Genomic DNA, 62276 nt, shown 5'->3' with positions numbered 1-62276 from the left:
TTCCCTTTCCGGTTAGCCGTGTCAACATGGTGATAGTAGGGAGGTTGAAATGGGTCAATTTGGGGAAGTGGTGAAATGAGGAATTTGGAGTGAATTTGAAATGATTGAAATGGGTTGTATGTGAATGTGAAGGAATGGGATGATTAGAAGTGATTAAAGATGAAATTGGAGAGGTTTGGAGGATGAAAAGGGGTTAACAATGGAGTTTACCGTGTGAGAGGGCGTGTGGATTGATGATGGGATTGATGGATTGGTTGGGAAGATGAAGAAATTCAAATTTTACACGCTTTCCTGTGTAACCACGCCGCGCGTGATCCCTGCTACGCCGCGCGTAGTACCAATTGTAACGGTCAAGAACTTCTTTCAAACAGGCCACGCCGCGCGTAATATTCATCACGCGGCGCGTATTCACTTAGTCAGAGACTCCATATTTCTCCAGGCTTCACGCAGCACGTGATGCATCCCCACGCCGCGCGTGATACATTCTGAAAACTCCTTCCTCTGTGTTGAAGGATCACGCCGCGCGTGATTGTACTGCGCCTCCGGCGTAGTAGAACTCTGTTTTGCCCTGTTCTGCTTCCTGTCCTTGCTTCTGCTGCACACCTACCTACATACTTCAAAAACAAACACACTAAAACATTAGAAACCGTTGGGTTGCCTCCCAACCAGCGCTTGTTTAACGTCCCGATGCTTGACGTTCCATGCCCCTAAGGGTCATGGAAAAGTAGTGCCACCATGTGGCAAGTAGTGTGCATTCCAAGGTAACTTAAGGGCATCTTTAACCATGTGATCATAAACCTGAATTCTAAAACACTGTGGGTCTCCATCATCACATGTCATCTTATCAAAGACATTGAATGTAACCTGCTGATCATCGGTCCTTAGCATGAGTTCCCCCATCTCTACATCGATTAGGGCACGGCTAGTTGCTAGGAAGGGTCTACCTAGTAGCAAAGGTTCCCACTCCCGAGTTTCTTCTATGTCCAGAACCACAAAGTCTGCGGGAAACACAAATTCACCCACTCTAACCAACACATCATGGAGAATACCTTCCGGATGCACTATCGATCTATCCGCCAAAGAGAGACTCATCTTTGTCGGCTTTGCTACCGCTCCCGGTATCTTCTTCATCATTGATAACGGCATCAGATTAATGCTCGCACCCAAATCACACAAAGCCTTTTCAATAGTGAGATTTCCAATAGAGCATGTAATTGTAAAACTCCCCGGATCTTTCTTTTTCTGAGGTAGCTTCCGCTGAATGATGGCGCTGCATTCTTCCGTCATACTTACCATTTCATCATCTAATGGTTTTCTTTTCTTTGTAAGCAGCTCCTTCAAAAACTTTGCATAACTCGGCATTTGCTCCAATGCCTCAACCAATGGTATAGCCATCTCAAGCTTGTTCAACACCTTCATGAACTTCTTCTCTCGCTCAAGATTCTTAACTTTCTTTCTCCTAGGAAAAGGCATCCTAGCATATGGCGATTCATCAACTCCTTTACCTTTCTCAACCTTCTTACTCTCTTTTTCTTTTATCTCCCTCTGTTTTTCAACTTCTTCTACTTCATCCTCACTAATCTCCACTTCCTTAGACATATCTTCATTTTCTACTTCTCCCTCATGTCTCTCATTTTCAACTACAACCTCTTGCTTATTTTCAACCTCTCCCTCATTGACCTTCTTTTTCAAGGGCTTCTCCACAGCTGGCCGTTCCGGTATCTCTCTACTCCTCAAAGTGATTCCATTGCAAGTTTCATTTTTAGGATTATCATGAGTGTTTCCACCGAAACCTCCTTGATTTTGCAACATAGAAAACTGTCTTGACAGCTGACCCATTTGCACCTCAAGATTCTTTATAGAAGCTTCATGATTCTTGTTAGGGGTTGCTTGACTCGATTTCATCGCTTCAAAGTTGCTTTGGGTCATGAGCATGAACTGATTTAGAGTCTCTTCCATCCTTGATGGAGGCCTTTGCTGCTGTTGCGGTGCACCTTGACTTTGCATACCGTTCCCCCACCCGGAACCGTTGTTATTGTTGTTGTACGGCTTCCGGAAATTGGCTAAGTAGCGAGCCTCCTCTGAACCCTCCGGGAAGCATCCGCCATTTGGGTGGTCCTGCAAACAAAAATCACAGCGCACATTGTCAATTTTACCTATTGGAGAAGATTGAACTTGTGGATTGGACAGCAGCTTCATCATTGCTTCCATTTGGCTAGTCATGAGCTTTTGCTGTGCCAATAGCGCTGTTTGAGTATCCAATTCCAACACTCCGCCTTTCTTCTTGGCTCCTCTATCATTAGTAGCTCTATACTCGTTTTGAGCCATGCTTTCCACCAATTCTCTTGCTTCAGTTTCGTCACGGTTCTTCAACGAACCACCGGCTGATGCGTCAAGTATCATTCGCGTTTGAGCCCTCAAACCTTGGGTAAACATTTGCATCTGATTGTGGCCATCGAAACCGTGATTTGGACACCTTTTAAGACAAACTTTGAACCTCTCCCAAGCATCATACAACGTCTCACCATCCGCTTGTTCGAAGTTGCTAATTTCAGCCCTTCTTTCTAGAAACTTATGAATAGGGAAGTAACGATCTAAGAACTTCCGCTCCAGCTGTCTCCAAGTCTCAATAGTTCCGGCGGGTATCGTGTCCAACCAATCTTTAGCACGGCCGGTGAGAGAATGCTTGAATAACCTCAGTCTTTTGTCCGATTCGCTCACCCCCGGTGAATCGGTATAGTCGCAGGCTTCATAGAAGTGAGACAAGTGTAAGTTCGGGCATTGAGCTTCCGATCCTGAATAAGGGTTCTCTTTTAGGGCGGAGAGGATCGTGTTCTTGATGTCGAATGAGACCGGATTCGCCGGCTGAAAGCCTTGATTTGCCAACGCGTCATTGTCTCTCCTCCCATAATCACCAAGGGTACGCCTTTGCGGTTGAGGAACCGGTGGAACCTGCTCTTCTTCCATTGTGGCTGAAATCTGTCCTTGACAGTCCGGTGTAACCCTTAGCAAAGTTGTTCCCCTTGAAGCTTGAGCTTCCCTTGTTGCCTTCCGAATTGCGCGAGCTGTCTTTTCAATTTCGGGATCGAATTGTAGCTCAACGGGACCTGTTCTCCGCATGCACAAGGAAACACACAAGTAGAACGCTCCGGTAGAAAAAATATCAAACAGAAAAAATAAAGAAAACACAGAAAATATGAACACTATTGCCTTGTCGAATCAATCACAATCCCCGGCAACGGCGCCAAAAACTTGATGGATAATTTTCGCAAGTGAACGAATTACCACGTAGTAATAAAAATATCGATCCATAGGGATTGTGTGATTAAACTAGTCGAATAGTGCTCATAGACATTATGCACGAAATACACATAAATTGGGGGTATGTTGAGTGATGAATTGTTAGAAAACGTGCTTTGATATAATGGAAAAGCGAGGTAGAATCATCGGAATCGCCTAGTCTATAGCTAAACCACATGCAATCTACTATATCATAGGAATCTACTCAAGTGTTAACAACTAGATCGACAAATTAGTGAATCGCAATCTCTTGTCAAAATCCACTCTATTCGTTGTCGATACTCCCCCGATCTCTCGGGCGGAAGCTACCTACAACGAATGATATTAACGCGCGTCAATCGTTCGCTACACTCTATGCCTCAATCTCTCGACCGGAGACACTCGAGCGCTCAATGCAATTCAGTTCAGAAATTAAATCAATACTCTCGCACGTGACTTAACTCGAAATCATTACAACACTAATGAAGGATTATAAAGCATTATGCATCGAATTGCATTAAATCAACACTATGAACAGAGTAGATTCTTACACATATAGCAGATTACAACTGATCTATCTACATCCTAGACTATCCTAGATCCTACCTCCAAAGAAGCTTAGCTCCTCATCTCCCTTTGTTCGCGTCCGAGCTTCAATGTCATGGCTTGTGAATCCATGCTATCGATGTGCTTGGAGCTATCCTCTGGAGTCTTGAATCCCAATCTTGAAGTTCCAAACCCAGAATGTAGATCAAATTTGCAGAATTTTCCAACCCGAAAACAGAATTATGCAGAAACCATATATACTAAACGCAACCACGCCGCGCGTCAGATCTATCACGCCGCGCGTGGTTGCAGATCCATCAACTACGCGGCGCGTGATAACGGTATCACGCGGCGCGTGATCAAGTCAGAGAGCAATCTTCTTCTTGAACAAGGCTTCACGCCGCGCGTGGTCAAGTATCACGCCGCGCGTGATCAGAGTGAAAATCTTGGCTCCCTGTGAGCTCCATCACGCGGCGCGTGATGGGCTACGCCCCCAGCGTAGTGAAAAACATCCATTTCCTGCAATTTTTCCTGTTTTCTTGCAAAACAAGTAATCAAGCTTATGGTTAGATTTCTCTTATATTTATTGCTAAAAACCTACTAAAATGCATCCAATGTTGCTAAAATAGGCCTGGATTAGAGAGTGTGACGATTCGTCATCAACATACATGAAAAGTAAGAAAAGAACATAAGACATTATTAAAAGTTGAAGAATACGTACCCAAGAGTTATTCTGGAGAAAGTAAATGATGACTCAAACAAAAAATCTATAAATTAGTAAATATCTTTTTCTTCCTCAGGTTCTATCACATGGATCTAGAGTAAGTAGACTAAAATAATATAACGGTTCTATGTTCTCGATAACAAATGAACAACCAATATCAATAAATAAATGAGAAAAATAAGATTGTTTACTTACAATCATTGTTATGATAAAAAAATATTTTAAAGATAACTTTTAAATGAACAATATAATTTGATTAGAGAAATTGAGAATACCGGCCTTTTCATCCATTAACATTCTATTTGTAGTGAAAAATTCTTTCTTTCAACCTACAAATGAAGAACAAAAACTAAACATTAGTACAAATGAATATTGTTGGATATCAATGCATAGCACCATGGTAGAAATACACTCAAAGATTGAGTGAAAATGTCAAATATTAAGATTTAGAAATGAGTAGAAAAAGGATGTGGGGTGTTGGTTATAAAGAGTGAGAGTGAACCTATTAGTCACTAACCTTTCTCATTTTATAAGTTATATTTGGAGGAAGGTAAAAGGCTGCATACAATTATGATGATTTTTTTGGTTACTCATACAATTATGATGATGCTAATTTAGTTTTTTTAGATTTAATTTAATAAATTAAAAGAAATAAGTAAAAGATTTTAATAGAGATTAGAAATATTTTCTTAAAGTGACACATCATCAAAATGTTTGCTTATGAGCAACTCAACTTTCCTTTTACTAGTAAAAGATTATTTGCACAACATCATATACTTGTCAAAATCATCATCGTAGCACAAATGCAGTACTTATTTTCATAGCCCTATATCCCTATAATTGTGAACTAAAATTGGTATAACAACTGTGAGCTCTTTCCAGAACGGATAGTTTGGAAAAACTCGAGTTTGATTCCTGGTGGAAATAATTTTTTACGAGACTTTCCAAACTTCGAGATCGAACTCTGCCCTTTTCATAGAAATCAGTGGGCTAACACTAAAAAAATAATAATTTATTTAACCACTTAAATTTGGATCCTTTAAAGGTTGCATTTCACTTTAAAGTGTAGAATGCGTAATCTTATCTTATCTATCGATTAACAAATCAAAGATAAATATTATAAATATACTTTAACAAATCACGAGTTTATTAAAATCACAACCATTAATTTTTTTACTTTACACATTACTCGCTTTATGGAATTCAAATCTTCAAATTCTCTCTCCTAAATCTTAGAACAGCAGCATTGAAATTAATTAATTTTTTCCATTAGGCCATTATTGAGATGTCATTCCCCTACTTTCCAAAGTTCTTGAATGGAAGTGATATTGTTCAAAAGTAAAACCTAATGAAGGACCCATGTTCGCATGTAACCTAAAGTTAGTAAAAGGCTTGACCAAAATGGGGCCAATGCTGGTTGTACCTAATACCAAATGACCTCAAAAGAAATACATAAATAATCAAATTATGAATATAAGCTAAATTTTTTGTTGTCACTTTCTCATTGCCACAAACCACAAAGAGAAAAAAGGAAAAAGGGGGGGGTCCCAAAAGTAGGGTGAAAGAGTAAATAGTTAATAACTCATATACATATGGAAAAGGCATTTAACTTTTTATTGTCCATTCTTAGACATAATCATTTTGTGCAAGAAGTCACCTAACTTAAGATCCCTTTTAGGTAGGGGTGTACGTGGGTCGGATTGGGTTAGGTTTGACCAAAACCAAAACCCGAACCACATAGGATACTCCGGATTGGGTCGAGGAAAATAACCACCCGTTATAACATTGGGCCGGGTTGGGTAAATCCACTAATTTCCGGGTTGGATTGGGTTGGCTAGTGGGTTACCCAAATTATTTTTCTATTTTTTTATATTAAATATTTAAATGTCGAATCATCATATTTTTTCATAAAAATAACTGAACCATATTATTTTCTTGAAAAATAGTGTAACTTTTTTCACTATAAAAAATAATCACATATTTTTCGTGCAAACCCACTAATTTACGGGTTAGATAGTTTGCTACCCAAATAATTTTTTTTGTTTTTTTTAATATCAAATGACTAAATGATGAATTATAATATATATTCATTAAATTATTCAAGTTTTTCTTTTTATTTTTTAAATAGTGCGATAAATTATCATATTTGTTTATAAAAATTATTCAATCTTTCTATTTTCTTAAAAAATAGTATAACTTATTTTCAATATAAAAAATATTTAATGATCAAATGGAAAAATCTTTAGTATTTTCTTAAAAAATATTTTAAAAAACATAGCACTAGTGGGTAAGTGGGTTTTTTGGGTTGGGTACGGTTTTACCCGTAACCCAACTTTTTTTATGGGTTTTTCATTTTTGAAATCCATACCCACCCACTTGCCCGACCCAACCCACTTTTTTGGGTTGGATTGGGTGGGTTTGACCGGGTCAATCGAATTTGCCCGACCCATGTACACCCCTACTTTTAGGCACTTAAAAAATGTAGACCACTCTCCTCCCATTCTTATTGCTTATACTACATACTAGCTTTTTACTTTGTCCTTCATCAAATAATTACCATATAACTGTAGAGTCACAGTTTTATTTGTCACTCTATAAGATATAATTTAATTACCACATTCATTTTTATGGAAAGTGAGAGAGAAGTTTCCTTTGTCATTCGATCGGTAGTAAAAATGTAGAGAAATGCTTATTCTCGCGACAAATTATTTCACGAGCGTATCACGAATCAACGTGGCACCATCACAACCGCTTGTATTCCTATGACATGCGTGTAATTTTATTTTTATCTCTCTCACCGTGTGTTTCTCTCCAATATTTCTTTTCAATATTTATCTCTTTTTCTTCTTCCCCAACCGCTTCACCTGTCGTGCTTCACCTTCCATGGCATCTATGTTTTGACATAAGAAGATTCACCTACCTCTAGCTGTGCTTGTGCATATTTTTAACCCAAACATAGATATCAGCATCCACCAGGAACACAACATGGTTTCAAACAATCAAGTGATTTCATGAACTGATTTCTTTTTGTTAGAGCAAGCATTTATTGGTGAAGTTTTATAGTAAGAAAAAAGGTGGATCAAACATTTCATGAACCGGTTTCTTTTTGGTAGAGCAAAGAAATGTAAGGATATGAGGTTTTTTCTTATGCAAAGTGATAATAAAATGAATAAAAAAAGAGTTCGTGAAATTTTCGTAAAACTGCCTTCGCGATATATAGCATCCCTCAAAAATGTAAATGCTAGTTGGTGCAAAATTTGATGAGAAGAGAGTAAAAAGTGAAAATATACTTGCAAAGTGCAACTTTCAATTTATATTTTTGTTATTGAAGCAATATATTTAGTAAAACTCACAATAATTTATTTTATATGTAGTTTTATTGTTGTGACAAAATTTAATAATAATGACTTTATTTCTTTTTTGTAGGAATGGGACTAGGGAGAGAAAAAATAATCCTTCCAAAATGCAGACATGTACAGAGAAATGAGAAGCATTTTACTAAAATTTACACTGAAAACAAACATCGAAAAATATTTTGGATGGTGGAGTCAAGGAGCGGGGGAGTACTCTCTATTCTCTCCTTGTTGACATCATTAAATATATGCAAAAAATTTGTCTAGTAAATGTGGTTTTCATTGAATGATATTATTTTTGAAAATTTCAAAACAGAAACTAAATATCACCCCAACGGGGCTTAAAAAGTTATATATACGCGAAATATCTCTATTTTATACATAGCGAGATTCCCACGGAGCTCTCTTGTGCATTCTCATAGAAATTGCTTAGGTGTCATTTAATTAGAGTGATTGCTTATGTGACATTCAATTGAAAGATTTTTTTTTAAAAAAAGAATAAAAAAAGATCATCTCAAACAAATATTTAAAGAAAAAAAATTCTTCGTATCTAACTTATTTGTTGGATTGATTGTTGGATATATACAAATTAGTCTGTAACAAAAAACAACAACTAAATTAACCTAATTTGAATTCGAAAAGTTTGCACAATTGAAATAAAAAGTGAATGTATTGTTTAAAATTTACGGAATATAGTAGGCATCACAAAAGGTCATAATTTAAATACATCTTTTTAAATACATCTTTACATGTCGTTGATTGAAAAATTTCTATCTCTATACATTAGGAGATTCCCACAGAGCTCTCTCGTGCATTCTCAATAGAAATTGCTTAGGTGACATATTTAACACGACAAAAAGTGATCCCCATGATGAAAAATGTCTGTAGATGATAGTGAGAACTAAACATGAGAATTTTATTGATATTCATTAAAAAAATAATAAAGAATTAACAACTATTTTTTGTTCATGGAGCAGCTATAGATTCCTATAACAGAGACGGAAGAGGGATGAAAATAGAGTCTCAGTGGTGTAAAATGGAAAACAGAGAGCACTTCTCACACGACTATTTTTTTGTTTTGCTAAGCGAAGAGAATTTTGACATCAGAGGAAAAAGCAGACTTTGCCACTCACACAACTATTAAAAATACACATTGACTAATTAAAATTTGAATATCGACTGCGGGGGTTAACCACATTTTCATATTTCATATTTTATCACGCGAATCACTTATTCAAAATTTTATTTAGCACGAGGAAAAGTGACCCCCCATGATAAAACTATAAGTAGAAGATAGTGATAATTGAGCACGAAAATTTTATTGATATTAATTAAAAAAATAAAAAAATAGCATTTTATTGATATTTATTGATGGAATCTCTATAGAGTCCTGTGACTGAGACGGGAAAGAGATAGAAATAGAGAGAGAGAGAGAGAGAGAGAGAGAGAGAGAGAGAGAGAGAGAGAGAGAGAGAGAGAGAGAGAGAGAGAGAGAGAGAGAGAGAGAGAGAGAGAGAGAGAGAGAGAGAGAGAGAGAGAGAGAGAGAGAGAGAGAGAGAGAGAGAATATCTCAGTGGTATATAATAGGAAACGGGAAACACTTCGCAGTTCACACTCCAATATTATAAATACACATTGACTAATTAAAATTAAAATTTGAACTACGGGAATTTTTTCATATTTTGTGTGCATCACACTTTCACTAGATTACATCCGGATGATGAAATCCATGGGAAACATAAAATAAATTAATATAATTTTAATTTTTTTATAATCTATAAAAAAAAATTATAATTCCCATTTTAAGCTTTCCATAAATCTTCATTCAAACCATTTTAAGAATGTTAATTTATCAATGAGAGTAGAGATTCATACATAAATTTTTTTCATATGATGTTCATGCGAATGCTAATTTATCAATGTGAGTGAAGATCCATACATAGGGTCACTATAAAAATGACCCTATATAGTCCCTGGGATGAAAAGATAAGAGAAAGAATCTATCTCCTAATAATGTAGAACGAAAAGCGAAATAATAGTTTTCATCTCGCTCTATCATGTAACATCGTCAAACCTATATCATGCAAAACCTATGTTAATTTTATCGTAGAATTTTAAACAAAATTACTCAAATAATATATCAAAATAAACACATAAATAATATTAAAAAAGAAAATAATCCCGTGCATGGCACGGGCTAACATACTAGTATAATTGTTAACTATAAAACTAAATGCCATTTTCTACCAAAATATAAAAATAATAAAAAAAACTATAAAACTAAATGGGATTTCGATAGACAATTTTGGTAAAAAAAGTCATGAAGATTTTAACAGATTTGGAAGGATTATATTGACTTTTAAGACTTTTTTTAAAAAACTTTTTACAAACAAGATTTTTTAATTTGAATTTTGATGGATTTATAACAGAGTTTTTTGGATTTCAATGACTTTATTGACTTTTAAGATTCTTAGGATTAAAGAGATTCTGATTAAGAAATGAATCGAAATTTTTGCACAATTTTTTTCAATCATTGTACAAATGTTGATCATAAAAAAAAAAAAAAAGAAGTCAAACAACTGTATTGTAAGTGGTTGTATCGATAATGGTATCTTCAATAATTTTACCAACAATCATCAAAGTCATTGTCAGTTTGCCACCTATCGTTCAAACAATTGTTGTTGGACAACAAGTTAAAAATTGTTACTTGAAGAACAATTGGGATATTATTTAGTATATTAATCAATAATCAATCTTATCATATACATAAGAACAATTCTAAACTTTTTTTAGCGGGACAAATACTCCCTAGGATTGGCAACGGGCACCCATGGATGCGGGTTTGACACTTATCAAACTAACACCCGAAATCATCACCCAAACCCAAACTCAAAGGTTGTTCGGGTGGCAAAACAACACTCACGCCCACACCCATTGGGTTCAGATTTTTTCCACCCAAACCCAACCCCGCAGCACATTTGAAAATAATTTGCAAATTAAAAAAATTAAATTCCAACATAGACTTTGAATTAAATTACAACTAAAATTAAGGTCTTCTAAGGAAATTCAAACATAGACTTTCAAGAAATTACAACATAGACTTTCAAGAAATTAAATTACAACTAAAATTTAAGGTCTTCCAAGGAAATTGAGGGAGACTATGGGGATAATTAGGTAATTATAAAATATTTCGGGTGGGTATATGGGTTTCGGGTGTGGGTTTGACTGATACCAAACCCACACCCATATTATCGGGTGTCACCCGAACCCAAACCCAGTCAAATCGGGTTTCGCCCGTTGACTTGGGTTTGAGTTCGGGTGGGTCTCTCGGGTTTGGGTTTTTTTGCCATCCCTAATACTCACTCTCCTATATACATGCATACGTCCCTGACTTAAAGTCGAACATCTAAAAAAAGAAAATAAATTCAATTTTAATGTATAAATCACCTCTAATTATGTATATGAATACTAATATATAAATCCCTTTGGACTTTACCATTTTGTAAAGCATACGTATAGTATATGTTAGAATTAATATATAGTCTTGTAGTTGATAGAAGTCACTTTTTGACTTCAAACATCTTGTTCAAACATTCAAGAATAAAAAGAGGAGGAAAATATCTCATAAGTGCAACTCAAATGGTAGCTACCAGAGATATTATTGGAGTAGTCGGAGTTCGAACTCGGAATTCCACATTTCTCCACATTTAAATGTGAGACTCTAGCCACCAGGCTACTTGACCAAAAAAAAAAACGAAGGAAAATAACAATGAATGTCAAACTAATTACCGTCTAATCAACATAATATAAAAATAAGTTCGCAAATGAAGTTACTAGTATTGAACAACTTTTGGATAGAGATTGTTGTTAATCACATGTTCCACGAGGGCAGCTTGTGCGTTGATATTTTGGGCAAGAAACTAGGGAGCTAACTCTCTCCTCGTGTGAAGCTTGAAGCCACTCCTACTGGTCTAGCCTCCTCCTTGCCGATGTTTGAGGAGTTGCTTTTATTAGAGATTAGTTTAATTTTTTATTTTTGTTAGCTTTTTTTCTCTTGTAACAAAAAAAAAAACATAATATAGAAATGTATCTGTAAGTAATTCCAATCCAATAAATCAAAAAAGATAATTAGTAAAGTGGAATAAGTACATCAAAATTGTTTATATAGAAATGTATGCGTAAGTAATTCCAATCCAATAAATCAAAAAAGATAATTAGTAAAGTGGAATAAGTACATCAAAATTGTTTATTTAATTTGGGCCAAAATTGATCTAGGTCTTGGGAGAGAGAACAACTCTCTAATTCACTATTAATGAGTTACAAAAGATATAAAAATATATTAGAAGAACTCACAAGAGAACAAGAGAAAGACTCTTGATTATATTATTCTAATGAAATCTCATTACTCAAGGTCTTTAGAATGTCTTTCTCAACCCAAAAATCTCACCCCACAAGAGCACTAAATTTAAAACAAAATTTGATCTTGACCAAAAAAAAAAAATTGATAAAATTTTCTATTTTATGATTCGAATCAACCTTCTACATAATTCAAACTCTAATTTTAAACCACATTTTCTGATAGAGAGTTCAAGCTCTACCAAGCTACAACTAAGCTAAACCTAGAAAAAAAAGCAATAAAGAAAGCAAGTAAAATAAAGATAAAATAAAACATTCATTTTCATTCATTTATTTAATTTGTGTTCAACACACTACATTTATACTACTTCTAAATGGATAAAACCTTAGAGACCAAATTAACTAATAATTCAAGTAAAGTCAAACTAACAATATAAATACTATTAATACCTAAATAAATTATTGATAAATTACTATCTAATAATTATCTAATTAACCGGACATTATCTTCTATCATTCTTAGCATAAACTAATTGAAATTAGTACAAAGTCACTAAGTTTAGTCTAGTGGTAAGGAGTTTGAATAACATGCATGAAATCCTGGATTCGATTCTTTGTTCCATTGTAACTAAAAGAATATTGAAATAGCTCATCTTTTTAAACTTTTATTTTTTTCTTTTCACCACCAGTTTAATCTGATTCGGGGATCAGTTCTGACATCAAGTGGTTCCAACCCTTTCCGATCGCATAAGTGAATGGACGATCCGCAACTGATTCATTCACCGAATGTAAGGTAGAGTTGGCACTAGTGATCGGCGTAGCGGAAGCATTGCCTACATTTGGGCTGGCCTCATTGACATTTACATCAGAACCAAACATGTGAGGAGAAGAAATTGAACATGCAGGTACTGGAATGTCTTCATGAACAGACATGTCAACCATACCAGATGATGATGATGATCTGCCGTTTGAATTTTGAATATGAGGCATGGTTGAAATATCTCCTTGAGCAAACATATCAGCCATACCCCCATTAATTAATCCTTCTGTAGTTTCCGGCGCATAAACATAAGGATTCTCAATAACTGTAAAATAAAATGACATTCAGAGCTAGAATATTACAAAAAATTGCAATTGATAGAGAGTTGAAAACAATATTTATGGAGGTAGAAACTTACAATCGGGGATATTAGAATAAGGTAGTGATGAAACAGCATGAGAATGAAATCCATTGGAGGTAGATGCAACTTTAGTTTGTTCTTCATCCATTAATTGCTTTTGTTTTTCCAACAATCTGTTGTATTCCTCTATTTGGTGCATCACCGCTAATCTTGTATAATAACTTCTGAAGAACTCGGGATTTTGTTCTTCAAGCCTTCGCCAAACTGAAAAGATTGATTGATGCGGGCAGGGAAAAAGAAACTTAGCAATAGAGAGAGAATGGAAGGCTTGAAATGAAACTATTAATTATAACAAAAAACAAAAGAAAAAAACTTCATTACATGTTTGAGCGAGTTCAGGCTCAATCTTTGCTTTATTTTGTAGTGTGTTCACTACTTCTGTTGGAGTCATATATTGCTGCATGCATTGTTCTATGAGATTCTGCACCTGTAATGAGGCAAAAAAGTTACTGTATTATTAACAATCTCTCATAGATGTAACTAAACAAAAGATGGAGTAAGAGATTTCAAAGAGGAATAATCCCCACAATTACTAAAAACTGATGATTTCAATTCAAAATAGTTTATTAAGAAATCAAAGCTAATGTAGTCGATTGATTGCGGATGGTAGAAAATAGTAGTTCGTTCAAATTCTGCTATGCAATAGTGCTATAATGTCTCTATAGCTGCTAATATATAACAATATTTTGTTTTTTTAATATAAAATTCATGATTTTCTATTAAATAATTAAAAATAAATAATATCTTTTCAAAAAAGTTATCTTATATGTTTAACATGTAAATATACACTAACAATGATCTAATTAGAAACAAGGTTCGAACACTGGTCATCTCACTTATCCAACTTAAGTGTGAAATTTCTAGCCAGTAGACTACTTGACAAAAAAAAAAAACTGCATTCTTTGAGAATTACAAACTGCATATAATCCTAAATATCCTAATCATCAAATCAATACAAGTATATATTACATCTTTTCAAGATCCTTCATAAACCAATACACCTTAATGACTTTCACAATGAAAACAAATATGAAAAGAACACAACAAATAAAGTAGGGAAAGATATAAATAGAGAGATATTTACCAGCTCAATAAATTTGCTAACGAATTCCTTTTCCATATCGCAAATTTCAAAGATTGAGTTAACAACTAAGTCACTAAGTTTGGTCTAGTGGTGAGAGATTTAGACAGTATGCTAGAGTTAACAACTACATTGTAAACAAAAAAAAAAGATCGAGTTAACAACTAACTGAAAACATATGAATAAAACAGAAGACTAGTTAAAATCTTGCAAAACTTGAAATCAATGCAAAACAGAAGAAACAAATTAATTCGAAAATTTAGTTGCATAAGTGAGATTCAATAAAAATAAAAGAAAAATACAACAATAAGAAACAAAATTAAAGAGTTCATGCATATTAGAGGGAAAGGTATACATACAATGAGATTTGAATAAAACGTGACGAGAGAGACAGAGATTGCATTCTCAATGACCGAATATATAGCACCCAGGAATGTCCCAAAACATATTATTTGACTTAAAGTGAATTTAAGATAAAACTTTTTAGAGTCATAAAACTATTCAGGTAAATTAATATAATTGTTCATTATAGAATCTAGTATTTTTTTCTATTCTGATTTTTCTTTGCCAATGAACCAAACAAATTAATATAATTGATTACATTTAATTTATTTATTATTGATATAGTTAATATTTATTTTTAAGTTTTCATAAAAAAATATATTTATTTTTTAGTTGATGATAAAATATGTGTCAAATTTTTTTTTGATAACAAAGTTAAAATTATTTATTAATTGTCGAGACAATATTAATTTTCGAAGAGATCAAGAGAGATGATGTGCCGCAGACTATGATAATATTGCAAGGAACTTTTTATAGTTACTCATAATCACAACCCTACATCTTATTTTTTTTTTTTAGGCAATCCTGCATCTTACTTAAATCTAATATTGCTTACAATTTTACAAATTCCATGGTAGAAAAAGAAACACAATTAAAGCTATCTATTTTCTATTTTTTTTTCTTTTGAAGTATACATGACTGTCACACCTATCCCAAATTCCTCTCTGTTTTGAGTCTTCCATGCAATATTACATATACACATACGAAATTAGAAAATATTATTGAATTGAAGGTGTGGCCAAAATATAACACTACATTTTCAATTAACAACATCAATAAAAAAAAAGTAAGTAATCAAACACAACAAGGAACAAACTAGAGATTTTTAATGTACTAATAGAAACAAAATATAAGGTAATAAAACAAATGCAATTATGTTCATGGAACATAGCTCAATTGGCAAGGACATTATAAATTATTACACGATCAATGTTTGAATCTAATACTCCACTTATTCACTCTTACAAGTGTAAAATTCCAATCGCTGGACTATTTGACCCGGAAAAAATAAATAATGCAATTCTTAGACAAAAAAATAAAATAAAATAAAATGCATTCGTTGAACACAATAAGTGATAAAGCGAGAGAAAGAAAAGAGCATACCTTGCTCGTTCTCCAATTTCTTTGCTGTCTATATTTTCTCTCCTCTTTTCTGAATATTTAACCTCTCATTTACTATATATATATATAGATTATGCTTTGTCATTAATTATTATGTGAATCAATCAAAAGATTTTATTAAAATTACCTTTAATGAAATCAATCAAATTAATTTATCAAAGATGCACAAAAAAAAAATCAACTCATTAAAATCAAAGATCTCTTTTTTTTTTTTTTTGGTATAGTCAAAGATCTCATTTTTATTTAAGTCTATCATTAAAATTTGTTTTTTAAATTATTTTATTGTAATAATTTTTTTTAGTATAATAAATTTTTTTTTTATACCTTTTTAATATAATAAATGATTTTGGATTAAAAGCTCAGCCTGTTTCTTTGCCTCCCTCTCATGTCCATAACTTTTTTATATATAATTAAATAACTGTAATATTTTTTTTATCAAAACAATAGAAACTATAAAAAATTATATTATAAAAGTCATTAGAATATTATTTTTTTGGGACATTAGAATAAAATTAAACAAAAAGTGTTATTATTGTCATCAAATCAGTTTCATCTTTTCTCGCTATGCATGGATGAATTTTTTTTTTTATCTAGTAATCCAGTGACTAGAAATTTCAGCCTTAAGATGGATAAATGGGATCACCAAAGTTCGAATCCCGATTTCCTGCATGTATAATGCAATGTCATGTCAATTGAACTAACTCACGTGATTAGTTGATTTTTTTTATCCCCTCGTTTGTGTATATTTTTTCAGTTAAAATAAAAGTGGATGAAATATTTTGATAATTAATTGCCACAGTATATTAGTAAATTTTTTATATTCCAAGATCATCCGAATTATTTGGTCCACATATTTGAATAAAATCTCTTGATAATCTAAGGGGGTGTATTGAATTGGGATTTCGATAGACAATTTTGGTAAAAAAAGTCATGAAGATTTTAACAGATTTGAAAGGATTATATTGACTTTTAAGACTTTTTTTAAAAAACTTTTTACAACCAAGATTTTTTAATTTGAATTTTGATGGATTTATAACAGAGTTTTTAGGATTTCAATGACTTTATTGACTTAATTTTAAGATTCTTAGGATTAAAGAGATTCTGATTAAGAAATGAATCGAAATTTTTGCACAATTTTTTTCAATCATTGTACAAATGTTGATCATAAAAAAAAAAAAAAAGAAGTCAAACAACTGTATTGTAAGTGGTTGTATCGATAATGGTATCTTCAATAATTTTACCAACAATCATCAAACTGATTGTCAGTTTGCCACCTATCGTTCAAACAATTGTTGTTGGACAACAAGTTAAAAATTGTTACTTGAAGAACAATTGGGATATTATTTAGTATATTAATCAATAATCAATCTTATCATATACATAAGAACAATTCTAAACTTTTTTTAGCGGGACAAATACTCACTAGGATTGGCAACGGATGCTCATGGATGCGGGTTTGACACTTATCAAACCAACACCCGAAATCATCACCCAAACCCAAACCCAAAGATTGTTCGGGTGGCAAAACAACACCCACGCCCACACCCATTGGGTTCGGATTTTTTCCACCCAAACCCAAAAACCCGCAGCACATTAGAAAATTATTTGCAAATTTAAAAAATTAAATTCCAACATAGACTTTGAATTAAATTACAACTAAAATTAAGGTCTTCTAAGGAAATTCAAACATAGACTTTCAAGAAATTACAACATAGACTTTCAAGAAATTAAATTACAACTAAAATTTAAGGTCTTCCAAGGAAATTGAGGGAGACTATGGGGATAATTAGGTAATTATAAAATATTTCGGGTGGGTATATGAGTTTCGGGTGTGGGTTTGACTGATACCAAACCCACACTCATATTATCGGGTGTCACCCGAACCCAAACCCAGTCAAATCGGGTTTCGCCCGTTGACTAGGGTTTGAGTTCGGGTGGGTCTCTCGGGTTTGGGTTTTTTTACCATCCCTAATACTCACTCTCCTATATACATGCATACGTCCCTGACTTAAAGTCGAACATCTAAAAAAAGAAAATAATTAAATTCAATTTTAATGTATAAATCACCTCTAATTATGTATATGAATACTAATATATAAATCCCTTTGGACTTTACCATTTTGTAAAGCATACGTATAGTATATGTTAGAATTAATATATAGTCTTGTAGTTGATAGAAGTCACTTTTTGACTTCAAACATCTTGTTCAAACATTCAAGAATAAAAAGAGGAGGAAAATATCTCATAAGTGTAACTCAAATGGTAGCCACCAGGCTACTTGACCAAAAAAAAAAAAACGAAGGAAAATAACAATGAATGTCAAACTAAACCGTCTAATCAACATAATATAAAAATAAGTTCGCAAATGAAGTTACTAGTATTGAACAACTTTTGGATAGAGATTGTTGTTAATCACATGTTCCACGAGGGCAGCTTGTGCGTTGATATTTTGGGCAAGAAACTAGGGAGCTAACTCTCTCCTCGTGTGAAGCTTGAAGCCACTCCTACTGGTCTAGCCTCCTCCTTGCCGATGTTTGAGGAGTTGCTTTTATTAGAGATTAGTTTAATTTTTTATTTTTGTTAGCTTTTTTTCTCTTGTAACAAAAAAAAAACATAATATAGAAATGTATGTGTAAGTAATTCCAATCCAATAAATCAAAAAAGATAATTAGTAAAGTGGAATAAGTACATCAAAATTGTTTATATAGAAATGTATGTGTAAGTAATTCCAATCCAATAAATCAAAAAAGATAATTAGTAAAGTGGAATAAGTACATCAAAATTGTTTATTTAATTTGGGCCAAAATTGATCTAGGTCTTCGGAGAGAGAACAACTCTCTAATTCACTATTAATGAGTTACAAAAGATATAAAAATATATTAGAAGAACTCACAAGAGAACAAGAGAAAGACTCTTGATTATATTTTTCTAATGAAATCTCATTACTCAAGGTCTTTAGAATGTCTTTCTCAACCCAAAAATCTCACCCCACAAAGAGCACTCAATTTAAAACAAAATTTGATCTTGACCAAAAAAAAATTTGATAAAATTTTCTATATATAAGCAAAAATATCAGAGTTGTTAGAATCAACCATATAACATGTTACTGCGATTTCAAATCAGTGTTTTAGCTTTTATGATTCGAATCAAACCTTCTACATAATTCAAATTCTAATTTTAAAGCACATTTACTGATAGAGAGTTCAAGCTCTACCAAGCTACAACTAAGCTAAACCTAGAAAAAAAAAGCAATAAAGAAAGCAAGTAAAATAAAGATAAAATAAAACATTCATTTTCATTTATTTATTTAATTTGTGTTCAACACACTACATTTATACTACTTCTAAATGGATAAAACCTTAGAGACCAAATTAACTAATAATTCAAGTAAAGTCAAACTAACAATATAAATACTATTAATACCTAAATAAATTATTGATAAACTACTATCTAATAATTATCTAATTAACCGGACATTATCTTCTATCATTCTCAGCATAAACTAATTGAAATTGGTACAAAGTCACTAAGTTTAGTCTAGTGGTAAGGAGTTTGAATAACATGCATGAAATCCTGGATTCAATTCTTTGTTCCATTGTAACTAAAAGAATATTGAAACAGCTCATCTTTTTAAACTTTTATTTTTTTCTTTTCACCACCAGTTTAATCTGATTCGGGGATCAGTTCTGACATCAAGTGGTTCCAACCCTTTCCGATCGCATAAGTGAATGGACGATCCGCAACTGATTCATTCACCGAATGTAAGGTAGAGTTGGCACTAGTGATCGGCATAGCGGAAGCATTGCCTACATTTGGGCTGGCCTCATTGACATTTACATCAGAACCAAACATGTGAGGAGAAGAACTTGAACATGCAGGTACTGGAAATTCTTCATGAACAGACATGTCAACCATACCAGATGATGATGATGATCTGCCGTTTGAATTTTGAATATGAGGCATGGTTGGAATATCTCCTTGAGCAAACATATCAGCCATACCCCCATTAATTAATCCTTCTGTAGTTTCCGGCGCATAAACATAAGGATTCTCAATAACTGTAAAATAAAATGACATTCAGAGCTAGAATATTACAAAAAATTGCAATTGATAGAGAGTTGAAAACAATATTTATGGAGGTAGAAACTTACAATCGGGGATATTAGAATAAGGTAGTGATGAAACAGCATGAGAATGAAATCCATTGGAGGTAGATGCAACTTTAGTTTGTTCTTCATCCATTAATTGCTTTTGTTTTTCCAACAATCTGTTGTATTCCTCTATTTGGTGCATCACCGCTAATCTTGTATAATAACTTCCAAAAGATTGATTGATGCGGGCAGGGAAAAAGAAACTTAGCAATAGAGAGAGAATGGAAGGCTTGAAATGAAACTATTAATTATAACAAAAAACAAAAGAAAAAAACTTCATTACATGTTTGAGCGAGTTCAGGCTCAATCTTTGCTTTATTTTGTAGTGTGTTCACTACTTCTGTTGGAGTCATATATTGCTGCATGCATTGTTCTATGAGATTCTGCACCTGTAATGAGGCAAAAAAGTTACTGTATTATTAACAATCTCTCATAGATGTAACTAAACAAAAGATGGAGTAAGAGATTTCAAAGAGGAATAATCCCCACAATTACTAAAAACTGATGATTTCAATTCAAAATAGTTTATTAAGAAATCAAAGCTAATGTAGTCGATTGATTGCGGATGGTAGAAAATAGTAGTTCGTTCAAATTCTGCTATGCAATAGTGCTATAATGTCTCTATAGCTGCTAATATATAACAATATTTTGTTTTTTTAATATAAAATTCATGATTTTCTATTAAATAATTAAAAATAAATAATATCTTTTCAAAAAAGTTATCTCATATGTTTAACATGTAAATATACACTAACAATGATCTAATTAGAAACAAGGTTCGAACACTGGTCATCTCACTTATCCAACTTAAGTGTGAAATTTCTAGCCAGTAGACTACTTGACAAAAAAAAAAAACTGCATTCTTTGAGAATTACAAACTGCATATAATCCTAAATATCCTAATCATCAAATCAATTTCCCGATCAATACAAGTATATATTACATCTTTTCAAGATCCTTCATAAACCAATACACCTTAATGACTTTCACAATGAAAACAAATATGAAAAGAACACAACAAATAAAGTAGGGAAAGATATAAATAGAGAGATATTTACCAGCTCAATAAATTTGCTAACGAATTCCTTTTCCATATCGCAAATTTCAAAGATTGAGTTAACAACTAAGTCACTAAGTTTGGTCTAGTGGTGAGAGATTTAGACAGTATGCTAGAGGTCCTGGGTTCAATCTTCAACTACATTGTAAACAAAAAAAAAAGATCGAGTTAACAACTATCTGAAAACATATGAATAAAACAGAAGACTAGTTAAAATCTTGCAAAACTTGAAATCAATGCAAAACAGAAGAAACAAATTAATTCGAAAATTTAGTTGCATAAGTGAGATTCAATAAAAATAAAAGAAAAATACAACAATAAGAAAAAAAATTAAAGAGTTCATGCATATTAGAGGGAAAGGTATACATACAATGAGATTTGAATAAAACGTGACGAGAGAGACAGAGATTGCATTCTCAATGACCGAATATATAGCACTCAGGAATGTCCCAAAACATATTATTTGACTTAAAGTGAATTTAAGATAAAACTTTTTAGAGTCATAAAACTATTCAGGTAAATTAATATAATTGTTCATTATAGAATCTAGTATTTTTTTCTATTCTGATTTTTCTTTGCCAATGAACCAAACAAATTAATATAATTGATTACATTTAATTTATTTATTATTGATATAGTTAATATTTATTTTTAAGTTTTCATAAAAAAAATATATTTATTTTTTAGTTGACGATAAAATATGTGTCAAATTTTTTTTTATAACAAAGTTAAAATTATTTATTAATTGTCGTGACAATATTAATTTTCGAAGAGATCAAGAGAGATGATGTGCCGCAGACTATGATAATATTGCAAGGAACTTTTTATAGTTACTCATAATCACAACCCTACATCTTATTTTATTTTTTTAGGCAATCCTGCATCTTACTTAAATCTAATATTGCTTACAATTTTACAAGTTCCATGGTAGAAAAAGAAACACAATTAACGCTATCTATTTTCTATTTTTTTTCTTTTGAAGTATACATGACTGTCACACCTATCCTAAATTCCTCTCTGTTTTGAGTCTTCCATGCAATATTACATATACACATACGAAATTAGAAAACATTATTGAATTGAAGGTGTGACCAAAATATAACACTACATTATCAATTAACAACATCAATAAAAAAAAAAGTAAGTAATCAAACACAACAAGGAACAAACTAGAGATTTTTAATGTACTAATAGAAACAAAATAGAAGGTAATAAAACAAATGCAATTATGTTCATGGAACATAGCTCAATTGGCAAGGACATTATAAATTATTACACGTTCAAAGTTTGAATCTAATACTCCACTTATTCACTCTTACAAGTGTAAAATTCTAATCGCTGGACTATTTGACCCGAAAAAAATAAATAATGCAATTCTTAGACAAAAAAATAAAATAAAATAAAATAAAATAAAATGCATTCGTTGAACACAATAAGTGATAAAGCGAGAGAAAGAAAAGAGCATACCTTGCTCGTTCTCCAATTTCTTTGCTGTCTATATTTTCTCTCCTCTTTTCTGAATATTTAACCTCTCATTTACTATATATATATATATATATATATATATATATATAGATTAGGCTTTGTCATTAATTATTATGTGAATCAATCAAAAGATTTTATTAAAATTACCTTTAATGAAATCAATCAAATTAATTTATCAAAGATGCACAAAAAAAAAAAATCAACTCATTAAAATCAAAGATCTCATTTATTTTTTTATTTTTTTTAGTATAGTCAAAGATCTCATTTTTATTTAAGTCTATTATTAAAATTTGTTTTTTAAATTATTTTATTGTAATAATTTTTTTTAGTATAATAAATTTTTTTTTATACTTTTTTAATATCTATACACCTAACAAAGCGTAACTGGGATTTTAGCACTGTTCATTGCACTGGTTCATCCACGTTAATCCTGTTTTCAATCTAATTAGTTTAATTTAATTTAATTACTTAATTAATAAGATTTCTGTAATTAGCTGGCGTTTTTGTTTTTCATTTGCCGTGTCTTGTTTTTGTCTTTTTTTGGTACTGTGTGTAACAGTATTAACTCTTCTTCTCCACGCTTCCTCTGCGAGATAGCTCTTCTTTTTTTTTCTTCTTTGAATCTGGTCCTGTTTACAGCTTTGCGGATCGCTCTTCTGAACTATCCATATACTTGACACAAAGAATTCGTTTTTTGGCCACTGTAGATTGCAATGGAGTATGCCACGTCGGATGATTGTTGGTGGGCCATGGTGTGTGGTTTTTGCGTGGGATAATTTCTTTGTTTTATTTTTATTTTTTTTTGCGTTCTGTGTCTAGAAGAAGCTCTGCGAGACTGCATATGCTAGGGTTGTGATTCAGAAAATTCATTGAATCTGGTCGAATTCCATCCTTGTGTTATTGAGAGGTTCATCTGGGTGGGTTGATCTAGTAATAAATGATTTTGGATTAAAAGCTCAGCCTGTTTCTTTGCCTCCCTCTCATGTCCATAACTTTTTTATATATAATTAAATAACTGTAATTTTTTTTTTACACTACAAGAAAACATGTTTTTACTGACCAAACTTATTGAGGGCTAAAAGCCCTCAGTAATGCATTTGTGCAATATTGAAGGTCCCAGGCCGTCATAATGTAGTCTTGGAGAACGGAATTTAATTAAAAATGAACTATTAAGAATTACTGACGGTCCTGGGCCGTCAGTAAAGCAATTGGTATTGCAGACGGTCCCAGGCCGTCAGTATGTTGCTAGCCGTTAACCATTTCTGACGGTCCTGGGCCGTCAGTAAAGCATGTTAATTATGACGGTCCCAGGCCGTCAGTATGTACATAACCGTTGTGTGATTATGACGGTCCTGGGCCGTCTGTAATTGGGCAATTTTGAATTTTAAACTTTAACGGTCAATAAAACTACTCCTATATATTACTACTCCTTCACTTCATTTTTTCATTTCCATTCTCTCTCTAAATTTTCTCTAACTTCTCTCTTAAATTTTCTCTAATTTCATACTTTCAACTTTTTTTTTTTTGACGAAATACTTTCAACTTAATCTCCAATTTCTCTAATTTTCTCTCTTAAGTGGTAAGTGTTTGTGTTTTACTTTTACGAATTTAAAATTTTTGTTTTGTTATTTAAATGTATATGTTCTAATATTTGTTGTTTACCATTATTAATAGCAAGTCTTATTCTCGTGAGGAGCGGAGTTCGTGGGCTAGGTGCGCGCCAAGTAAGAATCTACTCGGCACCCAAGTAAGTAACGTAATTTTAATCTATATAGTGATAGTTTTTTTTTTATCATATACTTAGTAATATTTATATTTATAAACAGTATATTTATATTATTTTTTAAAAAAACGAAATTTTTTTAAAAAAAATTTATAAAAGAAATTTTTTAACAGTTTGTGTATTTTAAAAAAAGTGATGTAATTTTCATATTTCCATCTAAAAAGTGGTAAGTGTTTGTGTTTTACTTTTAAAGTTAAAATTTTTACTTTGTTATTTAAATGTATGTGTTATAATATTTTTGTTTATTTCGAAAACAGAATTATTTTTTTTAAATAAGTATTTTTTTTTTCAAAAAAACAGTATATTTATATTATTTTTTAAAAAAACGAAATTTTTTTAAAAAAAATTTATAAAAGAAATTTTTTAACAGTTTGTGTATTTTTAAAAAAGTGATGTAATTTTCATATCTCCATCTAAACAGTGGTAAGTGTTTGTGTTTTACTTTTAAAGTTAAAATTTTTACTTTGTTATTTAAATGTATATGTTCTAATAATTTGTTATTTACAATTTTTATTAGCAAATTCTCGTGGTCATCGAAGGTCGTGGGTTAGGAGCGGAGTTTGTGGTTAGGAGCGCGCGCCAAGTAAGACTCTACCCGGCACCCAAGTAAGTAATATATGTAATTTTAATTTATAATATTTAGTGATAGTTTTATTTTTACCGTACACTTAGAAATAGTTACTAGCATTTTATTATTACTATGTATTTAAAAAAAGAAAAACAATTATATTTTAAAAAATTATAATATATATGTTAAAAAGTCGGTAGTTTTGCAACTAAAAAACTTAGTATTTTTTAGATTTAATAAACCATAAACTTTAAAAATAAAATGTTAAAAGTTTATATGTTATTGTTGAGTAGACATATATATATGTCCAAAATACTTTTGAAAAATAAAGTAATAAATTTAATACATATATCGATCTAATTATATATTAATTAAACTACACAGATATGGATTTTAGCAATCGTAATTGGATGTACGATAGACATAATCCTGGAAAGAGGGGCCGGGTTAAAGAGGAATTTAAAATAGGGGTCGAAATGTTTATCAATACAGTAAAATATAATGACATTGTGATACGTGAAGGGGGAATTAGATGTCCGTGTGTACTTTGTCGATGTACAAGAATACAGAGCGAAGATGAAATTAGGTCTCATTTATATAAAAAGGGATTCCAACCTAATTATTGGGTTTGGTCAAGTCATGGCGAAGGATGTTCCACGACTGTTCCCGTGAATCAAAATCGTGCTTCAAGCAGTGTTTTTCAGCCCGTTGTTGTTCCCCAATATTATCATCAGCATTATGATCCGTTTAATGAGATGGACAATATGATAACTAATGCCCTTGGGTTTAATACGCCGATTTATGTGCCAAATGATGTCGACGACCCTGCTGATGATGAATATGACGCTGATGTTAACGTCGAGAGACCAAATGAGGAAGCCCAGCGATTTTTTGATCTTTTGAAAGAGACAAATACACCGTTGTGTGAAGGCTCTCGAGACTCAAAGTTAACGGTGTGTATTAGACTTTTGGGTATCAAGTCTGAATGTCTTGTTTCAGAATACACCATGGACTTGATAACAAAACTGATGTTGGATATAACAATAGACCGTCCTCTTGATTTGCCAAAAAATTATTACGAAGCAAGACAATTGGTTGCAAAGTTAGGACTCGGAGCGAAGAGAATTGACTGTTGTGTTAACGGGTGTATGTTGTACTATAGCAACGAATTTGGTGTAGATGACGGTGCATTACTTGAATGTAAATTTTGTCAAGAACCAAGATATCGTGTAACAAGAAATTCACGGTCAGTCAGAAGGAAGCCAATCCCAAGAAAGGCGATGTTCTATTTACCCATAATACCAAGGTTGCAAAGGTTGTATGCATCGATGCAAACAGCCAGTAAAATGACATGGCATCGTGAAAACTATGAAAGGAGAAAAATGTCAGGTGAGTTGCGACATCCTTCTGATGGAATGGCTTGGAAGCATTTTGATCAAGTTTATCCTGAATTTGCTTCGGAGCCACGGAATGTCCGACTTGGGTTATGCTCAGATGGATTTACACCATATACTCAAGTATCAGCCACTCCATATTCATGTTGGCCTGTTCTGGTTACCCCGTACAATCTTCCTCCTGATATGTGCATGTCAAAACCTTACATGTTTTTAGCCGCTGTAATACCAGGCCCATCTAGTCCAACTGTTGGTATTGATATCTATTTACAACCTTTGATTGATGATTTGAAGAGATTGTGGAACGGTGTTGCGACGTATGATATCAACCAAAAACGAAATTTCAATATGAGAGGAGCTTTGATGTGGACCATTAATGATTTTCCTGCATATGGGATGTTGTCTGGATGGGGGACACATGGTAAACTAGGATGTCCTATTTGCATGATGGACACCAAAGCGTTTTGGTTAGAAAACGGTGGGAAGGCTACTTGGTTTGACTGTCATCGTCGGTTCTTGCCTACTGATCATCCGTTTAGAAGAAATAAAAATGCTTTTGTTCATGGTGACACCGAGACTCGTGATCCACCAGATTATTTGACATCCCGACAAGTCTGGAACAAAGTGAAAGATATTCCAAAGGTTGAGGTTGTAGGTGGTGTTGCATCTAAACCGCGTGGTTATGGACAAACACACAACTGGACAAAAAGAAGTATCTTTTGGGATCTGCCGTATTGGAAAGACAACCTTTTACGTCACAACCTTGATGTTATGCATATTGAGAAAAATGTGTTTGAAAATATTTTTAACACTGTCATGAATGTCAAAGGAAAAACGAAAGATAATGACAACGCGAGGAGAGACATAGGGTTGTATTGCAAACGTAACGAACTGTTGTTGGTGGAGACATCTAACGGCAAACTTCTTAAACCTCGTGCAAACTATACTTTATCTCCTGAAGAAGCAAAATCTGTTTGTCGATGGGTAAAAGAAGTGAAGATGCCGGACGGTTATTCGTCGAATTTGGCGAGATGCGCTGATGTTGACCATGGAAGGATGCGTGGGATGAAAAGTCATGATTGTCATGTTTTTTTCCAGACTTTACTTCCGATTGCATTTAGTTCTTTACCCCAACATGTATTGAATCCGCTTATTGAAATCAGTCAATTTTTCAAGAATTTGTGTTCGACAACGCTAAGAGAGGCTGATCTCATCAAGATGGAAAATGACATTCCACTGATCTTGTGTAAGTTGGAGAGAATATTTCCTCCTGCCTTGTTTGATTCTATGGAGCATGTTGTGGTGCATCTTGCATACGAGGCTAGGCTTGGTGGGCCGGTTCAATATAGATGGATGTACCCGTTCGAAAGGTTCATGGGTTATGCAAAACGTGCCGTGAAAAACAAAGCTAGGGTCGAAGGCTCAATTTGTGCAACATACTTACACCGCGAAACAATTTACTTTTGTTCGCATTACTTCAAAGACACGTTGTCATCAAGCCATATTCGCAATGAAACTGAAACATCTCGGCCTGTGAGAATTCACCCATTAAACATGTCAATATTCAGCTTGCCTGGTCGTAATGGTGGTGGTGAGAAAGTGTTGTATCCTGGTGACAAAGTTCTCTATTCGGCGCATGTTCACTTGCTGATTAATTGCAATGAAGTCGAGCCATATTTACAGTGAGTATTTTTAATTAGTTAATAAATAATTATTTATTCCAATTAAGTTCGCTTATAACTAACGATATTTAATAACTTAGGATGTTTTTAACACAACATACTTCTGCTCAAATCAATTCGCAATTTCCAGCATGGTTCAAAGAATACATGTACCAACAAACACCCGCAACTCGTGTCATACAACACTTGAGAAACTTATCTGATGGCCCAAAGTCAACCGTTAAACAATGGCACACCTACTTTGTCAATGGTTACAGATTTGAGACACACAGTTGGAGTGAAGGAAAAACAACAGTAAACAGTGGAGTGTGTATGAAAGGTGTGACTGAAAATGGTGAAGGAGATTTTTACGGTGTCATTGAGAACATATTTGAAATCGAATACAATTACCTTGATTACAAGAAAACAGTCGTGTTGTTTTACTGTAAATGGTTTGATCCTTCAAATAGAGGTACCAGATATGATTCAAAGACTAATACCGTTGACATAAAAATGAACAAACATTATCCATTGTATGATCCGTTTGCTATGGCTCATAACGTCAGACAAGTTCACTATGTCCCTTATCCATCGACTACAAGGGATAAGCGAGGTTGGTGTGCCGCAATAACATCAAAACCAAGGGGTCTGATTGAAAAAAATGAGATAGATGAACGTGAAGATGAACCATATCAGGAAGATGAGATGTCCAATGTTGATGATGTCATTACAGTTGAAACTTTTAATCAACTTTGTGTACAAGAAGAAGCCGAAGAAGTACCTTCTGATGGTGATGTTGATGAAGAGGACGTCGAAGATAATGGTGATGATGAAGGCAGTGATGATGAAGATGTATCAGATTGGGATGACAATTAATTTTATAATATAGTTATCCGCGTTGTAATAATATTAATCGTTGTACTTGAATATTTGTTTTTGGTTGCATTTGTTTATCGTTTAATGATGATGAATTATAAAACAATATATGTCATGTATTTCTTAATTAATTATATATATATTTGTCATGTATTTCTTAATTATATATATATTTGTCATGTATTTCTTAATTATATAAATATATTTATCATGTATTTCTTAATTATATAAATATATTTATCATATATTTTTTTATTATAGATGAATCCAGATGAAGAAAATTTTGATGATGACAATGTCGATGATGACATTGATGATATTCCACCAGCACCGGGTGTCGGACGCGGACGCGCTCCACGTAGACGTAGATTACCCCGCCGCGTTGTTCGGAATCGATGGTTGGAGGGTATGCCCAAGTCTCGAACCGTAGATGGTGTGGAAGAGGAGTACGACTCCTACGACGACGATGATGACCACGAGGACGAGGAAATTGCCGATATTGCACTTCTAGCTCCTCAAAATGAATTGTTGGTTGACCGGCATGGTAGACCCATCATCATGCCATATACCGCCACAGAGTAAGTTAATTATTATTAAGAATTTGTGTTTAATAAATTAATTGGATATATATGATAATTATTCTTAACTAATATATATATATATTGTGCAGTTTGCAACCCCAAAATCCGGCGAATAAGGCAATCAATAATGCATTGAAATCCAAATTCCAGGCTCCATATCTCAACTGGACGGAGGTTAGGGCAGATGAGCGTGGATATCAACAATTTTGGAATGGCTTCAGGGTACGTTTTTATTTATAATTACTTTTTTATCAAATCAATTTTGTTACTAAACATATATTTACTAATTTATTAACAATTTTTCTTTATTTTTCGTAGTCGCAAGTAACTTGGCTGAATCACCACACATCGGCTATTGAGCGTATATTCAACAAAAAAGCCACCAAGCGTCTGTCGACCTTACTTTTTGAAGCGCGGAAAAAGATTAAAAAGGATCCTTCAAAACCACCACTTTGGCTCGCTGGCAATTCATACCCTATGCTGTGCCGCAGATGGGAAGAGGAAGAGTATATTGCAAAGTGTATAAAGAACAAAGCCAACAGAAATACTGATGAAGCCAATCGTGCGTGCGTACACTCTGGAGGGTCTAAATCTGCCGGAACGCTTCGTCTTGAGTTCATCCAACAATTTGGTCGTCCACCCACCTTTATGGAGATGAATGACATGATGCACCGGTATGCAGATTCCGGTCAGTGGACGGGGGCAAGGGCGCAAGAAGTGTCGGTAAGTATTTAATTATATATATTATTTATTATTTATTTCGTATAACATTATTTTTTAAACATTATATAATTATATCTAAACATTATAATTAATTAATTATAAATTTTTTTTAATTTATTGTAGAGGTTGACGCAAATTTGGGTTGAAGAATATAATGCAAGCCAACTACGACTACCACCTCATAGGCGAGATAATGAGGATGTTCGTCGAAACAAGATGTCGTTGGCTTTTGTTAAGAATGCTGGTGGTCCGACTCGAGGTCGCAAATTCGCTGCTGGGTGTACATCTTCTCTATATGCAAGTGACCCAACTGGTTTGAGAGATGTCACTTACACATCTTCATCTTCATCGAGTACAGGACGCTCTCGTCCAACTCAAAGAGAGGAAACCGATTATGAGTATGAAGCGCGAATGAGGGCCACGTATAGAGAAGAATTCCGCGATGAGTTCGAAGCATCATTTGATGACCGGGTGGACCTACGGGTCCAACATATATTGCAGGAATTCTTTGCGCAGCAGAGGGCGCCGGCGGGGGGGGGGGGGGTTGGATCATCATCTCAGGCTTCGGCACGACAAAATCAAAATGCCGGTGAACAAGAATATCGACCGGATTTGAGTAGCATGGTTAATTTGAATCAGCTGCCGGAGTACCGAGAGGGTGATCCAGTACTGAGTATGAGCATAGAGGATATGAGTCAGATGCTTAATGAACCAGTTCATTTACAATTTTTTGATCCTACTGGGCAAACAAGTGGAAGCAGTAGTGACGGAAGCGGTAGAAATAATCAACAAACTGCTTTCACCGAATACCAGAGATCATTAAATCCACAACAAGACTTCATAATCCCACATCCAAATCAACCCCAAGGCAACTTCTTCCCAAATCAAGCCCCAATTAACTTCGTTCATAGGCCTGTGGCACGACCTCCTTCGCGAACGTCACTCCCCGGAGTCGTAATACACGAGGGAGGTAGAGGCCGAGGCCGAGGAAGGTCGCGTCAGCCAACAGACACTGGCAAGGGGAAGCGACCACTATATCAGCCGCCTGACCAACGTTGATGTGTAATTTTAATAATCTGTTGTTGATTATTATTTGTTTAATTGTTTTCTTTTTGTAATGACAATATTATCATTATATTTAATTATGCTTTTTATTAAATTTTAATTTTAATATTTTTTTAATTATTTATTATGCAGTATATTTTTTGTTTTAAAAAATTAATATTAATTTTTTAAAAAAAAAATTAATAATTTAATTATTTAAAAATCAAATACTGATTTTTAAATAATTAAATTATTAATTTTTTTTTTAATCGTTCAGCATTACTGACGGCTCTAGGCCGTCACAATGTGCGAAAAGAACAAAGCATACTGACGGCTCCAGGCCGTCACAAATGCGTGGCCTTTTGAATTGACCGGTGTGTATTATTGACGGCTCCAGGCCGTCAGTAACGTTATTGACGGTCCTGGGCCGTCAGTAACCATTACTGGCGAGCTAATTACAGAGGGCCCAAGGCCGTCAGTAATGCATGCATTTTAGACGAAATTTGTGCATTACTGAGGGCCAAAGGCCCTCAGTAAATGCATGTTTTCTTGTAGTGTTATCAAAACAATAGAAACTATAAAAAATTATATTATAAAAGTCATTAGAATATTATTTTTTTGGGACATTAGAATAAAATTAAACAAAAAGTGTTATTATTGTCATCAAATCAGTTTCATCTTTTCTCGCTATGCATGGATGAATTTTTTTTTATCTAGTAATCCAGTGACTAGAAATTTCACCCTTAAGATGGATAAATGGGATCACCAAAGTTCGAATCCCGATTTCCTGCATGTATAATGCAATGTCATGTCAATTGAACTAACTCACGTGATTAGTTGATTTTTTTTATCCCCTCGTTTGTGTATATTTTTTCAGTCAAAATAAAAGTGGATGAAATATTTTGATAATTAATTACCACAGTATATTAGTAAAATTTTTATATTCCAAGATCATCCGAATTATTTGGTCCACATATTTGAATAAATTCTCTTGATAAGTTGGGGGTGTATTGGATTGCGATTTCATGGGATTTTAAAAGACTTTTTTATGACAAAAAAATATTGAGATATTCAATCAAGACTTTTAAAAAAGTTAAATAAATCTTGTGGTATTCAATCAAGACAAATAAGATTTTTTTTTCAGGGTAACAAAATCCGTTGGTATTCAATTGAGATTTGTTCCTACTTTGAAAATGTCTATTGGTATTCAAAAGTCTACCGATTTTGATGGATTTTTGTTTGGAATAGATTTTGAGAGACTTTTTAGTTGAAAATACACTTGAGAGACTTTTTCAACAATCTCACCAAAAGCCTTGAGATTTTTTTGATCTCTCCTAGACTTTTTACTTTCATTTGTATAAGATTTCTTCTTCTTCTTTATTACTTTCACAGTTCATCATCACTGCACCCAGTTTTTTCTTCTTTTCTTTGTTCACTTTTTCAACAATCTCCCCAAAAGCCTTGAGAATTTTTCAAACTCTTCATGACTTTTTACTTCCATCATCATTATACCGGTTTTCTTCTTCTTTACCTATCAAATATATTTTTTTGCAAAAAAATATTTTTACAAATTCTACATCTTTGTTACAAAGTTTTGATTAATTACAACGGCAAACAAATTTTTTTCGTCACACATTCATCTGCTTCTATTTTCCATCAATGGTGGTGGTGGTGATAACCTTTTTATTGGTGATTAGAAACATATATGTAAAAATGTACAAAAAAAAACTGGGTTCATTTTTATATTGTTATTGTTCTTCAGTTTTTGTTTTTGTGAAGTATGAAAGAAACTGGGTTCTTGCCTTTGTTCTTGATTTTTTTTTTTGTTTCCTGCATTTGTTTTTATTCTTTCAACCACAATATTTTTAGTTCTTGCCACTCTAATTTCAGTTTTACGAGTGTTTGGAGAATGATTGTAATCTGATGTTAAATGGATTGTTTTTTAAAGTATGTGTAGTGAAGGGAAATTAGTGGATGGTGCAGCAAGGGGCTGATGGTTAGGAATGAGGTGGAAACAAAATTATTCAAGAACACAAGGGAGATTTAAATATTCAGAAGTCAGAACATACTAACACTGTTTGCTCTGAATTTTATAACTCACTCTCAAAAAGCTCCCGTACTCCTTCCAATAATTTTCTGGAGGATTTTGATGAGAATAACAACGGAGTCGTCTATCCTATCAAGAACCAGGTGACGAGTTTTCTAAGTTGACGTTTTCTTTTTTGTTACTGACTCTAGAGTCTTTTGAGATGAACAAATTCAGGAAAAGAGTTTTTTCCTGAATTTGTTCATTGTTTATGGGTCTTTAAACAAAGGGGGTGAACATGTAGTATGTGCAAAATGATTGAAAATCAAATATTTCATTTATATATTGCATCTCTGGTATTGTTTGTGCACCGATGGATTTTGCACCTCAAATGTTTGAAGCAATGTCTTGAGTGGCCTAGGATTAATTGTAAGAAGGTAGTTACTGAAATAGTATTAGTACAGGCAAAGTGTATGACACTTAAAATGGTATATATGGCCTCTGGTTTTTTATGTGCTTTAATTTATGATGCACATCAATTTTTCTCTTCTCTCACCCTTTTTACTTTCTATCATCTCCTTCTTCTAAATCTTCCGACGGAAGCCTCCCAAACCCCAAACTATTTTGTTCTCCTTCCTCCTATACATGAATGAGATTCATCATGCTGCTTCAAAACTATCTTCTGAAACAGAGATTCCGCTGCAGGGTCCAAGGAATGCAGGCAAGTTTGTTTTAAGAGACCGTTGTATTCAGAATGCTAGGAAGAGTCCAAATCATTTTGAAAGATTAAGGTGTGAATTATTGATAAATATCTTGCTATATTTAAGTTAAAAAAATCTGCCCATTTTTGCTTTTGGCTACTTTATTTTCTTATCATCTTTTTATTAATTTTGAAATTAGTGTATCTCAGAAAAGTAAATGCCGAAGTCCTAAATTAACATATGAAATCCTTTTGCTGTGCATTTTTAGCAATTTTTTCATTTGGAAGTTACAATCTTATTTGTCAGCTTGTGGTTGACAAGATCATGCCTTATGGTTTCACAGTAGGGAGTGTCCAAAATATCAAGTTAAGGAAGACCTGGACACTGCTAGAAATGGCCAAAGAGGGGTGGTGAGGAATCAGATACTATGAAGGTGGCAAGAGATTCTAAAGTTGAAGAAATTAATCGACCCAGGTTGGTTGTGACTTGTCGTTACCTTAACAAATCACGAGTTTATTAAAATCACAACCATTAATTTTTTTACTTTAGACATTACTCAGCTTTATGAAATTCAAATCTTCAAATTCTCTCTCCTAAATCTTAGAACAGCAGCATTGAAATTAATTAATTTTTTCCATTAGGCCATTATTGAGATGTCATTCCCCTACTTTCCAAAGTTCTTGAATGGAAGTGATATTGTTCAAAAGTAAAACCTAATGAAGGACCCATGTTCGCATGTAACCTAAAGTTAGTAAAAGGCTTGACCAAAATGGGGCCAATGCTGGTTGTACCTAATACAAAATGACCTCAAAAGAAATACATAAATAATCAAATTATGAATATAAGCTAAATTTTTTGTTGTCACTTTCTCATTGCCACAAACTACAAAGAGAAAAAAGGAAAAAGGGGGGGGGTCCCAAAAGTAGGGTGAAAGAGTAAATAGTTAATAACTCATATACATAAGGAAAAGGCATTTAACTTTTTATTGTCCATTCTTAGACATAATCATTTTGTGCAAGAAGTCACCTAACTTAAGATCCCTTTTAGGCACTTAAAAAATGTAGACCATTCTTATTGCTTATACTACATACTAGCTTTTTACTTTGTCCTTCATCAAATAATTACCATATAACTGTAGAGTCACAGTTTTATTTGTCACTCTATAAGATATAATTTAATTACCACATTCATTTTTATGGAAAGTGAGAGAGAAGTTTCCTTTGTCATTCGATCGGTAGTAAAAATGTAAATGCTAGTTGGTGCAAAATTTGATGAGAAGAGAGTACGGATGGCAAAAAAAACCTAAATCCGAGAGACCCATCCGAACTCAAACCCAAGTCAACGGGCGAAACCCGATTTGACTGGGTTTGGGTTCGGGTGACACCCGATAATATGGGTGTGGGTTTGGTATCAGTCAAACCCACACCCGAAACCCATACACCCACCCGATATATTTTATAATTACCTAATTACCCCCATAGTCTCCCTCAATTTTCTTGAAAGACCTTAAATTTTAGTTGTAATTTAATTTCTTGAAAGTCTATGTTGTAATTTCTTGAAAGTCTATGTTTGAATTTCCTTGGAATACCTTAATTTTAGATGTAATTTAATTCAAAGTCTATGTTGTAATTTAATTTCTTAAATTTGCAAATTATTTTCAAATGTGCTGCGGGTTTGGGTTTAGGTGGAAAAAACCCAAGCCCAATGAGTGTGGGTGTGGGTGTTGTTTTGCCACCCGAATAGCCTTTGGGTTTGGGTTTGGGTGATGATTTCGGGTGTGGGTTTGGTAAGTGTCAAACCCGCACCCATAGGCGCCCGTTGCCATCCCTAGAAGAGAGTAAAAAGTGAAAATATACTTGCAAAGTGCAACTTTCAATTTATATTTTTGTTATTGAAGCAATATATTTAGTAAAACTCACAATAATTTATTTTATATGTAGTTTTATTGTTGTGACAAAATTTAATAATAATGACTTTATTTCTTTTTTGTAGGAATGGGACTAGGGAGAGAAAAAATAACTCTTCCAAAATGCAGACATGTACAGAGAAATGAGAAGCATTTTACTAAAATTTACACTGAAAACAAACATCGAAAAATATTTTGGATGGTGGAGACAAGGAGCGGGGGAGTACTCTCTATTCTCTCCTTGTTGACATCATTATATATATGCAAAAAATTTCTCTAGTAAATGCGGTTTTCATTGAATGATACTCTTTTCGTACCACAATATATGTCGCTTTGACACTTTTACACATATTAAGAAAAATAATTAATGTTGTATAGAAAAGAGAGATTATGAGTTAATTTACAAAATTATCCTTCATTTATGGTGTGGAAAAAATAAATTGAAAAATTAAAAGAAGAGGGAGTAATAAATAGTTAAGGGTATAATAGAAAAAATAATATTAAATGATATAAAGTGACATATATTGTGGTACTATTTTTTTTTCTCAAAGTGACATATATTGTGGTACGGAAGGAGTATTATTTTTGAAACTTCAAAACATAAACTAAATATCACCCCAAAATTATATATACGCGAAATATATAATTGTTAACTATAAAACTAAATGCCATTTTCTTTTTTTTTTGTTAGAAAACTAAATGTCATTTTCTACCAAAATATCAAAAAAAAAAAAAAACTATAAAACTAAATGGTTCATAAAAAAAAAATTATAAAACCAATGGGTGTATTGGATTGAGATTTCGATAGACAATTTTGGCAAAAAAGGTCATGAAGATTTTAACAGATTTGGAAGGATTATATTGACTTTTAAGACTTTTTTTAAAAATTTTTTACAATCAATATTTTTTAATTTGAATATTGATGGATTTATAATAGAGATTTTTAGGATTTCAATGACTTTATTGACTTTAAGATTCTTAGGATTCTGATTAAAAAATGAGTCGAAATTTTTGCACAATTTTTTTCAATCATTGTACAAATGTTGATCATAAAAAAAAAAAAAAAATCAAACAAGTGGTTGTATCGATAATGGTATCTTCAATAATCTTACCAACAATCATCAAACTCATTGCGAGTTTGCCACCTATCGTTCAAACAATTGTTGTTGGACAACAAGTTAAAAATTGTTACTTGAAGAACAATGGGATATTATGTAGTATATTAATCAATAATCAATCACATGATGATAAATTCTAATATAGACCACTTCATCAAGTGGTCTATGATGGACCAGTCATGAATAACATTATAACGAATACGAATTTTACAAAATTCACCGTTGGATTGAAAATTTATATCATATAGATCATCCATAGAAAAATTTAGAAAAATTGAAAATCATTTGATATGTTATTGAGACACATCAAGATTAACGGTTTATTAAATAATGTAAATCTTGATGAGTCTCAATAACATATCAAATTATTTTCAAAAAATTCTAAAAAATTTATGGATGATCTATACAATATAAACTTTCAATCCAACATTGAATTTCGTAAAATTCATATTCGGTAGGTCACTTGTCCACGGTGGACCACTTGTGAAGGTGGTCCACCGTAGCATTAGTCATCATATCATATATCATTTCCTATATGGGGAGGGATCAAATTACACCGGTGTAACATTTGAGTAATGTTACACCGCTCAATAACGCTTCAACGAATACAAATTTTACAAAATCCACCGTTGGATTGAAAGTTTATATCATATAGATCATCCATGTTCAATTTTACAAAAATCTAAAATCGTTTGATATGTTATTGAGACCGATCAAGATTAACGTTTTATGTGTTTTTATTGAATACCGTTAAGCTTGATCAATCTCAATAGCATATCAAACGATTTTAGATTTTTATAAAATTTAGCATGGATGATCTATACGATATAAGCTTTCAATCCAACGGTGGATTTTATAAAATTTGTATTCGTTAAAGAGTTATTGAGCGGTGTAACATTACTCAAATGTTACACCGGTGTAATTTGACCCCTCCCCTATATATATATATATATATAAGAACAATTCTAAACTTTTTTTAGCGGGACAAATACTCACTCTCCTATATACATGCATACGTCCCTGACTTAAAGTCGAACTTCTAAACAAAGAAAATAAATTCAATTTTAATGTATAAATCACCTCTAATTATGTATATGAATACTAATATATAAATCCCTTTGGACTTTACCATTTTGTAAAGCATACGAATAGTATATGTTAGAATTAATATATAGTCTTGTAGTTGATAGAAGTTACTTTTTGACTTCAAACATCTTGTTCAAACATTCAAGAATAAAAAGCGGAGGAAAATGTCTCAAAAATGTAGCTCAAATGGTAGTTATGAGGGACATTATTGGAGTGGTCGAAATTCAAACCTCAGATTTCACATTTCTCCACATTTAAATGTGAGACTCTAGCCACGAGGCTACTTGACCAAAAAAAAAAAGGAGGAAAATAACAATGAAAGTCAAACTAAACCGTTTAAGCAACATAATATAAAAATAAGTTCGCAAATGAAGTTACTAGCATTCAACAACTTTTGGATAGATTGTTGTTAATCATATGTTCCACGAGGACAGCGTGTGCGTTGATATTTTGGCCAAGAAACTATGGAGCTAACTCTCTCCTCTTGTGAAGCTTGAAGCCACTCCTATTGGTCTAGCCTCCTCCTTGCCGATGTTTGAGGAGTTGTTTTTATTAGAGATTAGTTTTATTTTTTGTTTTTGTTAGCTTTTTTCTCTTGTAAAAAAAATATATAGAAATGTATGTGTAAGTAATTCCAATCCAATAAATCAAAAAAGATAATTAGTAAAGAGGAATAAGTACATTAAAATAGTTTATTTAATTTAGGCCAAAATTGATCTACGTCTTAGGAGAGAGAACAACTCTCTAATTCACTATTAATGAGTTACAAAAGATATAAAAATATATTAGAATAACTCACAAGAGAACAAGAGAAAGACTCTTGATTATATTTTTCTAATGAAATCTCATTACTCAAGGTCTTTTGAATGTCTTTCTCAACCCTAAAATCTCACCTCACAAGAGCACTCAATTTAAAACAAAAATTGATCTTGACCAATTAAAAAACAAAAATTTATAAAATTTTCTATTTATAAGCAAAAATATCAAAGTGGTTAGAATCAACCATATAACATATTACTGCGATTTCAAATAGTGTTTTAGCTTTATGATTCGAATCAACCTTCTACATAATTCAAACTCTAATTTTAAAGCACATTCTCTGATAGAGAGTTCAAGCTCTACCAAGCTACAACTAAACTAAATCTAGAAAAAAAGCAATAAAAAAAGCAAGTAAAATAAAGATAAAATAAAACATTCATTTTCATTCATTTATTTGATTTGTGTTCAACACACTACATTTATACTACTTCTAAATGAATAAAATCTTAGATGGGCCTAAAGGCCCAATTAACTAATAATTCAAGTAAAGTCAAACTAATAATATAAATACTATTAATACCTAAATAAATTATTGATAAACTGCTATCTAATAATTATTTAATTAACTAGGACATTATCTTCTATCATTCTCAGCATAAACTAATTGAAATTGGTACCAAGTCACTAAGTTTAGTCTAGTGGTAAGGAGTTTGAATAGTATGCATGAAATCCTGGATTCGATTATTTGTTCCATTGTAACTAAAAAAATATTGGAACCGCTCATCTTTTCAAACTTTTTTATTTATTTTCACCACCAGTTTAATCTAGTTTGGGGGTCAGTTCTGACATTAAGTGGTTCCAGCCCTTTCCCATCGTAGTTGCGAGCGATCAAACCGTAATCCTTCCTACGAGATTCAGCGTAAATCACTATTGACCAACTAACGATCGTGCAACTTAATTGACATTGAATTGATATGAACCACATGTTATTAAAATAAAATGATCCTTACACTAAATTATATGCATGATGTTAGGAATTCCCTGCATACAGTAACCATACATCCTGAGAAAGATCATTTTCTACCCTTGTCATTTTAATAGGGTAGGTCTACCACGTGCAGGTGATTGATGGTAAGGGGTAAATGTTAGGCAGCCTGAACATATGGTAAAAGAACATGTCAAATTTTCACCTCATTTATTTCAATATTAATGTAAAAGAAAATATGAAATTCGTTTTGACTCGACATATATTCTAGCTACAATTTTCTTACACACAAATATAAGTTTGTTTTTTTTACTTTCTAACACAATTAATAATGTTAATATGCTAATTTGTTAGTATTTATTAAAAGCAAAAGTCGAACCCTTGTCCAGATTATCAAATATTTGATGTGAGATTTTTTAACACAACATTTACGTACGCTCAATATTATTGGATTTAATATGTGGATGTAAATAGTGGATAACCCAAATAGCGAGCGGTCTAACAGATATTGAGACTCTAATACTATCTTTAGAATTGAGAGTTTGGTCTAACACAACCTAAAAAACTGACTTGTAGAATGAGAATTTCTTCTACTTTATATATCGTTAGGCATTCTCAACCACTAAATTAATCATATATATTCCCTTGCACAAGAATAACTATATATATATTTCTATAGATATTTTCTCATGCACTCAAATTAGATATCAACCTCTTAACCATGATTAAACCACTCAAATTGCTCTTTTATATCACACTATTCTGGTTCTAGCTACGTACAAATTTAATTGAAAGAAAGAGAAATGAATAGTTTCAACCTATAAATATTCTTCAAAATTTGAGGTGGGTATGTATGTCACTGTCCTTGCCCCATCAAAAACATTGGGGTTATAATATTCCCTTATGGGCTCAGGTTGTATTCTATCTCAATTTGCTCTTCCTTGCCTTGCCTATATGAAGGGAATAGCTTGAACCACCCTTCCAAATAAAGAGAGGGATACAGAAGTAGGAATTTCACAGCATTAAAATTGCAGCCACTTCACTTGGATTATAATTTATTCATGTATTTAGTCTATGGTTTAACTTTTAGACTAGAATTAATTTTCAAGGTCGTACGAGCATAGTTCAACTGGTTGAGATATTGCATTTTATATGCAGGTCATTGTTCGATTGTGGGATCTTCAGTTATTTGTCTTATGAGGTGAGTTTTTAGTCATTAAACTATTTGGCCAAAAAAAATTAATTAACTTGAAGTTAATTAGTTTAACTGGTTGAGATATTGCATTTTATATGCAAGACTGAGGTTCGAATGCGGGATCTTCAGTTATTTATCTCAAGCAAAAAAAAAAAAATTTGATTTTCATGGTATAAAATTGATTTTTACATATTTTGTTGCTCTAGAACTGATTTTAACTCGAAATTAATTAGGATTTATAACTTTTGAGTATAAATGTGATTTTTACATTGAAATTTATCGGTTTATTATTGAGTTGATGATAACTCATGACCTATAATATATTATCCAAATTTCTCACATCACTAGACCAAACCTACCAGCTTACATTAAAATTTATTGTGCAACAATCTCTTTTACATAAATATATCCATACATAAACCACTTTTAACATAATTGTCTTTTATACTCGACTTACTTTTAATTGAAATTAATTTTTCAAAATTAGTTCATTCATGAAACCAAACATTCACTTCTCAATAAATTTTTGAAGATTATGTTGAGAACTCTTCCAAGACTATGTTTGCTAGTATTATTAATCAATGGTGATATTCCACAATAACATTATTCAATATTACAAGGTGACTTTAATGCCCTTGAAGAGGGATGGGGTCTTGGTCATTTAGGATACATAATAGTGCCAAATAGAGCTTACATATGACATTTATTTTACTTGTATAAAATAAGAAAAACAAATCAACAAGATAGGGAAAGGTCAGGGAATTATCTCTCTCACTCTCTCTCTATACTTCATTCTGGATTTTTGTTTTCTTCTTTATGCATTTATTAATTATTTGAAATCTCTTTTTGGGGTGAAACCTCTATTATTATCTCTACCATGCAAGGTGAAAAAAACTATAAACAGCAATCACCTTTATTATATATTTATTAATTTTTTAAAAAAATTTATTTTCAGAAAAATGACATTCCTGTAATCCAGTATTCAGCCGCGAAAAAAGTAAAGTCTGACAAAGTATTATTCCTATCAAGTATCGAACTCGAGTTTTCCTAAACAATTCATCCGAACTTTTTAATCCAGCCCGATGTAGTCCGAAACCCGTACGAGCAGACCCGAAATGGGCCAAAGCCTATTTTGTCAGCTCTAGTTATAAGGGAAACTCATTATTCACCTGATACACCTGAGTTAAATAATTTTTGTTAATTTATATAAAGATAAAAAGGTACAATTAAAGCTTTTTGAATATAATGTACATTGAAACAGTCACGAGAGTGACTTTATAACTTAAATCTAAAAGAATAAGTTTGCTTTGTCACACACTTTTCTCAGCCAAACAACATATAAAACAACGAAGCTGAATACTCTGCAACAACAGCATAAATATTCTGTGCACATAATCAATGATACAAAGCCAAATCCATTTCCTTAAGAGAATATCATACAGATTGTTTTTGAATTCATCTCAATACAAACAACACTACTAATTAATTTTTTTTAACTATGGTCACTCTTACATATACAACCTTATAGTACTATAGTAAATATATTAGTACTAGCTAGTAACTATGAAATATTAAAATGAATTAATTAAATATAATCTTATATGTGTTAGTATCATGTTAGAATATAAACAAATGTTAATTTCTTTTTTTTTTTTAAACGTTTAATATCTTCTCTCCTATTTAACGATATAAATTCTAAAAGGACCAAACTTACGTACAGTTCCATATACACAGTTTTTATTGTACTAGTTACATGGGGTAGTTATATTTATTTAAAAACAATTTTCTTTTTCTTTTTTTAATTAAAAAATATAAATAACTACCTTTTTGTGAGAGGAACAGGAAAAACTGCATCTAAAGAAATACATATAAGTTTTGTCCATTCTAAAATACCTCTAATTTTTTTCTTAAGAAACTATTTTTTTTTACCGAAAGATGCTTATAGCATTTCATTAATTTGTTAGTTATAGAGAATAATTTAGATAATGGACTTAATTACTTACTTAAACTATTTTGACTGAAGACTTAATTAATTTGTTATTGAGATTGCATAATTAAATAAGACCAGATGCATAATTTAGGGAAATTTGATATATACTTCATTATCAAGTGAGGATACCTTGAGAGAATGATGAAGCATGCTAGCTACACACTTACTACATTTCTAATTCTCACATAATAATAATAATAATTATTACAATAATAATGATAATATCAAACAAATTAGACCCAAATTGCAATTGAATTTTTATGGTCTCAAAAACCTAATAAACTAGGACATTACAATTTGCAAGGTCTTTTTTCTTCTTCTTTCAATTTTCAAGCCATAAATTATTAAATAAATGGCGAAAATTAAAATAGCTCAGGAGGGATAGACAAGGAAAGAGAGAATGAGTTGGGTGGTAAAAGGGAAAAATCGAGAAGAAACTCTACATCGATAAATTTCGATATAGTGTCTTCCACAAAAGCAAAAACAAAGAAAACAGGCTCAGAGTGAGGTCTTACAAGGTCAAGAAAAGGTCTTACAAGGTCAAGAAGACGCAAGTAAAGAAGATTAAAAAAAAAAAAACTAAAAATAATTAAAAAAAATTAAAAGGGGAAGAAGAAAAAAAGCTCAGATAGGATAGCACCCTTGATTAGAATGAATCTGTTGCTACTGATTTTGAACAAGTGTCAGCTACAATTTCAGAGCCACCAATGTCTTCTTCTTTTTTGTCATAGAATCTCAAAGGGTTGACCATGGTGTTGATGATGAACTTGTTGCTGCTGCTGCTACTAGTACTCATCACATGCATGAAATGGTCCTTATTGGGACCTGTATCATATGAATCATACTCTTAATTAGTGATTGCAGAGAATGAAAGAAGAAATGGCAGGAGCAGTAGCCAGCTTTAGATTAAATTAAATTAAATCAATTAATTTTTTTTATAAAGTATAGATTATAAAAAAAGAACATTAAACAATACATGAGCATATATAGCATATATATAAATAAATATAAATTAAATTCTATATTATTATAAGTTATAGCATAAAGTAAAATTGAAGATATAGAAAAAGCTTCTTTTTTTTACTGCTTATAGAAAAAGCTAGTAATAAAGATATGACTTTAACATTAATTAAGCATATGAAAAAGGTTGAACATAACTGTTTGAGCTAAGACTATATGATAATAAAGTGAAATGATTATGGAGATTTATTTCCACATTGAACAATATACTAGTACCTTTGACAAACTTGTCTTTTGGTTTCATCTTTGAGACCCTTTTTTCTCCCTCACTTCTCTATTTTAAGAGGGTGAAAGAGACTAAGAAAGAGGGGGAGAGAGAGTGAGAGAGAGGCAGAGAAAGATTTTTATTATGGTAAAGATAGGAGGGGAGGGAACATTTGCAGATGTTTATAAGGAGGAAAAAGGGAAAGATGAGAGTATGAGGAGGCTAGTGGGCTTTCCCAATGGACTTGATGGGGACAGGTCCAAGGCCCAAAAAGATCTAAATGACCTTATAATTGTGGGAGGTAATTTTGCCGTCCTATCGGTTACTCAAATACTAAATAGTGGTCGACATTTTTTTCTAAAACTTCTGATTTTATAACATCCCCTACTTCAGTAGCGAATGTGTAAAACTAGGACGCACGAGTAATCAGTAGAATGACAAAAATAATTTCATATAATTATAGTATTTTGTTTCCCTTATTTTATTATACTCACGAAAATAGTTATCTCATTTTGAATATTCTGCCCTTTTATGAAAAGGTCAAAAGAATATGAAGGGAAATCAAATTAAGGCATAATAACTATGTTGCATATCACATTATCAAAAAAAAAAAAAACGTTATAAAAAATAACTATGCTGCATATCAAAGAAGCCATATAAAATGTATCCTAATAAAATATATTAAATAAAACAAAACAAAATAAAATGGATATAAAAAAAAATAAAAAATTGCGAGACTAGACCAAAATCTAAGGTGTAAAAATTTCTTTGTCTCATTAAAAACCTTATAAAAGCCTTACAAAGCAAAATCCAATGAGATAAAAAAATTATGAAGAAAAAAAGAGTGCAGAGATAGAACAATGATTCAAACCTAAAAAACAAAATCAACAAAACTTATATAAAGGTAAACTTAGTCTATTTTGATTGAAATTATTTCAAATAAAGCTAAGTTATTCCACCAAGTGAAGCTACAAAACCAATGTTGGCTATTTTATCAGCGCGACAATTCTCTTCTCTAAAAATGTGAGTGAATTTAAAATGTATTTGAGAAAGAAGATGCATGCAATTCCTCCGTATGTTATGAAGAGTCCAAGGAATAATGTGATGTTGCTTGAAAGCAAGGTAACAAGTTGTGAATCAGTTTCAAGTCAAAGATGAAGCCAACCATTATCAAAAGCAATTTCAATGGCCAAAATAGCTTCCATTAATTTAGCGTGGAGAGCAAAGGAAACACCGGTATGAAAGCATAATAACAACCTAAAAAATTAGTGTGATAGTGTCTGAACACACCACCGCATTCTCTATTTTCAAGACTCCCATGAACAACCCATCTGAATTGCATTTAGTCCAAGAAATTAAAAGAGGATTTCACAAGGTCTCCTTGATTTTTTTTTATTTTTTTTTTGTGTGTTAACCCTCCGGTTCCTAGGAGAATAGGGACTAGTAATCTGGAGTTCGGCCGCGAGGTAAGTAAAGTTTGGTCAATAAATTGTTCCACCTGGGAATCGAACCCAGGTTCTCCTGAATGATCTAATCTTTGGTGAATCTCATTAACCGCTGGAGCTCAATGACTTTGTTTCTCTTTCATTTTAAAAGTCTTATGAGGATGAATTTTCACATTAAAAACTTTAAGAATCACAAATTCTGCCATTTAAGTGCAACAAAAATGTTGGTATAATTTTCACTGAGGGAAACATTAGAAATAATAAAGTTGAGCCCACAAATCCTGGCTCAACTTGTAAAAATGCCGAAATTGCTAGTATTGGACATCATTATCGGAGTTCGAACCTCGGTCACTCCATTTTTGTGTGTGTGAGTTTTCGATAACTTTATCATTTCGTCTATCAACAAAAAAAGAAATTAATAATAAAGTTGATAATAGGGATAATAATTATCAAACTTTACATACCTCGCCGTGATAAATCCTCAATTACAGGAATCTCTTTATAGAAATAAGAGGATTAAAACAAAAACAAAATAAAAATAGAATGAAGGAAAATATTATCTGTATAATATTCGATGTGTAATATTCGATGTGAGTAAGAGTGAATCAATACAATAAATATTAACCACAAAGTTTTTAATTAGTGTGTGTTGTTTGTGTTGGTGTTGCAGTGTATGATGTCCGTACAAATATTGAAGGACAAAAGGGTCTTGAGCCTTTGTGTAGGCCTGCATGTATGTGGCTCCCAAGAAGCAGTGTTGCTCGTGTGCTTTCCCAGAACTTCCAAGTTTCTGCCTTCAAGTTGAAACCAAGCACAGAAGATTTACTACTTCTATACAAATCTTTGAATCACTTTTCTATTTGGACTCACTTCAATGTGAAAATGATTACATATAATTGACATTTTTTTATTATATATTTTTTTATTTTTTTGAAGAATTTTACACCACTCCTATTAAAAATCCATTGTTTTGCTACATTCGTCCACTTTCGTAATTGTATTTTAATATTGATATTGATATTGATGATATCAATGTTTTATAAGAGTTTCCAATGAAATTACATTGTTTTAATTGCTATATTATGAAAGATAATTACGGGTGCATGAAAGGTAGAGAAACAACAAACAACCCAGGTAAATTTTTATATGTAGCAAAATTAAACCTTCGAAAAATTACATCATAGACTTAGGCGATACAACGTTGCTATACATGACTTTTTTCAGAAAGTCTACAGCCTCTAGTGCAAATGGTATAAAAACATGTTGATTGTCAAAAAACGTTTTTTTTTTTTTTTTTGTCATTTTGCTTGAAGCAGCTTTGAAGGTTGTTCATCCAACAATAAAATCTCAAACCCCTAGTCCCCCAAGTGGAGAAACTTTAGTCAAATCTACACAAGCATGTTTCCCTCCTATTTCATCTATACACCAGAGCATCCGCTAGCCGAAGTGTTGATCTCCCTTCTTGTTGGTCGGTCAAGAAGTTCTCTGTGCTACTTTCTTCACAGGAATTCTGGCACGCCTAAAAATATTGAAAAACACATCTCTAACCAGGTCATATTTGAAGCCTGAAAACTCTCTACAGTGAACTACATGCACCCCAAAAGTATCTAAGCATGGCTTACGGCAAACAGAGCAAACCTCATTTTAAGAAATAACGGAATTATATTTTAAAATTGTATTTTAAAATTGGCTATATAATAATTCAGAAAAATGGAGGACTCATTACATTGGTGATATATACTTATTAACAACATTTAAAGAACCACAATGATTAGTCTTTTCAAACATCTTTCTCTAGCCGGCCCTATTTTCTTTTTCTCTGAGTTTCTTCTTCCTCTACTAGTTAGGGGTGATTTTAGGTCATATTTGGCCTAAAATCACCCCTCTTCACCTTTTTTCTTGTTGTTTTCAATCTAAATAAGTGATTTTTCACATAGATTAAGTTTTTTAGTTGTTTTTCTTTTTTATTTGTGTGATATCGTCGTCTGAGTGCGGCGTTTGTGTTGATCGTCGTCTTGGTACGACGTTGTTGAATTCTCCGTCTTGTTACGGTGTTCGTTTAGTTCATATTTGAAAGATCATCTTCAATCAATTGCAGATTCAATCAATGATTTGGGCATCAACGTTGCAGATCCGGAAGCATGGATATTTCGGTGACTTTAGTTTTATCATATTATTATTTGTAGGCATTTTGCCGTTGTATGCTATTAACACGGATGCTGTGAGTTTGTTCGCAGATTCATCCTTTTTGTTTTTAGCGATGTTGAATTTGTATTTGCATCTGATGTACTATATCAATTATTGGAATGAATGAATATCGTTATCTTTTTAGTCAAAAAAAAAAAAAACAACATTTAAACTACGTACATGTCGTTCATTTTTGTAATTACAAATTTAAAGCAAAATTTAAATTAATTAACTATATAATTTTGTATATACCTATTTTCTATATATTTATAGATGATTTTCTTTAACATTTTTAACTTATTATAGGAGAGGATTTACATTTTTTAAGAACAAATACTTTATGGGATAGGTATTAAAATCCAAATAGAAAAAACAACCCACACAAAAAAGTAAAAGAATACAACATATAATTGAAGTCAAAAAGAAATAAACCACTCAACCACAACCGTTTTTTTATAATCATAAAGAATCGACACACTACTCATAAAAAATACTAGTTGCTCCGAGAACGACCTATTAATAAAACCACTCAATCACATACTAAGGGATTGTTACACCAATCAAGAAAAGTTATATTATTATTGCTTCCAAAATGACCTATTAACCAAAACTAAGCAATATGAATAATTTGTTCCATTAAAGAAAGAACATTGACATGGTCTCCTCTAAATAAGATGTTATTGCGCTTGCGCCAAATGCTACACGTTGTTGCCAACCACGTTAGATGACGAATCTTCTTGCTATTTTTTCCTTTGAGTAAGTCTCCAAATAAATTAAAATAATTGGATACATCAGTAAATGGTAAGAACTTTAACCGCATCCATTTGAATATATTCTTCCATACTCTCGATCAGTATTAAAAATGTATTAATCATAATCATTTATTAATTATTATCATCTACAAAAACCCTCTTTCTAAAAATGTAAAATATCTCTGTTTTTTTCTCTACTCTCCTCTCATAAAGTCCTCTTCTCCCCTACCCATCGATAGTTGATTAAGTGGTGATTGACGCTGGACTTGATAGGGAAGACGGTTGAAAGGAGGCTGAAACCACTTGATGTCAGAACTAATCTCTGAATCAGATTAAACGGCCTAATAGGTGGGATACTATGGTGATTGAAAACTAAAAAATAAATAAAAGTGCTCCTCTCCTCTCTAAACTCTCAAACAAAATCTTAACCTTCTTACCCCAACCACCAAACCATTTTTATATCTTAAAGGTATATAATCTAGACAATATTCTAGTCATAGTACACACTTCACAACTTTGAGTTTAACAACCTTGCGTGCAAAATTAAGCTATAATTGAACACTAATTTTCCAACTAATTAGCACAAAGATCAAGTGTGTAATGATATTCATAATAACCAAAGAACAAAGTGGTTGGTTTGAATATGACCCATGTGGATATCATTAAACTTGGTCGACTAAATACTATAAGTTTGATAAAATGTAATATTCCATAAGAAAAAGACATTTGAATTTGAATCCACTAATGATTCCTCAAATTGATTTTATAAAGATCATACTATCAGATATGTATATATGGAATCAAATTAAGACTATAGTCAGCCACTGTGTACCATGCATCTGGTTAAGATACGACAGTTTAGATTTTAAGACAGTTTTTATTTTGGTACAATCCTATGACCTAAAACTATTGACCGCATAACTATACACCTACCTTTGAATTTATTGACCGATGTGGGGTATCTTAACACATTCCATCGCGTTCAATGCCATGAGCTTGAAGCGCGGATATAAATGGTGGATAACCCAGTCAAAACTGGATAGCAGGCCCAACGAATTGTAGAGAGACGCTGATACCATATTAGAATTGAGTATTGAGCTTAACTCAACCCTATAAAACCGGCTTTTAAGACGATGATTGCTGTCATTTATAAACACATGTAGTTGAATTTGAAGTTTTTGTTGGAAGGCACTGCTTGGTGGTATACGTAAACATGGGAACTCACTTAGAACTCAAGTTACACCAAATGAGTTAATTACCCCTAAAAGAGGGAACAAAAGAACGTGAATTTGCGCAAAATGATGGGTGAAGGGAACAAGGAATCTTTGGTAACCGAAAGAAAATATGCTAAACTATAGGTGATACTTCTAAATACTTGTGGAGAAAAAAAGTAGGGTAAATTTTTTAACTATATGATGCTTATGGGAAATCTTACTACCAACCATCACACACAGTCTTCAATGTTATATGGTCAAACAAATTATACAAAATTCACACCTTCCCCAATTCATTGGCTTGCTAACAACATAATTAAATATTGTATGAAGTTAATTTTTTGTATCTTTGATCTCACTCTCATAAACTACCTATTGTACCTAACAAACTATCTAAGAATCGAAGTATGAAACTTGGGATTGAATAAACAAGTTAGTTATTAGATTTAAGTGTTTAATGAGTTTCCAATAAAATTAAATTGTTTTGGAAAATTCGAAATTTAAATTTTGGTTTAAACAATGATTAATCAGTCATTAATTATCTATCAATCTCAGCCGAACGTCTAGATAAGCCTTTTTTCCTCTAAGTTTCCAACATTGAGTCATTGATTTAACCTCGTTTCGTCCTCGGTGAACAATCTAAGCAAAGGGATTTTAGGTTAATCTTCTTATAAAAGTCTTATATTGGATGTAATATAACTTAAAAATATGTTTATAAATGGTGAGAGGTCTTCACTTTACAAATAAATATTGTTCTTAAAGGATTTAATTATTTTTTTTACAAACCTAGTTTATTTTTGTCTTGTAAGGATTTAATTAAACTTAACCCAAATTGTAAAACTCAAGTGAACCGAAAAACCTAAAACTGTATAAATAATCCATAATCTCATAATAGGATCAACTTTAACCTTACAAAACCAATTTATAAGGTAAAAATTAACCTCAATTATAAACATATTTTTAAATGATCCAACCAAATTTGGATAAACTTAGCACGTTAATATAAATAGTGGATAATCCGTTAATAAAAAATGTGATAACAAATGGTCAACAAATTTTAAAAAAAAAAATGTTACCATTTAAGAATTTTGAGTTAGATCTATCTTAGAAATGAGTATTGGGCACCTGATAACAAGTGGTCCAGCGGATCATGAAAAGACTCTGATACCATCTTAGAAATGAGTATTGGGCCTAACTCATCCTTACAAAATCGGCTTGTACGTTAAGGATTGCCTCTAGTATATAAACACTTAGCCAGGCCATCTCTCAACCGATGTGGGACTCTTAACAATCTAATTAACTCAATTTTATAAAATCTGCTTATAAATATAAATTCATGACTAACTTGTCAATTGTATATGGAGTGAGTCCTATTGCTCTTGGTGGTAGCAGTAAATTAATTAATTGTACAGGAAATTGTAGGTGCTTGTTTACTTATAATGGATAATGGATTGACCAAAAGTCTTTGTACCCCATATTTGAGTCCAAGTGTCCCCACACACAGCTTCCCTTTTGCTCTCTCTATTAAGGTCCACTACTGCTTTGGCTGGCCTTATAAGCCTGCAAAGGGTTCAGTTCTCCTTTTTCCTGTTCTACCGCATTCACCATGTAATCACAATCCACTTCTGATGATCAATGCTAGCCTTTTATATTCTATTCCGTGACCATACCAATATTATTTGATATCCCACCATACATTTCATTTCATTAATTAATAATGTTGACAGAAGAGAAGTAGATCAAGTTACTTCATCAGTAAGGATGAGGTGTATTGTGAACTAATTAATGATTAAAACGTGAAGTTAAAGTCATTTGTGTAATTGCTCTTAATTCATTAATCTAATATAGTACTTCCCCCTCATAGTATTATCAAAGCCGGTTTGACTTGATGCAGAACAATAATTGAGTGGTGTAGGACCATGGGGTCCAACTCTGGTATCTCGAGTCTGATATGACTTGATATGGAGAGCAATAAGTGAGTGGTGTTAGATCATGGAGTCCAACTCTGGTGTCATAGCCCGGTTTGACTTGATGGGGAGCGATAAGAGAATGGTGTTGAAAAAAGTGAGTGATGTTATCTATACTATATATAAAGATGATACATGAATTTTGGTGTAGACTTTTCATAATACCAACAATACCCTTGATTTTGTTTAGTAGCAACAAAAATCTTTTATTAACAAACTCACCAAAACATATAGACACATCTTTTTTTTAGCAAGCAAAAATCTTTTATTAACAAACATATCATAACATAAGACATTTTTTTTTGACATAAGTTAGACACAGGCGCCAACCTGGCCCGCTAGTATAGAGATAACTAGTGTGAGTTAAATCATACATTGATTGAAATGATTGAAAGAGTTGAGATTGAGTTGTTAGTAAATAGCTAAAGAAGAAAAATAAGCACAATCACAACTGTTGTCTAAACCAACAACTAAAGAATATAACTTTGAAACTCTACGATCGGGGATATGAATTGTGACTGTTGTCTAAATCAACATCCAAAGAATTAACGTCTCTACGCGCACCGACGTCCCGTGCTTATGCACGCGTATGTACCTAGTTACTATGTAAGTTTTTTTACAACGTATAGATTTTTCTGCCCAATACTCAACCACACTCTCACGTAAACAGATATTTAAACAATACTTAGTGTAACTCTTCTCTTACAAATATATGCTTTGGTTGTCCTTATAAGCCTGCAAAGGGTCCTCTATGAAGTCAAATATATGCTTGAAGTATTAGTGACTGATGCATCTAAAAACAAAAAATCTATGTCCAATATATATAGTTTTGGTCTCTTCCTTGTTTTAGTGTGAGACTTCTCTATTAGTTAATTTTTAATCTTCTTTATATAAGAAACTAAACAATGTAAGACTTCACAATCAACCTAAACATTAACAACATTTATTATTTAATAGTCGATATTTGTTATCCTGCTGGTTAGACTGATCAATTCAATAAACTGCTATTTATCGGAAGAAAAAACAGTCGCTATTTATTTTTAACCACTAAATTAACTGATAAAAAAACTGATAAAAAAAGTATTCATTAGTTTTAAAATTTTATAAAAATGTTGTGAAATTGATCTACTATAAGAACTTTTGATTTTATGGTTGTTTGTAGTTTGAAATCAATTCTTTCAATGAGTTATTAAGTGAGATAAGCAACTTAGAGTAACTCTTACCTATAATTTAATCCGCTTCAATTTTAATTTTTTTCGGTCTTATTAATCCGCTTCAATTTTATGACATGTATTTATAAAAGATATAAGATCTAATTTGTATAAACATTCCTCTAAACTTTAAATTTTATATATATGTCCCGTCAAAAAAAAATTATATATATGTATCTAATCAAATTTCACTTTATGAATTTTATGTATATGTAAAAAAAAAGGGTCTTGTTAACATGTGCCCTAAGGGCACATGTTAAGATATACCAAAATAGAAATTCATCATTTAATAATACAAGAAATTTAATGCTTCAAAAGTCAAAATACACAAATTAGCATTTAATAATTTCTATTTTTACTTCCTTAACATGTGCCTTAAGGGCACAAGTTAACATTCTCCAAAAAAAAATCATAATATTCGTGGATAGAAATTCATCTTACATAAATATGCACTTAGGACCCCAAATTTTTTTGTCAGTGAATGTGTCCTGTAAGTTAGGGATTTAAAGGTCAAAATGAGGATGATAGTAATTCTGCAACTACAAGACAGCTTTGGAAATGTCAGTCACGCACACACATGACACATGAATGTAAGTTATGTGACAAAATTGGGGGATAAGTAAAAGTGAAAAAAAAGGTTGTAAAGCAAGTTTGAGGACAAAATGTTGGTACTAATAATTAATCATAAGGCTGAAAATATTACAGCCTTTGAGAATTTTTGGTTTTCAGTATCTATCTGGATTTATTTTCAATTGATGAATTGAAATTTTGTAGCAAAAGGATTGGTTGTGAATAATAATGAAATAATTATAAGAATTCAGGTACTGGATTGTACTATACGTGTCACATGGTGCTATTGTAGCAAACTTTTTTTTTTACGGAAGCTATTGTAGCACCTATATTCAATTATTATTTACAGTGGAAATTTGGATGAATTTATAATTATTGTACATTGAAAAATAGTTCAGGGCTATAGGGTAAAATAAATAGCAATATATGAGCAATGATAACTCAACACACAAAAATCGACATCGTAGTAACACCGTATTTTGTGGTGGGGTGATTAGAGGTAGTGAAGGTGAATGGCTAGGTGGCTATGCTAAGAAAAATTAGTATATAGAGTGCTTATTTAGCGGAGATTTTGGATGTGTATATGAGTGGTTGCTTTTAGTTCGAAGGATGGAATTTCGAATTGTAGAGATCAACATGGACTCTAAGGTCGTAGTGGAGGCAGTGAAAGGAAAGCATGGTGAAAGTTTGGTTGGTTGAGCTTTGGTTAGGAGGATTCGCCGGCTAGTTGAGCATGATTCGGAAGTGGTAATGTATCATGCATGTATATCGTGAGATAATCAATGTGTGGATGCACTTGTAAACATTGGGTGTGATATGAATATTGATGTTTTGGAAATCATTGTCCTTTGTGTAATATCTTTGACTTGTCCGAAAATCCAACTTGCTCCAATAAGCAAATAGAATTGGATTTTGCTTCATTGATGGTGGTTTCATGGTAAAATTAGGCGGTGTTAGTGGCCAAAATAGAGGAGAGATTGCGTGCTTATAAAAATATTAGGTTAGGGTTGGCAAAATTGGTCTAACCTACCGACCTGACTCGTTTGACGGAGAGATTACGATTGGGAGGAGACTGAAATCACTTGATGTTAGACTGACCCGAACCAGATTAGACGGTCCAGTGGCCGCCGGTGGTGAAATTTTTTTAAAAAAAAGTTGTGTCCTTGGCTCCGCATGTGCAAGATGGACCATTTTTGTTTTGGAGGGTTTATTTTCTCTGTTTCTGACTCCTCACAAGTCGCAATTTAGGGACCTCTGCATCTCATAGTAACATTATTCATATACGATACGATTGTTCAAATTATATATAAGCCAATTAAACCAATCAATGACATGCAGTAGTATTGTATGTACATATTGAATAATGCCAACACGTTGTTAATACGGTTTGGCAATATTTGTTATCTTAGGACCACTAATTGTCCTTTTTATTCTCTTTTCACCTTCTATTTTCCACTAAACTTTAGCTATCTTCAGATTGCATAAGCCAAATTTCAGAGCCTACACACGTGTTTTAAGTATCTTCAATATTGTATCAACAAAAAAATAAAGTTTCTTCAATATTAATTTTTGTCGTGATATGTCAGGTGTGTTAAAATCTCACATTAGATGAAAGAATTAAGGATGAACAACATATAAATAAGATGTCAGGAGTAATAGTTAGCGTTCAAACTCTTAACTTAATATGCTGATCCAATCTAGTAATACTCTCCCATAGTCCAACAAAGATATCAGAACTCCGAGAGATTGCTTGTATTGGTCACGGTTAAGGTTTTATGGTAAAGATGTAATAAAGTTTAAATTTACTTGATAGATATACGTCCACCCCAAGTTTTTGGCTTCCAAATTTTGTGTTTGTTTGTTTCTCTCACATTTGCAAACTAGAAACATAAAATAAAGGTTTAAATAGAGTTTTAATTCCTTAAATTTTCAATTGTTTGATTTTGTCTCTCTAAATTTCAATTGTTTTATTTTAGACACGGAAGTTTACTCTCTTTTTTTTGGTCAAGTTGATTAGCAATTAAAATTTCACCTTGTAAAATAAATAAATGTGATTAACAGGTTCTCTTGTCCAAAAAAAGAAAAAGAATAGTCGGGTTTCCAACCCCATTCTCTGCAACAATATGCACTATTTCTAAGTTATACTCACGGGAACACACTACATTTACTCTATTTTACATTTATAGTAGTCTTCAATAACATATAAGTATAAATTTGCTGATGTGGCATAAAAAATCCAATGATGTGGCATAAAAAAATTCTTTGTAAATGGATAAAGAAGTGTCACATGATGCTCTCTCCTCCCATTATTAAAGAAATAAAAAGAAAAAATAGGAATGGTTTTGATAATAGCTTTGATTGATTTAAAAGACAAAATTAGAAAACCTAGTAATGTGACCTTACGAAACTAACATAGAAACAAAAGACAACGGTGGTTGTTCATGGCAAAGGTATGGTCGGTCAACAGATACTCTTCTCAAATATGTATCAAAAATAGGATTTGCAAGATATATATTCACAATAAAGTTGTAACTACTATTTTCTTAACATAGTACTAATATTTTGCGTAAAAAAAAAAAAAAAACATAGTACTAATTTTTAATTTATATCTCTTATTTTTGTTAGAACTTGAATGAGAGAATTAGGGAAATTAACTATGAAAAGAATGAGGGAAATTGAGAGAGTAAAATGGAGAATTATTATTGATCAATGATATGTTGAAATTACAATGACTAATGTGCTTATATACACATTCAATCTAACTAACTATGGTTACTATAACCATAAGTAATCTAACTAACTCACAAGGTAGTTACTTACAACACAAGTAACTAACTAACTAACTTCTAAACTTGAATTAATACTTCAATACTCCACCTTAATTCAAGTTCTCCATGCTGAATAGCTTGAGCATTTTCCTCATGTCTTTGAACTTGTCCATCTTCAATGACTTAGTGAGCACATCAGCTATCTGATTCTCTGTATTGCAGTAGCTAAGCTTGATCCTCCCTTTAGTGACTTGGTCTCTCAAAAAATGAAACTTAGTTTCAATATGCTTGCTTCTCCCATGAGCTATGGGATTCTTGGCCAGGTTTATGGCTGATTTGTTGTCAACCATAAGCTCTACTCCATCTTCAACATCTATTTTAATTTCCTGCAGCAGAGGTTGCAACCATATGCCTTAACAGGCTGCATTGCAGGCAGATATGTATTCAGCTTCACAAGTTGACAATGCTACTACATTTTGCTTTTTAGAGCTCCATGAAATAGGGCAATCAAATAGTGTGAATACATATCCCATAGTACTTTCCTTTCTACTTTGTCACCTGACCAATCAAAGTCACTATATCCAATTAGCTTGCCTTTCTTTCCATCTGAATTTGGATCTAGTATGCCATACTCCATTGTGCCTTGCAAGTACCTCAATATTCTCTTCACTGCTTGCATATGAGATAATTTAGGTGTTTGCATAAACCTACTACTATCTCTACATTGTGACAAATATCAGGCCTTGAATTGCAGGCATATCTCAAACTTCCAACCATATGCTTATACAATGTGTTATTGACATTGCTGCCTTCATCATCATTACTTAAGCTTGAAGCAGTTTCCATTGGTGTGTTGGCTGGGTTGCAATTCATCATGTTGAATCTTTTCAATATGTCTGAGACATACTTTCTTTGGTGAATCAACATTCCCTCTTTAGTTTTAGTGAATTCCAATCCAATGAAGTATTTTAGGCCTCCCAGATTAGTCATTTCAAACTCTGAGCTCAACTGACTTGTCAATCTTTCAATTTCTCTATTGTCACTGCCAGTTATCAGTAAATCCTCCACATATAAACAAACTATGCAGAGTTTACTCTGAATTGATATATTCCATGTTCAACTGTGCACTTTGAATATCCAATTTTGTTGAGAAATTAATCTATCCTCATATTCCAAGCTCTAGGTGTCTGTCTCAAGCCATATAATGCTTTATTCAGCTTCAATACATGATCCTCCTTTCCCTTAACTGTGAAGCCTTGAGGTTGTTCAACATATACTTCCTCCTCAAGTTTGCCATTGTGAAATGCAAACTTGACATCAAGTTGAACATCTCTCATCTCAAGTGATTAGTTATTGCTACCACTAATCTTACAGTTTCAATTCTTGCCACTGGTGCAAAAATTTCCGTGAAATCAATTACATGCTTCTGGAGGAATCCTTTTGCTACCAATCGTGCTTTATACTTTGCTATAGTTCCATCAGGCAAATGTTTGAGCTTGTAAATCCATTTGACTGCAATTGGTTTCTTACTAGTAGGCAATTGAGTTATACTCCATGTTTCATTCTTCTCAATTAAAGCAATTTCTTCTTTCATTGCTTATCTCCACTCTTCATGTTTTGAAGCTTCAGCATATGTCAAGGGTTCTATATCAACAAATAGTGCCACATGCACTATGTCACCACTCTTTCATTACTTGTCTCCACTCTTCTGCAACTGCTGCTGCTGCTGCTACTGCAAATTGGTCTGTGCCTGCTGGCTTTGAGGGAAATTTTCAACATGAGGCTGGTACCTCCACTGATCCCAGGCCTCCCAAACGTACCAAGCTTGAAAAGAGAATGTCTCAGATGAGAAAGGATCTAACTCAGCTGATGAGAGGCATGTCAATGCAAAATGACATGTTAATGTATATTATGCTTGAGTTTCAGATCATGAGAAACTGGTTGAATGAATGTGTTTGTACTCCTCTTCAGATTGTTCCACCTCCTCCAAATCCACCACCACCTGTTGAGCCATTCCCACAACCTGAAAACTCCACATCCTCTGATGATTCCAGCCCCACCATTCCTGAATAACTTCTGCTGCAACCCTCTTTTTTCTACCCTTTTCAATGATGACAAAGGGGGAGAATGATTTGAGAAAATGAGGGGGAGATTGAACTTGTCTTTTTGAATGCTTAATCATGTTTTAATTTACCTGTTTAGAGGATTAGATATTCTGGGAAGTTCCTTTTGCTGCTATAAGAACTTCTCCTACTATGTTTTTATTTTCTAAACTAGGATTTATGTTTTACCTTTTGCTTGAATCATTATGTGTTAATCATGAACTAGAAATCATGTTGGATTCTCACTTTGTGAGCTTGATGATTAATGAAATCTATTTTGATTCATATTATGTGTTTTTTGCTCAATTCTTTATGCTTAAGCAATTATGAAAATTGGATGCTTGAATTGAGGGGGAGCTTGAAAATTAAAACACTAAACAATTTATTTGTGTTTACTAAATTGATTATATCAGAATCCCATTTTTAAAACATAATTCAAGAAGTTTGTCATCATCAAAAAGGGGGAGATTGTTGAGGCAAAATGCAAAATCCCAATTTGATGTTTTAAAGATAACAAACATCTTAATTATATTTTAAATGTAATTCTGATCTCATTGTTATCTAACAAGTGCTCTTGAGTGTTTTAATTAGTTAGGAACAATTAAGCTTCTAATCTCAATGATATTCATTATGTTTTGGCAAAAAGAGAAGCTTCAGGATCAGTCTGAGAATGATCTCTGGTTTAAGTGCAACATTCTCCTCATGAACAAGAATAAATGCAAAAGCACTTATTTCATTAAGTCAACCATATACAAGACAAAGAAGCACTTTATCTTGGTTTTAACTCACAAGATCACAACAGTTCATGAACAATTAAGGCAAGGAATAATTGGAAGAAAAGTGACTTTCCTCTTTGGACAAAGTTAATGATCAAGCATGTGCAACATGATAATTTCTCAAGGCATCATCTAATCAGGTGTATCAAGAGTATTTGGACAAGAATTACATAGACCAATAAGGATGAGACAACACACATTCAACTCATAGTTGTCATGTACCTTCAATGTCATTATTTAATGAACATTCTCCAAGAGATTAATTCTTAATCAAGAAAAGGAAGTACATGGAAAGGACAAGTGAATAGTTATGCAAGGACATCACAGCTGCATTCCCTTCACACTACAGCTGGCCACAGGTCTGCATCATTCTCCATTTGAAGATCAAGTGCAAAAATCGCCCAGATTGGAGAACGATCTCAGAATGATGCTGAGAATGACTGTCCTTTGCTTTTGAAGTTGCAAGCTCATCTACAGCTGGCCAAAACGTGCCTAAATGGTCTATAACGGATATACTTGGTGAGGAAGCAATGAACAACTATCTACAGCCCATTGCAAGCTGTCATTTTGGCCCTTTTAAGTGAAAATATGAAGAACAGCAGGGAGAACGTTCTGAGAAAGATCAGTTTGAGCTTATCCACTCAACAATTCAGCATGAGCTGTCTATTTTGAATCAACTAGCCGTTGGAGAACTTCCTTTGGGACCAAGGAACTGAAGACTCAAGGTTCAACTATAAAAGGAAGGCTTTGGCAACATTGAAGAGCAAGAGTTCAATTTACAACAATCAATCTACTTGTCTTTGTGACACAAGTTTTAAGCTCTTCTTTAAAGATCTCTTTCACTCCATATTTTGTAATTATCATACTAGGATCAGTATCCATTTTGAGTGAACAAAGAGAGATTTTATTGTAACTAGCTTTTCAACTTAGTTTGAGTGAGAAAGCTTTAGATCCAAACCATTATCAAAATTGTAAAGATTGGCTCAATTCAATACGTAACTATTGATTGAGTGACACCTCATAAAGTCTAGGAAGACTTAGGTAGATCAAGCAAGTGAAGCTTGGAAGATTGTGATCTTGGATTAGATCAAAGAAGAAGTGTATCTTGAGATCGGTAGAATCTCTTAGTGGACAATCTCACATGAGCGTGGGGACTGGAGTAGCCCATACTATTAAGGGGTGAACCAGGAAAAAATTATTGTGTCTCTTCTCTCCCTTAAACTCATATTAATTTTGTGCAAACACTAACACACACAAATCACTTATTGTTTTTGGTTTGCAGCTCAGAGATCGTTCTAAGATCATTCTCCTAACTTATATTATTTATTATGAGATCATTCTAACGTATGTTTTGATATCTAATTTTTAAAAGGACAATTTTTAAAGGTTCACAATTCAAACCCCCCTTTCTTGTGAAAAACTTTGCTACTTCAATTGGCATCAGAGCTCTGCCTCTAAGGTTGAGCATCTAACAAGTGCTAGAGGAAAAGATTCAGGAAGGAAGTAATGAATAAAAGCGCAAAGTTTATATCAGAAGGAGGATCTTCACATAGGCCACCACTATTTGTAGGAGATGACTACTACTATTGGAAAGACAAGATGGAACTATTTCTTAGATCACAAGATACGCACATGTGGACAGTGATTGAAGTTGGTGACTATACTCCATTAGTAAAAGACTCTACTACTCCAAAGACAAAAGATGAAATGACAACTCAAGAAGCAGATAGGGTACTTCTAAATACTAAAGCTCAATTATTTATTAAAAGTGCTTTGTGTAGGGAAGAATATGACAGGATCATGGAATGCAAAACGGCCAAAGAAATGTGGACAACACTCCAAACTCACCATGAAGGAACAAGTCGTGTCAAGGAAACAAGAATTGACATTGGTGTTAGAAAATTTGAGCTATTTGAAATGAAGGAAGATGAATCAATTGATCAGATGTATGGAAGATTCACAATTATCATAAATGAACTTAACTCATTAGGGAAGAAATTCTCTATACATGAAAGAGTGAGAAAAGTGCTTAGATGTTTACCAAAGAGTTGGAGACACATAGTAACAGCAATCACAGAGTCAAAAGATCTCACTGAGGTTAAATTAGAAGATCTCATTGGATCTTTAAAAGGTCATGAGTCCATTCTCCAGGAAGACAAACCTATGAAAAACAAGATGATTGCATTAGATTCACAGACTAAAGAACGTTCTAAGAACAAAGAAGCAGTGGAGGAAGACAACAAGTTTCTTCAAGAAGATGATGAAGAGTTAGCATTTTTATCCAGAAGAATACAAAAGCTAATGATGAGAAGAAATCAGATTAAGAAGAACTTTCCACCAAGAAGAAATGGATCTAAACCAGAAGTAGATATCAGCAAAATACAATGCTATGGATGCAACCAATTTGGACACTACAAGAATGAATGTCCTAAACAAAAGAACTCTCCTTACAAATCCATGATGGCAACCTGGGATGAGTTAGATGAAGTACAAGAAGCAGAAGAAGAACAAGAAGCTAATGTATGTCTCATGACAAATGCAAACATTGAAGAGGTAACTCTAGATCCTTGTTCATCTTGTCAAAAAACTGAACATCTCTTTGATAATCTTTTATATGACTCTCAAATTCTAAATTCTAAAAATGGTCAACTTAGAGATGAAGTCACTAAGTTAACTAAAGAAAGAGATGAATATAAATCTGATAATGATATAATGAAACAGATAATCAAAAATATGCAACTTGCACATGATGGACTTTCTAAGCAAATTAAAGAACTTAGAGACAATAATAAAATGAAAGAATGTTCTATGATTCAAAAAGAGAATATCACTTTAAAACAAAAAGTGTCTAAACTTGAAAAAGATTTAACAAAGTTTGTCAGCACCACAGAAACTTTTGAAAATATATTGGGATCACAAGGTAATTCATATAATAGAACTGGATTGGGATACAAACCTTTTCAAAATAAGAAACTAATTGAAAATG

The 62276-nt window shown here is 32.6% G+C and overlaps 4 protein-coding genes and 2 long non-coding RNA genes across 6 annotated transcripts; 3 read left to right on the top strand and 3 right to left on the bottom strand.

The window, feature by feature from the left end:
* Positions 1-12796: 12796 nt before the first annotated feature.
* LOC123884986 lies at positions 12797-14559 on the bottom strand. Its single transcript, XM_045934225.1, has 4 exons — positions 14524-14559; positions 13761-13866; positions 13437-13643; positions 12797-13343 (listed from the first exon to the last, which is right to left on the bottom strand). The coding sequence occupies exons 1-4, from the start codon at positions 14557-14559 to the stop codon at positions 12949-12951; spliced, it is 744 nt and encodes a 247-aa protein (XP_045790181.1). The 3' UTR covers positions 12797-12948.
* Positions 14560-19208: 4649 nt separating this feature from the next.
* LOC123886277 lies at positions 19209-20282 on the bottom strand. The gene is made up of 3 exons (XM_045935610.1): positions 20136-20282; positions 19692-20042; positions 19209-19219 (listed from the first exon to the last, which is right to left on the bottom strand). Exons 1-3 carry the CDS (start codon positions 20275-20277, stop codon positions 19209-19211), a joined length of 504 nt encoding a protein of 167 aa, XP_045791566.1. The 5' UTR covers positions 20278-20282.
* A 4725-nt stretch (positions 20283-25007) lies between these two features.
* LOC123886275 lies at positions 25008-31322 on the top strand. Its single transcript, XM_045935608.1, has 7 exons — positions 25008-25066; positions 29221-29537; positions 29630-29762; positions 29859-30263; positions 30387-30734; positions 30903-30977; positions 31077-31322. The coding sequence occupies exons 2-7, from the start codon at positions 29221-29223 to the stop codon at positions 31320-31322; spliced, it is 1524 nt and encodes a 507-aa protein (XP_045791564.1). The 5' UTR covers positions 25008-25066.
* LOC123886276 lies at positions 25340-28787 on the top strand. Its single transcript, XM_045935609.1, has 3 exons — positions 25340-28104; positions 28185-28696; positions 28780-28787. The coding sequence occupies exons 1-3, from the start codon at positions 25415-25417 to the stop codon at positions 28785-28787; spliced, it is 3210 nt and encodes a 1069-aa protein (XP_045791565.1). The 5' UTR covers positions 25340-25414.
* Positions 31323-33876: 2554 nt separating the features above from the next.
* Positions 33877-36161, top strand: LOC123884985. The gene is made up of 3 exons (XR_006801039.1): positions 33877-34124; positions 34378-34508; positions 36027-36161. It is a non-coding gene; the product is annotated as an uncharacterized LOC123884985 (long non-coding RNA).
* Positions 36162-43258: 7097 nt separating this feature from the next.
* Positions 43259-44567, bottom strand: LOC123884984. Its single transcript, XR_006801038.1, has 2 exons — positions 44310-44567; positions 43259-43898 (listed from the first exon to the last, which is right to left on the bottom strand). It is a non-coding gene; the product is annotated as an uncharacterized LOC123884984 (long non-coding RNA).
* Positions 44568-62276: the final 17709 nt, after the last annotated feature.

Source organism: Trifolium pratense, linkage group LG5, assembly GCF_020283565.1.
Source record: "Trifolium pratense cultivar HEN17-A07 linkage group LG5, ARS_RC_1.1, whole genome shotgun sequence".
Classification (NCBI taxonomy): domain Eukaryota; kingdom Viridiplantae; phylum Streptophyta; class Magnoliopsida; order Fabales; family Fabaceae; genus Trifolium; species Trifolium pratense.
This window is presented reverse-complemented; position numbering and strand designations above follow the sequence as displayed.

What these genes read in the sequence shown, in the direction of transcription:
- LOC123884986 (XM_045934225.1), bottom strand. Translation starts at nt 14,559, where the DNA reads ATGGAAAAGGAATTCGTTAGCAAATTTATTGAGCTG. An exon ending in GCCTGAACTCGCTCAAACAT is followed by an intron (nt 13,644 to 13,760) that starts GTAATGAAGTTT and finishes CAATCTTTTCAG; the next exon opens with TTTGGCGAAGGCTTGAAGAA. An exon ending in TTATTCTAATATCCCCGATT is followed by an intron (nt 13,344 to 13,436) that starts GTAAGTTTCTAC and finishes TTTATTTTACAG; the next exon opens with TTATTGAGAATCCTTATGTT.
- LOC123886277 (XM_045935610.1), bottom strand. Translation starts at nt 20,277, where the DNA reads ATGCACCAAATAGAGGAATACAACAGATTGTTGGAAAAACAAAAGCAA. An exon ending in TTATTCTAATATCCCCGATT is followed by an intron (nt 20,043 to 20,135) that starts GTAAGTTTCTAC and finishes TTTATTTTACAG; the next exon opens with TTATTGAGAATCCTTATGTT.
- LOC123886276 (XM_045935609.1), top strand. Translation starts at nt 25,415, where the DNA reads ATGGATTTTAGCAATCGTAATTGGATGTACGATAGACATAATCCTGGA. An exon ending in GAAGTCGAGCCATATTTACA is followed by an intron (nt 28,105 to 28,184) that starts GTGAGTATTTTT and finishes TTAATAACTTAG; the next exon opens with GATGTTTTTAACACAACATA.
- LOC123886275 (XM_045935608.1), top strand. Translation starts at nt 29,221, where the DNA reads ATGAATCCAGATGAAGAAAATTTTGATGATGACAATGTCGATGATGAC. An exon ending in CAAGGGCGCAAGAAGTGTCG is followed by an intron (nt 30,264 to 30,386) that starts GTAAGTATTTAA and finishes AATTTATTGTAG; the next exon opens with AGGTTGACGCAAATTTGGGT. An exon ending in GTCAGATGCTTAATGAACCA is followed by an intron (nt 30,978 to 31,076) that starts GTTCATTTACAA and finishes ACCGAATACCAG; the next exon opens with AGATCATTAAATCCACAACA.